This window comes from Phascolarctos cinereus, unplaced genomic scaffold, assembly GCF_003287225.1.
Source record: "Phascolarctos cinereus isolate Bilbo 61053 unplaced genomic scaffold, phaCin_HiC Scaffold_5;HRSCAF=322, whole genome shotgun sequence".
NCBI classification, from domain to species: Eukaryota; Metazoa; Chordata; class Mammalia; order Diprotodontia; family Phascolarctidae; genus Phascolarctos; species Phascolarctos cinereus.
In genome coordinates, this window is record NW_027555958.1 from 253,392,512 (window position 1) to 253,447,470 (window position 54,959).

Sequence of the window (54,959 nt, forward strand, 5' to 3'; positions counted from 1 at the left end):
ATACAGTCATGTGAACCTGCACATTAAAAAAGGAACCATTAGACAGAGAGCTTGGCAGTTACAGAGATGGTGGGAATGATATGGGGCGCTTACTTCCAGAGGAGACAGGAAGGGATGGAATTGACTGACAAAGGGCTGTGAGGTGTAGAACACGGGAGAAGAGTGAGCTCATGGCATCTCTGTTCTCAATATGAGGAAAGTTTCCTCTGCCAAAAGGGAGAGGAGAGGAAATGATGAGGAAGGCTTGCAGAGAGAACAGCTAACAGTCAAGTCCTTGCTGTGAAACCTAGGAAGTCACACAGTCTGCAATGAGTTGCTTTTGGGATGACATGGGGAGAAAGGTGCCCCAGGAGTGGCTGCCTTCCTGAGCTACCCCAAGCCCTTGCTTGAGCAGCGGGCTGTCAAATCAAGGACCTCACAGTCATCTGGCTATTTCACTGTTTCAGCTCCCAGCTAATCTCTTGTCCCTTCTCCCTCTGGGGGCCCCACAGCTACTAATCAGTTTATGAGTGTATATGTGGGAGATTATGGAGATAGCACCCAGGGGCTCTGTGCTACCTGTGTCCTTTGTTCCCCAACTGGGGGGCCAGTAGGTAGAGGAGAGAGGCAAGGACCTGAAGGGGAACTCAGAGCTGTAATCTCCACCCCTAAGCCCCCAGGAAGAGGCTGAGTCCTTGGGAGCCACTGGTGAGTAGGAACAGTCCCATGGAAAGAACTGGGAACAAGTTAGAGGTGTGCTGAGGTCACATTCTAGCTTGGGATAAACCCTTATTTATTTTAGACTAGGGGAAAGGGAGGTGTTGTTGGATAGGAATTGGCTTTCTGAGAGAAGTGCTGGGGGGAAAGGGATATGAAGAGAGAAGAAGAAAGGTTATACGGGTATAGTGGCAGTGGGGGTGGATGGGTAGGGGCAGGAGTAGGGAAAAATGTTGCCATATGTTACATATCCTCACCTTGCTCCTCAATCTTGTCTTCAGATTCCTTGTTGTGTGTATGTGTGTGTGGTGGCAGGGGGAAGGGGGAAAGGTTGGGGTGGTGAACTTCTGTAGGGGTGGCAGAAGACTAGCCTGGCCTCGAAACACCAAGGTATTAAGAGGAGGAAGGGGATGGGAGAGTGCGGGAGGAGGTATCATAGTGGTAGGGAAAGATTAGGGTGGAAAAGGGTCCAAATTGGATCTCCTGTGATGGTTTTGTCCCCTCTTTTTTCTCTCCTATTGCATAACCCTTTTCCTTTGACCTTCTTCTTTTCTGTCTGTCTCCCAAGTTGTCCCATTATGGCTCCCTCTCTGTCTTCTCCCTTGTCTCTTTGACCCTACTACTCTTTTGTCCCATCATGCTGGTCCCCCCCTTAAATGGTCTTTCCTATCACCCACCATGGTGCTTTCCTCCTCTCCCTCTTCCACTTTTCTTTTTATTTCTCCTCTTTCTCCCTGCCCCAATCTTCCCTGCCACCTTCACAGTCGGTGTACTGGGCCCCTGGACCTGTGACCCTATCTTTTCCCGGGCCCGCCCAGACCTGGCTGCCCGCCTGGCTGCTACACGCCTGAACCATGACAAAGCCCTGGAAGGTGGTCCCTGGTTTGAGGTCATCCTGCTCCCAGAGCCATGCCACACCTCAGGCTCCCTGAGGGCCCTAGCCCCCTCATTAGCCCGTGTCTCTGGCCTTGTGGGCCCTGTGAACCCAGCTGCATGCCACCCTGCTGAACTGCTGGCCCAAGAAGCTGGGATTCCCCTGGTGCCCTGGGGTTGTCCCCAGGGGGAAGCTAGAACCACAGCCCCTGCCCTTCCCCTAGCCCCTGATGCTCTCTATGCCCTGTTGCGGGCATTCCGCTGGGCCAAGGTAGCCCTAGTCACTGCCCCACAGGACCTGTGGGTGGAGGCTGGCCAGGCCCTTGCTGGGGTGCTCCGGAGCAGGGGCCTGCCTGTAGTCATGGTGACCTCCTTGGAGACTACGGACCTGGAAAGTGCCAAGAATGCCCTAAAAAGAATCAGAGATGGTCCCAAGGTCAAAGGTATGGGTAGAGCTGCAACTAAGAATTCTTACAAGCAGGGACAATTCTTGGACTTGGGGAGGCTTGGATAACTTTGTGCAGGCATCATCTCACTGGCAAATGGAGATGGCCTGTCCCCCAAGGAGTCCATGCAGAACCACTGCATCATGACAAACACTCCTTGGACCCCTAACCCCTGAGAAGAGGTGGGGGTGGGGATAGGTGGTAGTGAGAGAAGACAGGCAAGCCCTAGCAGAGGAGCAGCACAGACACAGGGACAAGGCGGTGATAGCCTGGGGCTGGATGAGGGAGCTGAATATAGTCTGTTCCTTGTGATGAGGGACTACGGAGGACCTCAAGGCTTGGGAATGGTGGGCCTCCCTTAGTTATTGGCTCTGGGCATGGTTTTCTAGGAGGGGAAGGTAGTTGGGAAGATGAAGTTGAGCCAGGGCCTAGGATGGGGGAACTCCTGAGTCCAATAGGAAGAAGTCAGGTTCTGATGTCTGAGCCCCTCCCCACCTTCCTGGCCTTCCTCCACAGTGGTGATCATGGTGATGCATTCAGTTCTACTGGGTGGGGAAGAGCAGTGGCTGTTGCTGGAGGCTGCTGAGGAACTGGGCCTAGCAGAAGGCACAATGGTGTTCCTTCCCTTCGACACCCTGCACTATGCCCTGCCCCCTGGCCCTGAGGCCCTAAGGCCCCTCACCAACAGTTCCAGACTCCGAAAAGCTCATGATGCCGTACTCACTCTAACCCGTTACTGCCCTAAGCGGAGTGTGTCAGCTAGCTTACACCAGGCCCGGGAGTACCAGGAGCTACCGCTGGACCTTAAACCCCAGCAGGTGAGGAGACACATGGGGATTCAGAGGGTGTAGACAAGGTAGGGGGCCTTCCCTAATCAGGAAGAGACAGTCCTGGAACAATGGGGAGAGAAGATGGAGTAGATGTAGGAGACTAGATCTAGCTGCAGAGGTGATGGGATGAGAGAGCAGCAGTATAAGAAGGATGTAAAGAAAGAATAGTAAGAAGCTGAGAACGGGTATCTAGTGATCAACAGGAAGATAGGCTTAAACTGATGTAAAATGTCTCCCCTTAGCCAGTGGAGAGGGAGGACTTGAAGAGTGCCCAGTCAGTGAGGCAATAGGGAAGATGGATTACTGGTTAGTGGGATAGGCGTGGCTCTGGCCCAGTCTCAATTTTCCCTCCCACCTTTCCATCACTGACTTGGTCAAAGGCATGTTTATCTAATTTCTGGATGACACATACTTAGAAACTGCGCTGTCCTCCAATTGGTTGATGTCTTTCTTAAAATGTGGTAGCCAGACCTGAGCACAGCACTCCAGGTGTCAGATCAGAGTAGAATGCATGAGGATCCATCATCACCTCCCTCATTTGGAGCATTAGATCTGCTTTCAAGGCTAGGTAGTACTTTGGATGACAGCACTGGAATCTAAAAGGACATTGATGGACTGGAACAATGGGCCGTAGCTAACAAAATGGAATGTAGTATGGAGAAAAATGTAATGTCTTGCACTTTGCAAAAAAGCAAAAGTTACATGAATGCAAGAGGGTGGGGGTAGGGGGTGAAGTGAGCAGCTCATGTGAAAAGAAGCTGGGGGTTTTAGTGGAGGCAGAGCTCAAAATAAGTTTATCCTATGACACAGTTGGAAAAAAAAATAAGTATGGGAAAGTATAGTATCTACAAGGAAGGAGCTCATAGTCCTGCTGTGTTTTGCTTTGGTCAGACTCCTACCTGGAGTGTTTTAAGAAGGACAGTGGTGAAGCGGTGGGCATGCAAAGGAAGGTCATTGGAATAGTGAGGGACGTAACTGTGATTATGTGTAGATGAGGAATTCGGCTTGTTCCTTTGGGTCTCAGACAACAGAACTAGGAATATTAACCAGGAAATCATAGATACAAAGAAAAATGTCCTAGCAATTAGAGCTACCTCAAAAGGGACATGGGCTACCTTGAGTTCCTCATTACTAGAGGTCTTCAAATAAAGACTGGATGACTGCTTGTTAGAGATGTCATAAAGGCTTAGACTAGATGGCCTGATTCTGTCATTCTTCAGGTATCCCCACTCTTTGGCACAATCTATGACGCTATCTACCTGCTGGCAGGAGCTGTGGCAGGAGCACAAGTAGCTGGGGGTGGCGGATGGGTCTCTGGGGCAGCAGTGGCCCGCCACATCCCAAAAACCGAGGTCCTTGGCTTCTGTGGACACCTGGGAGGGGCAAAGGAGCCTCCTTTTGTGCTACTGGATACAGACGGGGTGGGAGACCAGCTACTCCCCACTTATACACTGGACCCAGCCCAGGGTATCCTCAACTATGTTGGTAATCCCATCCACTTTCCTCACGGTGGCCGGGGACCTGGTTTTGACCCTCCTTGCTGGTTCGACCCCAACGTGATCTGCAGTGGAGGTGAGGTCCTTTCCCTTTCTCCATCCCTAAGACCACATATGTCCTACATAATTCTTCCTGGATTCTCCAGTTTCTCTTCAGCTGGCTGTCCTGCCTCTCACTTCAGAATCTCTCTCTCTCTCTCTGGACTCCCCTTCAGACCTCCTAGAAACCCCAAATATCTCTCTCTTAGAAAGCTACTGGGGCCCTCTGATTCTCTGTGAGGACTCCCCCTCGTGAGCATCTTAAAAGTTCCCTGCCAGGCCTACCGGACCAGAGATCCTACCTTGGCTCTGCCCTTTGAGTTTACTTCTTACATTTGATTATCATGTTTCCAAATTCTCTTTCCCTGTCTGCCCCCCACCCCCAGTATGTGTTATCACCTTGAGCTCCTCTCCATTTTCCTCTTGCCCTCAGGAGTAGAGCCCAGCTTCATCCTTCTCGTCATCTTCATCATTGCTGCTGTGGGGCTGGTGGTTGCCACACTGGCCTATTATGTTCGGTAAGCTGAGGGTTGGGAAGGTGGAGAAACTGGGTGGAAAAGGGGAGCAGGACATACAGCAAGGAGTAGGGGGTAGTTCTAGAAACTGGTATTGGGGGTTGATAGGTGAGTCAACTCTCCTTTCTGTACCTGGCTCTGGGAACCATGTGTTTGTATAGCCTGGTTCTACCTTCCGTAACTGAGCTGTAGAGCAAAGAAGTTGTTCATCACATCAGGGAGAGTGGATGGGTGTTGTGGTTGTTGTCAGTCCCAGCCAAGTTGTGCGGCGTTGGAAGAAGAGGTGCTAGAAGGAATTGGGAGCTCAACCTACTGTCACCCTCTATTGCCACAGGGATGAAGCTCCCTCATTTCCTATCCTGTGCCTGGGGTGGTCCTCTCCTCCTCCCTATCACTCTCTCCCCAAGTTCCCCTTTCCAAAATGACTTCTCTGCATCTGGGCTCCTAGATGCCAGCTCCTCCATGCCCAGATGATGTCTGGCCCCAACAAGATGATCCTGACTCTGGAGGACATCACTTTCCTCCCTCGGCAGAGCAGCAGCTCCCGAAAGGTATGGGAGTCTAGGTGTGTGTGGGGACAGGGAGAGATTTGGGTAGCGATCTGGTCCCAAGAGACAGGGAAAAGGGGTGGGAGACTTTGGAAGATTTTTTTTTTTAGGCAACTGGGGTTAAGTGACTTGCCCAGGGTCACACAGCTAGTAAATGTCAAGTGTTTGGTCTGAGGACGGATTTGAACTCAGGTCCTTCTGACTTCAGGGCCGGTGCTCTATCCACTGTGCCACCTAGCTGCCCCTTTTGGAAGATTTTTTTGAGTATCATTTCAGCCCCTGGTTGCCATGCTCTGATTCTCCTGGCTCTCTACCCCCCCCCCAGGTCTATTATTCCCTCCCCATGATTTTCTGAGAAGTAGAATGGGGTAATGGCCAGAGCCCTGACCAGGAGCCTGCAAACCTAGGTTATACTGTGTGACTTTACAAGAAATACATTCCATTTACACTCTGGACTTTAGTGTCCTCCTCTGTAAAATGTGGATAACAGTATTATTACCTGAGGACTAATTATCTCAAAGCAGTAAGGATGTAATAGGAGAAAGGACGTGAAAGGGCTTTACCCTGTAAATAACTATACACATGGAGGAGATGATTTTTTCTTCCTTGACACCTGGCCCTTACCCTCCTCCTTCCCTAATCCTTAACTCTCAGTCCCAACCTGATTTCAAGCACAGCCCAAAGCTGCTGCCTCCTCTCGTCTACTTACTTCCCCATCATCTTATACTTACCCTGACTCTCTCCCTGCCCAGGTAACAGAGGGGAGCCGGTCAAGCCTGGCTGCCCACAGTGTATCTGACATGCGTAGCATCCCTAGCCAGCCCCCAGACAGTTCCAACATAGGCATGTATGAGGTGAGTACCCTGCCAGGATCCTTCCTCACAGAGCCAATCTTTCCTCTAGCCATAGATGGCCCATTCAAAAATGATGTCAGCTGAACATGGAGTGAGGGAGGAGTGAGGGAAAACTCTGTTTTACCCATCAGTTATATCAAACTGTGTTTTTTTGACTATCTAGAATGGCAGTGTCAAACTCCAGTAGAAATGGGGGCTGCTATACTCATTGGTACATTATTTGTGATCCTCCTCCTTAAAGGTTCACAAGTGACTTTGATTTCTCATCCCCTAAATTATCTTGGAGTGGCAGGATGCCTACTTATGATTAGAAACAAAGATAACTTACAGAACAAGACCATTAGTAATTTTGACTTGTTGACATTAGGAGAATGATGTTTTCTGCCCCTTTTGTGAACTATAGTTGAAGTTTCCCAGCTGGGTAAGTGCCATACTTGTTAACACTTAAGAACTTGGAGTGCTGAGCCCACTAAGGCAGTCATCTTGGGGCCATCTCGATGGAACATGACCAGGGTTGATCTAACAGTGTGGAATTTTCAAGAAAAGTCTGTTCTGTTGACAACAACCTAGTATAAAGAAGCAAACCAAGGAAACAAGAGGCTGTAAACATTTTTAATTGTTCTGCATGGTTTTCTTTTGAAGATTGGTGTAAGAATTTTGACTTTTTATATTTGAGAAAATGTCAGAATAAAAATTAAATTAAAAAAAAAAAGAAAGAAATGGGGGCCACTAAACCATACATAGGGGCAGCTAGGTGGCGCAGTGGACAGAATTCCAGGCATGGAATCAGGAAGACTCATATTCAAGAGTTCAAATCTGGCCTCTGACACTTCCTAGCTGTGTGACTCTGGGCAAGTCACTTAACCCTGTTTGCCTCAGTTCCTCACCTGTGAAATGAGCTGGAAAAGGAAACGGCAGTATCTTTCCCAAGAAAACCTCCAATAGGGTCAGGAAGAGCTGGAAACAACTGAGCAACAGCAACAAATCATATATCAGGATCCCTGCGGGTTACACCTTAGTTGTAAATGTAGTGTTATCTATGTTTTATTGTATATTTATTTTGATAACTATTTAATCTGGTTCTGGCACACTATGGAGTGTTTCAGGCAGCAGGCAGCACTCTGCTCTAGAGTGTGGCTCTAAGGGAAGGATGCCTTTTTTTATTATCATGAAAAAGAGTCTCTTCAGCAAATCAGTCATGTTTAGCTAGAGGGTCTCGAAGGTGGACTTGGCAGATTGCCTGGCCAACAGCCTCAGGCAGCCATTGCTTTCCATACCTGTATCTATTCTATTCAGCTTCTTTTCCAAGTGGTGATGCTAATTATTCAGTCAACACGCATTTATTTTTTAAAAAATTTTATTTGTTTTAATCATCCAAGATCCACATGTTTACTCTCCCAACCTTTAATTGAGAACCTGAGAAAAACAAAACCCATTACATACATGTATAGTCAATCAAAATAAATTTTCACTGGCCATGTCCAAAAGAAAATTTGTCTCATCCTGCATTGTGAGCCCTCTCTGTCTCAGAAGGTAGGTAGTCATCGTTAGTGTCTGGAATACTGATTGGTCATTACATTGATTGAAGTTGAGCACCATAGTATTCTATCACATTTATATACTGCATTTATATATTGTTCATTCGTTCTGCAACATATGGGCTCCTCCTCAATTCCTATTCTTTGCCACTTCAAAAAGAGTTATAAATATTTTTGTACATCCTTAGAGATGGTTTTACTTAAGACTAATCCCTCCCTTAATCTACCCTCCCACTAATTCTGTCTCCCCACTTTTCACCTTTCTCTCCTATTTTCCTGTGGAGTAAAATAGGTTCAGTAAAAAGTTGGGTACAGATGAGAGTGAGAGCTCAGCTGCTCCCCACTCCCCCACCTCTTACTCCTCGTTTGAATAGATATCTACTTATGCACGTTGATTATGTGAGAAAATTTCCTCTAACCTTCCTTTTCCTTCTCCCTTTCTCCTCAACCAGCGTATTCCTCTTCCTCTCTCTTTCCATTCTTTTCTTAAGATCATGAAGACAATATTCCAAAGAGATCAAAGAAAAAGGAAAAGGACCTATATGTACAAAAATATTTATAGCAACTCTTTTTGTGGTGACAAAGAATTGGAAATTGAGGGGATGCCCATCAATTGGGGAATGGCTGAACAAGTTGTGGTATATGATTGTGACTAGATATGATTGTGCTACAACAAATGATAAGCAGAATGGCTTCAGAAAAATCTGGAAAGACTTGTACGGTCTGATGAAAAGTGAACTGAACAGAACCAGGAGAACATTGTACACAGTAAATAGAGAACATTGTATGCAGTAAATAGCAATATTGTATGATGATTAACTGTGAATTAGTTAGCTATATTAATGAGGTGATCAGAATGGTGGCAATATCAGAGGAGAGAAGGAAGACATTTACAGGAGATATTGTAGAGGTAGAAATGACAGAACTTGACCACTGATTGGATATGGGGGAATGAGAGAGAGTGAGGAGTTGAGGATGACATTTATACTGTGAGTCTGAGTGGGAGGTTGGTGGTATCCTCCACAGTAATAGGAAAATTAAGAAGTTGGGGAGAGGGTTGGTGGGAATATGAATAAGTTCAATTTAACACACGTTGAGTTTCCCTTGTTTTATGGGACATCCAGTTGAAGATGCCCAAAAGGTATGAAAATAGAGGTCAGGAGAGAGGGGAAGTCTAGATAAGCAGATCTGAGAATCATGGGAGTTGGTGAGATCACCAAGCAAATGATATAGTAAGAGAAGGGAAGAAGGATAGAACCTTGGGAGACCAGTTAGTGGCCTGGATGAAGATCCAGCAAAGGAGGCTAAGGATGGTCAGATAGGTAGGAGGAGAACAACGAGAAAGGAGTGTCACAAAAACCTAGAGAAAAGAGAGTATCAAGGAGAAAAGGGTGATTGACAGTGGTAAAAGCTGCAAAAAGGTTGAAAAAAGATTAAGGTTGAGAAAAGATCATTAAATTTGGTAATCAAATAATTTCACTTGAATGATGAGGCGGAAAGCCAGACTTCAAAAAGTTAAGAGAGTGAGAGGAAATGAAGTGGAAGGCTTCTATTCAAGGATTTCAGCAACAAAAAGGAGAGAAGATAAAAAATGGTAGCTAAGGGAGATGGACGGATCAAGTGAGAATATTTTGAGGATGGAATCTTGAACGTTTGTAGGCAGTAGGGAAGCAACCAGTAGACAGCAAGTGATTGAAGATCAGTGAGAGAATAGGGATAAGAAAGGGGACAGTCTGTTAGGGAAGACAGGAGAGGATGTGTGTGTAGTTGGGTTAGTATCAGTGAAGAGAGGGGCCACCTCTTCATGGGAGATTGGGGTGAAAGAGGAGAGTGGCAGAATGTATCTGAGTGATAGGAGATGAGAAAGGAATAAATACATGGTCTCTGGGAGTGGCCTCAGTTTTTTCAATGACAAAGGAGGCAAAATTTTCATCTGAGAGAATGGGGGAAGGGAAAGTCATGGGAAGTTTGAGGAAGCATGAAAAGATTGGGGAAAAACTGTTATGGTAAATGGGATAGTGAACTGTTTAGGGAGGTGTAGGCAGATTGCCTAGCAGCAGTGAGGGCCCAGTTGAAATTATGTAATATAATGGCATAATTATGTGTAGTGGACCCAATCAGCATGGTTTTCTGGTTTTCTATTGCTTCATTCAATATCATGTGAGTAGGATCAAGGGCAGTGGATGGTGGGTAATCCAAGGTTAAAGTTTGGCAGGATAAGATTGATGAGAGGATAACAGGCAATGAACTTGAAAGAAGAGGACAGTATGGAGTTGAACTGGTTCCCTAATGAGTCAAGATGGGGAAGGGAGGAGAATATAGCTTGGAAAAGAACTGAGGGGTGGAGGGATTGGGAATTGTGGTGAGGAGAGCAGGGTTTGGAGTAGCAAGGCAGAGGGAGAAGTGAAATGACAACAGATTATGACTAGAAAAGGGATTTTCAGAGTCAATGAATATGAAAGTAGAACAGTTGTGAGTGATGGTAAGATCAAAGGTATGACCATTGCTAAGTGTAGCTACAGTGGGAGTTAAGGAGTAGTTTAAGGGTTTGTGTGAATTTATTCAGTCAGACTTCTTATGGCTCCAACAGCCATGCCACTAGAAAAAAAATGCTCTTCTCATTCCCTAATTTACATGTAATTTATTCAACTCTAACTGTATTGTAATAAGCATTTAATCTGAAAAAGGCAAAGGAACATTAAAGCAGAGACATTAATTGGTATGTAACAAAGAGAAGGATTACACATTCCATTTGATCCCTGGATCACAATCCTTCCCAAAGCAGAAATGCATTAGGGCTGAACTCCATCTTCTCTTCTCTTCCATTGCCTAGGAGTAAGGGCTAACCTAGGGTAAGGGCTAACCTGGAAGCTGAGTTCTTAATTGCTCCCAATTGGCAGCTGAGTGACAAGAGTTTTCCACTTGTACATTTGGTATCAGGAGTGAGACTTTCTATTGGTGAAAGACAGAAACTCAGAGCCTCCTGAGAGTCTCTTGTTCCAGCTTGAGCAAGGAGGGTAGTACCACAATTCCCTGAGCAGTCACTAAGCCCTCATTCTGGTGACTCTATCCCCATTCCTAATTTTGTAAGACCAGCTGACATCTTCCAGTCTTCTCTAAGTGACTGGAGAGAAAAAATTGGCATCCTCCTCTTAGCTAGTCATCATTTCCCCCAAGTCTCTCACTATGTTCAATTCTGCTTTTTCCATCGTGTTCTATACATAAAGCTTTTGTGCATGGAAGGGGAAGTAATACACAACAAAGCTGAAAGATAGATTTTGGCCAGGTTTTGTAGGAGGTTGTTGTAATAATCCAGGTGCAAAGTGAAAGGACATGACTGAACTTAGTAGCTGTGTGAGTGGAGAGAAGGGGTCAACTGCAAAGGACATTGTTAAGGTAAAAAATGGCAAGAATTGGCAACTGGGGCAGCTAGATGGTGCAGTGGATAGAATACTGGCCCTGAAGTCATAAAGGCCTGAGTTCAAATGTGACCTCAGACACTAGTTGTGTGACTCTGGGCAAGTCACTTAACCCTGATTGTCTCCCTCCACATCCCCCAAAGAAGAGAATTGGCCACTAATTTGGATATGTAGGGTAAGGGAAAATGAATAGTCCAGGAGAATACCAATTTTACAAACCTGAAACACAAAAAGGATGGTAGTATTTTCGACAAAGAATAGGGAAGTTTGGAAGAGGGGTGACTTAGGAGTAAAGACAATGAGTTTAGTTTGAGATACATTAAGTTTAAGATGTCTCTAGGATATCCAGTTTCAAATATCTGATGAGCAAATTGTGATTAGGGACTGAAGCTCAAGGGGAGAAATTGGGGCTAGATATATGGATCAGGCAACAATCTGAATAGAGATGATAGTTAAATACATAGAGACTGATGAGAGAGAGAGAAAGTGGGGAGGGGAAGAGAGGAAAAGAGAAGGAGGAAGAAAGGGAGAGAGAGAGAGAGAGAGAGAGAGAGAGAGAGAGAGAGAGAGAGAGAGAGAGAGAGAGAGAAGAGACGAGGGTCCAGGGCAGAACATTGTCAAGCATTCACAGTTAGGTGATAGGTAGGTACATGGTGTGCCAGCAAAGGAAACTGAGAAAAGGAGCAGTCAGATAGGAGGCAGAGAGTAGCATCATAAAAACTTAGGGAGGAGAGACAGTATCCAGGAAGACAGGGTAGTGAACAGTGTCAAGTGCAGGGGGCAGTTAGATGGCACAGTGGATAGAGCACCGGCCCTGGAGTCAGGAGGACCTGAGTCCAAATCCAACCTCAGACACATAACACTTACTAGCTGTGTGACGCTGGACAAGTCACTTAACCCCATTGCCTAGCCAAAAAAAACAGTGTCAAATGCAGCAGACAGACCAAGAAGGATTCAGGCTGAGAAAAGATCATCAGAATAAGCACTTAAGAGCATTGGTAACTTTGGGGAGAGCAGTTTCAGCGATGATGAGGTAGGAAGCGAGATTGCAAAGGGTTGAGGAGTGAGCGAAAGGAAGAGAAGACAGTGAGTGTAGAGAACATTCTCAAGGAATTTGGCTGAGGAAGGGAGGAGAGATATGGAACAATGTGTTGAGGGGATGGTAGGGCCTAGGAAGTTTAAAAAAAAAGATTTGTAGTGATTTGGGTATTCTTAAAGGATATGAGGAAAGAACCAGGTAATAGGGAGAGGTTAAAGATTCGAGAGATTAAGGATGCAATCTGCTGAAGACAGGAGATGGGATCAAGTCCCCTTGTAGAGGGCTTGACCTTGGCAAGGAAAGAGTCCTCTGTGCCAGAGGCTGAGGGAAAGGAGGAGAGAGTAGAAGATGATGTCAAAGGGTTTTAAGATGAAGAGAACGGGAGAAGAGTTTACCCCAGTTGAATGGCCTCAATTTTTTAGGTTAAATAAGAGGCAAAGTCCTCAGCTGGAAAAGAGGTGCGGAGGAAGAGGTGTTGAGGCAGCAAGAAAAGGTTGTAGCTTCTGTTGGGCTTGAGATGGGAATCAGCTAAAAAGACTTAAAAAGTATTAAAAGGACTGTCTTGCTGTAGTGAAGACCCAGTTGAGGTTGGATACCATGAATTTGTAACAGTATATTATAGCCAGTACAGTTATACGTTTTCCTCCAGCTTCACCCTACTGCTCATAAGTAAGAGGAGGAGGAGGAAGGTGTGAGAGTGACAGGGCTGAGTACAGTGATGCCATCACCCTCTAATCTGCGAAGCTATTAGTGACTTTAAACCATTATATAAATGGTAGTTGTCATTATTATTATTATTAACCCAAGAATGCATTTTTTGTGTTACCATACTACATTGCTGACTCATATTGGCATTATAGTCCACTAAAAGCCCCAAATCATCCAACCAAGTCTGACTCTATCTAATTATATCCTGCTCTAATCATATTTCTATATCTTTTCCACAAGAATAGTATGAAGTATTTTATGAAAAGCTTTGCCAAAATACAGGTAAACCAACTCTACAGCTCTCTGTTTATCTACCAGCTTAGTCATCCTGTCCACAAAAAGAAATGAAGTTAGTCTGAGGTGACCTATCCTTGGTGAAGCAAATGCTGATTCTTTGTAATCAAAATGGTTCAACAACCAAGTTGGTTCACCTCTTTAATCACCCGTTACAGAATTTTCACTGTGATTCACCACTTCATCACCATTGGTGATTCACCAGTGAAGCTGGTTCATCTCTTTAATGACTCATTATAGAATTTTCCTGGTAACTAAAATCAGACTTATTGGCTTAAAGTTTGTAGACACTTTTCCCTTCTTTTTAAATTAGGGAAATGTTTGCTAGTCTCCCATCTCGTAGTCCCTCTTCCATTTTCCATGATCTTCCAAGTATCACTGATAGTGGCTCAGCAATCACACCTGCAGGTTCTGGGTCAGGTAACCTCCCTCTGATGAGAATAGGTCAACAGGACTCTGGTATCAGGCATCATCTCTTTATTTTGCTTTTCAAACCTTAAAGTGCCACCTTATTATTAGCCATTTTTGTTCTCTCATCTCCAGGACAAATGCCATTTTCTTTGTTAGAGGAACAAAACAGACACAAAATAATAATGGAACAGTTCTGCTTTCTCTCTGTTTTCTGTTATCATCCCATCTACCCCAAACATCCTATTCTTTGATTCTCTCTTTTCTCCCAGGATAGATGAAAAAAAAAACCCTTTTTTGGTTGTCTTTAGATTCCCTCTACCCTCCTGAGTTTTAACATACCTGACATTATGAGAATGTACCACATTTTTATATTCAAGGTCGCAAATGGCAACCCCTGTCTTTACCCTCTCCCTCCACCCCAACCTGGGGAGATGATGGAAAGGAGCAGGCCAAGTCCTATTTCTACTACAAGGTCCTCTCCTCTTTCCCATGTCAGGGACTCCAAGCATGAAGGGGAGAGAAGCTGAAAATTAGAGAGGGATAGTCCAACCCCTATTCTCCCTCCTTCACCCTCCCTGTCTCCCCCACCCCAAATCCTTCCCCTCTAAGACATTAGGAAAATCAGGGTAGCTCTTTATGAGGAAAAGATTAAGGTTCCTACCTAAGATTCTCTCTGTCCCCCTTGACCTGCACTTGCAATTCCACCATCATGCATATTTTCTGTCTTTGGCTATTCTCTCCTTGTCATTTTGTCTCTTTCTTCCCTTTTCATTCCATTCTCTTGCTAACACATATTCTTTAGCTCTTTCCAGCTTCATTCTGTAGCTATCATTCATCCTTCTAGTTCAGTTAAGCTCCCTCTCACCTCCTCAACCCACTTAAATGATTCTCTTTTACAATAACAGCAGTGCTTCTGTTCACAACACAATGCAGAGGCAGGAAGGATCTTGCCAGAGATGTGCTCGAACTAGGTCCAACAGGCTTGGGAGCTGATTGATAAAATTTCAGTGTAAGAATTTATACCTCAGAAATCAGCAAATGATACAAATCAAGGTTTGATTTATTATCTCATTCATTGTCTAGAGTCAATAAACTGTTAATAATGCTGATTAAACTTAAAAGCATATGTGCATACATTTTCCCTCTCCTCATTAAACATTTCCCAGCTGATTCTTGTATTGCTCTATAAACATTTCTTGAACTTAGTAGGAGGGCAGTTGAAGGCTCAGGTAATGAAATCATTGCCAGATTGGGAGGCCTGATGATGACAACGAAGACAATGATGATAAGTTTGCAAATTACTTTATATCCATTTGAACCTTACATCACCCCTGGATCACTTTACAGAAGAGGAAACTGAGGCCCAAACTTAGGAACTTTAGGGATAGAAGTTATATAGGAGATGTGGAGATCTGATAAATCCTAAAAGAGGTCATAAAAGTAGGGTTACATTACAAAAATTCCATTGAATACTATCAAATGCCAAACCACATGTAAAATGGGAGGGGAATCCCACATGGATTGTTGACGCTTTGTGATTACAAAGAGCTGTCTAATGCCTGACAAGCAGCAAATGCCAATGAGGTACAACTGAACTAACCCCCTACACCTCTCCACAGGCTTGTTTCCTTGTTAAATCTCTCTTCAGGTTCAAAAAGGCAGTCTATGATATATATAGTGTAACATTACTAAAGTTGTAGAAACTCAGTCTCTCTTTCTCATCACATTATTCTCACCCTAGGGTAACTAGGGAAAACCTCTACCTTTTGGTTAGCTTCCTCTCTCTTAATCATAGTTAAATGGCCATACTATAATAGAATTATCATATATCATAAAAACACAGATATGCATTAAATAAGGTATATAAGGCTATGACAGGCTTATTCACCTCTCCACCAAGGTTGGAAGGGGAAATGGGGAAAAAAAAGTGGTCAGATTCAGCAATCCAAAGATATAAGGTAGGAGAGGGGGGCCTAGAGATAAGTTGAATTTCACTCTCAACTACCACCATAGCTTCTGCTCCTGGTGTTTCTCTGGTCTGGTCAGGCCTTGCTTCTGTTGTATTTGCTTATGGTGGTAGGAGTGCCATTGGGTTGTCTCTAGCTTCCTAATAGGCTTGGCCAGATGAGGTAACCCCTGGCGGGACCATCCTTCCTCCTCCAAGATGCCATTTGGTTTTTATCCAAAAGGAAGAGCCACCAAGGTAGAAACAAAGTCTGCATTCCTACAAACCAAGTTTCCATGGCAATGTCTATGTAGGAGGGTCAGTCTTTCACATGGAACTTGTACTACATGCAGAATCTAAGAACTGTGAAGGACCTCAGAAGTCAACTCAGATATCTGGATTTTGTATGAATTCTAGTTCTACCATTTATTAGCTATCTGGTACTTGAGTAATCCCTTCTTTACTTTGAGATTTAGTTCCCTTATTTGTAAAATGAGGATGTTAGATTAGATGCTGTCTACGGTTTCTTCTAGCTATTAACTTCTGAGCCAGAAGTATTAAAAAAGCATTTGGAAGCCAATCCTCCCTAAGGGGAGGGGTCCTAACTTTTACTCAGCAAGAAAAAGGACAAATCTGGAGGAAGGGAGTACAATGGGCCGACCTATATTTGGGCTAACTAGGTTCTAGATCCTAGAAAAAGGGAAATGGTTTACTCTGCCCCTAAAATTCCCAGGAATAGGCTTCTAGAATTTGACCAGGCCAGTCTCAATGATTATCCCTGAAGGAATACAGGACAAGTCTGCCAGAAACAATTTTTATTAATTTAACATTTTTCTAAATCCAAGTCATTTCTAGCTTAGAGAGAAATATCCAGACTGACATAGGTCCCTCTCCCTCCCACCCTACTACCATGGTTTGCACATGCCTTTCTACCCCAAACATGATTTGAAGTAACATTTAGAGTAATCTTTAACAAGCAAAACGTCATAATATATTAAAATATACTTTGCGGTTAATATTCTATTCCAACAAATAGAATAAGATTCACTTAATAACTATTCAAGTCCTTCCTTGACCACTGCCTTCAGGGATGGAAAGTGACCTTATCCAGAATCATCTCTGAATAAGAAATAGGATACCGTCCTCTGAATGGAGAAGAGGGCACTTCTTTTAAGTAGTCAGCAAGACAGTCATTCCAGGGTTGAGGGAAGGCAATGAATTTAAATTTAACAAGGTACTCTTTGTTCAAGGTTTGCTTTCTACCCTTAATCCATTTCTCTAAAGAAACATCTTCTATTCTTGGACTATGTATTTTCAAACAGGGAAATGTCTGAAAAGGATTTTTAGCAGGGTTGGGTAACCTGCAGCCATATGTGGCCTTCTAGGTCCTTGGGTTTGGCCTTTTGACTGAGTCCAAGCTTTATAGAGCAAATCCTTTTATTAAGGGGATTTGTTCTGTGAAGTTTGGATTTGGTCAATGGGCTTGAGGACCTCGAGGCTGTAGGTTCCCTACCCCTGGACTAGAGAAACATTAATTTCCTGTATCTCTAGAGAAATTCAAAAGGAAGTTTTTCATATGCTTTGTCAGAACCTTTGAATCTACCTTAGGGTCCAACCCCCTCATTTGAAAGATGAAGCCTAGGGAAAGTAAGTGTCCAAGGTCATGCTAGCATTAAATGGCAGAATGAGGATTTGAACTTGAACCCCAAATCCAGTTCCCCTGTATCATGGTAAGGTGGAGGTCATGGATCAATCCTTTTGTTCCCTTATTATCTCAGAGGGTCTAAAGTAGTTATATTTTCAGGAAAACTTTAAGGATGGCTATAATATGATTTCAGGAATCTTCTGCTTGATGATAATGGAAGTTCTTTAAAGAGAGATATTCCTACAATTAAGGATAAGATATCCGTGAAGAAAGTAATATATTGTTGGATACTTAATCATATTTAAGTGTAGTCAGTGGTGGAGTATAAATGTTAGGGATAGAGACTGGGCCTGTGATTTTAGTGGTAGGAGGAAGAACCCTCTAACCACACAGGTCTACTTACAATTAGAGAGCTGTGTAGGACAGGTGTCAAACGCACAGTTAGCTGCTCCCATGCAACCTGCAACATCCAGAAGAGAGCAGAACCGGATTAAAATGTAACTGAGAAATAATTAACAAAATAAATGAAAATACAACAGAATATAGATAATATTAACATGTGATACTCTAAGTCAGTATGATTCTTATACGTGTTTTGTTGTTATTGTTCAGTTGTTTCAGACTCTTTCTGACCGCATTTGGTGTTTTCTTGGCAAAGATACTGGAGTGGTTTGCCATTTTCTCCTCCAGCTCATTTTACAGATGAGGAACTGAAGCAAACAGGGTTAAGTGACTTGCCCAGGGTCACACAGCTAATGAATAATCAGGTCAGATCTGAACTCAGAAAGACTAGTCTTCTCGACTCCAAGCCTGGCATTCTATCCACTGTGCCTCCTACCTGCCCAAGAATTAACCTTTCATTAATTTTTTTTTTAACTCTGAACTACGTAAAGGTAAGAAGACACAGGGTTATTCTTGCGTGTGGCCGTGATGATATTGAGCCACATGACACATAGCAGTGCTGCTTTTTCATGGGGTCACAGATTTGAAAATGGAAGGAACCTTACTTCCATTAACTTCTTTCCAAACTAGAAGTCATCTAGTCTTCCCTCTTTCAGAGATTTAGGTTAAGTGATTTGCCCAGGTCACACAAGTCGTAGGTACCAGAACCAGGATTTGAACTTGAAACCTATAACTTCACATTCAATTCTTTCCATTGCACCATGGTTAAGTTTATGGGCCAACTTTTCTATAAGGAGTTGTTTCATAGTAGTACTCTAGGGTCCTAATGTACTGGCGTTTTTATGTTAGTCCTCACTGACTTCCATTAAATATTTTAGAATATCTTATGTTTTAACACAGACCCCTCTGGCCCCACAATATATAATCATTTCTATGAAGGTGAATTGCCATTTGCCAGAAACCAGCTGAGGTGCCATTCCACTAATCCAGATGTGACATGATAAGGCTAATGGAAAAAAGGGACAAGTGCCGTATATCTTGGGATCATCTAGACAGAATGATTAATGTTATAATGATAATAATAATGATGATGATGATGATAATAATAATATTTTCAGTCTAGATCTGTGACCAGTATAGGAAACACCTGATGAAGAAACTCCCTCTAACTCTGGCACCTGCTTGGCAACTTACAGCTTTAGAGGTGGCACATTGGACAGAGTGCTAGACTTGTAGAGAGGGACACCTGCATTCAAATCCAGTCTCGGTGTCCCTGGGCAAATCACTTAACCTCTGTTGCCTCACTTCCCTTTTCTGTAAAATGGGGTTAATGCTGGCTGTTATTAGAAAGTTTGTTGTTCAAGGCATTGAGAGGACTGTCTCAAGGCCTCTCAACTGAGTCTCAAGGCCACCATATTTCGGAGGCAGGACTTGAACTCCAATATTCTTGACTCTGAAGCTACCTGTAAATATCGTTGATAATAATAATTGTAAGACAACAACAACAGCAACTTGTTGACTAGAATTATACTTGCTGGAAGCCCAGTGTCTTTCATGGACTAAAAGACAACAAATCCCTTTTACTACAAATACAGACTTCAAAATATCCTTGGTCAAAATATTGGTCAATCAGTAAACTGTAGTGAAACTGGAGTGTTATTACAGGATTCGCTGCTGCCCATTATTACCCAGACATAACATCAGTCCATAAAATCTCAAGAACAAATAGTCCCTGTTCTCAAGGAGTTCAAATATTTTAAAAGATGTTGTCATACCAAAGACTCATATCTCCAAAATGTATGGAATGAAAAGCTTTCAAAATACAGAGACTTAGATGAAGAAATAAAAATCGTATGGGAACAGGTTAAAGAACATTTCACCCCTGTGATTCTGTCCATTACTGAGGTTGTCCCAAGGGTTCTTTCACTGATCCTACAAAGATGAACTTACACGCTAATTCTTTAGTTCCAACTATAAAAAGCAGTGCAATAGTCCACAGAATAGTAAATGCAAAAGAATATCAGTAGAATTCTGACTTTTCTTTCTTTAATTAAATTTTATTTCAGTTTTCAAACATTTATTTTTTTTTCCCCTTCTACATCCTCCAACCCACTAAAGGGAAATGAAGAGAAAGAAAAAGAAAAACAAAACCCTTGTAACAATAAACATAATCAAGCAAAACAAATTCCCAGGTTGGAGCTTAATTTCCCAGGACTGTTTCTATCTGAATTCCACTGAACAAAATGACAGTAATTTTTCTATGACGATAATAATAATAACTTACATTTATATGGATAGACACTGGACCTGCAATTTCATGAGCATAGGGAACTCCCAGATGAAGAATTTCCCCTTCTAATGTAGGCCAGCACCTCTTCTTCAATATAGAGCCTTAGAAATTTACAGAGACCGCTAAGAGATTAAGTGACTTGACCCGCAACACACCAGTCAATATCTGTCAGGTTAGGAACTGACATTTGTACAGGGCAATGTGTTCACATAAATTATTTAATTTGAATCTCACAACAAACTTGTGAAGTTTGGTACTACAAGTATTATTTTACAGATGAGGAAACTGAAGCTCAGAGATATTAAGTGATTTCCCCATGGAAGTAACACAGGCAGCATTTGAACCCAAATCTTTCTGACTCTAAGTCCACGAAAGAGAAGAGAAGAAGATGGTTTTCTGGTATTTTATAAGTGCACAGAAATGGAAAAAAACTTAGTTTTATAAGGTGAGGGGTGGGATACAGTTAAAGAAGCTGATGAGCTCAGTTTTGAGTTGGAGGTGCCTGTAAGACATCCATGTGGAGCTCACAGCATCACTCAATGAAGACTGGAAGGAACCTTGGAGATCATCTAGTTTTCTTCCCTTTGCCCCTGCTTTGATTCTTCTGCATATAGGTTTAACCAATAGATACAAAATCAACAAATGGAATAAATCAATTTGTAATAGAACAACTTTCATGTCCTCAGACTCTGATTGCCAGTAGTGCAGGAGTTTTAGGAAAGACACAATTTTGGTGTTTAGTCCCACTGATTGCTCCTCCTCTTCCTCCTTCCATCAGGAGGGAGCAAAAGGGTCCAACCCCCTAACTCTTTTTGATGAAGAAATTAAGGCCCAGAGAGGTCAAAGGTATGACTAAAGGTATGGAATGGCAAAGCCAGGGTTCAACCTTAGATCCTCTTATTCCAGATCTGGCATTATTCACCCTTTTGTTGTTCAGTCGTTTCAGTTGTATCTGACTCTTTTTGACCCCATTTGACCCCATTTGGGATTTCCTTGGCAAACATACTGGCGTCCATTGCCATTTCCTTCTCCAGCTCATTTTACAGATGAGGAAACTGAGGCAAACAAGGTTAAGTGATTTGCCCAGAGTCACACAGCTAGTCCGTGTGTGAGGCCAAATTTGAACTCCGGAAGATTAGTCTTCCTGCCTCCAGGTCTGTCACACTATCCACCGTACCACCTAGCTGCCATTCTTCCCCCTGTACCATAGTATATCTCAGTAGATGGACATATAGATTTGGGAGTTACCAGCACAGAAGGAATGATTTAATAAAGTTGCAGGAAAGGATGGGATTGCAAAGGGAGAGAACATAGAGAGAAGGTCAGAGGGTTGAGGATAGGAAGAAGCTCAGTATAGCGTGCTTTAGCACCATAGAATCAGAAGTCATCTAGTTCCAATCTCTCATTTTACAAAGGGTGTGGCTGATGAGAGGGGCAGTGATTTACATATGGTCACAGAGCTAATCAGTGGCATAGTCAGGATCAGAATCTAGGTCTAGAATTCCTTCAGAGTTCTTTCTGTTGTAGTAATGAGGACAAGATAATTATGATGATACATCAAGGTGATGATTATGGTGAATTATAAAGATTAAGTGATGGGTAGCGTCCGATACTCCAAGCACAGAACTCTCTTCTTCCAGACTGCCTCTAGACTGATGGTGATTGATAACTCAGTAATAATCAAGTGGCCAAGGATGATAACGATGTGAAAATTATGACGACGATTACCATGATGATGTATTGAAACCAATTCCCAGTAACCTGTGGAATGAATGTGTTCCAGCCAAGTTAGAGAGTAAAACAGAATTCTAGACATGGAGCCCCATTTTTCAGGATCAAGGGGGTAAGGCTAATAGGAAGATCTCCATATTATTAATTCCTATTATTAAATAAAAAGCTAGATGGCACAGGGGATAGAGTGACAGGCCTGGAGTCAAGAAGACTGACTCTTTCTGAGTTCAAATCTGGCCTCAGACACTTACTAGCTATATGACCCTGGGCAAGTCACTTAACCCTGTTTGCCTCAGCTCCTCATCTGCAAAATGACTTGGTGAAGGAAATGATAAATCACTCCAGTATCTTTGCCAAGAAAACCCCAAGTGGAGTTGTGAAGAGTCAGGCACTGCTGAAAAATGATTGAACAACAACAACAACGTAATGGAATGCTATAATGTCACAAGAAGTGAAAGAGACAGTTTCAGAAAAGTCTGGGAAGATTTATGCAAAATAGTGCAGCATGAAATGAGCAGAACCAGGAGAATAATCTCTACAATAACAACATTGTAAAGACAAACATCTTTGAAAGACATTAGAACTCTGATCAATGTAATGAGTAACCCTGATTCCAGAGGACGAAACTTCATTGCATTGCTACCCCTCTCTTGACATGGAGGCGATAGGCTTAAAATGCAAAACAAGACATGCATTTTTGGACTTGGCCAATGAGGAATTTTTTTTAACTTGACTCTGCATATTTGTTACAAGGAGAGAAGATGGGGAGAAAATATATTTTCATTCATTGAAAAAAAAAAAGGAAAATATTAAAGAGATTCCAAGAAAAATTGTGGAAGTTTTGCATCTCTGTCCTTTGGGGGAAGGATGGTCATGCTTAAACACTGATCCCTTCTTCTCCACCTCTGTTCCAGGGAGACTGGGTTTGGCTGAAGAAATTTCCAGGTGACCAACATACTGAAATTCGTCCTGCAACCAAGATGGCCTTCTCCAAGGTGAGGAAAGGTTAAGGAAGTAGGAGAGAGATTCATTCATCCAATGTTCCCAAGGCATTTCTGAATAAACTAATGAATAAGTGAATAAATGGATGTCCTGTACCCTGAAGGAATTTACAGTTTAGTAAAATAGGTTTGGCTGTCCAATAACACAACATCTTTTGCTGAGTTAGCAAAACCTAAGATTAGAGGGTAGGAAAGAGTTCTACCTTTCAACCTCTGTCCCAAGCCTCTCTTTACTTGTCCTTCCCCTGACAAACCCGATAGCATCCTGATGGTCTTTCTTCCTCCTTTCCCTCTCATTGGGACTTTCGTTCACAGAAAGCTTCCTCTCTTCGGAAAAGGAATCAGTAGTGAGAGGCTTCCCAGACATCTCTCTCCTTTTTTCCTTTTCCTTAAGGCAGGAAGTCCTTTGGTGGCCTCATCCTTCCTTCTCTACCCCTACTCCCCTGAAGTCTAATGGCCTTTTTTTCTCTCCAACTCCAAAATTTCATAGCTACGGGAGCTCCGCCATGAGAACGTAGCTCTCTATGTGGGGCTTTTCCTGGCTGGGAATATGGAAGGGGCTGGACCAGGAGGGCCAGGAGGGGGCATCCTAGCTGTGGTCTCTGAGTATTGTGCTCGAGGATCCCTCCAAGATCTGCTCACTCAGAAGGACATGAAACTTGACTGGATGTTCAAATCCTCCCTCCTGCTTGATCTCATTAAGGTAAGGGAGAGGTGGCCTTGGGAAGAAGCAGAGGAAGGGACTTAAGGGAAAGCAAAACAGTCGGGCAGTGGCAATCCCAGAGTTGGGAACTAGGGGCTATGCTTGTATCCACCCCACTCTCACTGAACCTCTGTTTGCTGCTTCTAAGGGCATACGCTATTTGCACCATCGTGGGGTTGCCCATGGGAGACTCAAGTCCCGGAACTGTGTGGTGGATGGGAGATTCGTGCTCAAGATCACAGATCATGGTCATGGGAGGTTACTGGAGGCTCAGAGAATATCCTTGGAGCCACCCCAAGCTGACGGTAAAGGCCCTTCCCAATCGTCTCCATATTCCTTGCTCCCTAGCAATTCCCTTCTCCTTGCCCCCCGGGGGACCTTTTATTTGCCTGCATCTCTGTTTTCCTTCACTCCTCCTAGTGTCCTTATCCCTTCCAAGGTACAATTCGTGGTTACCCCACAGAGGTGATATATTAGAAGGAGCCCTGGAATTAGACTCTGAAGGTCTGGGTTGAATTTCAGTTCTGCTACTTACTATTTGTGTAACATTGGACAAGTCAATTCCTCTTTCTCGATCTCAGTTTCCTCATCTGTAAATTAAAGAGATCAAATTGAATAATCTTTAAGTTTCCTACCAGTTCTGAAACTGCAATGTGGCCTTGTCACTCAACATCCTTTTGGATACCACAAGACCATGACCAGAGAGGCCCACTGAATGGGCCCTTACTTCCAAGTCCCCTAGGTCCAAGATAGGAATTCATCTCCAAATCTCCTCAGAGCCTAACTGGAAAGTGGGAAGTCTCCAGAGCTTCTAATAGTTAGTGGAGTGGGGGCTTAGTCCTTGGAGCGATAGTAAAGGTGAGCTTAGCCTCAGAGTAGTTTAGGAAAAGGGAGTACTATGCATCCCCTTATCATCTGCAAAAAGCAAAGGTCAAAGCCCCAGTTAGTTGGAAATCAGGAGATTTGGGTCCTATTCCGAGCTCTGCCACTGACCAGCTACACAATCTCAGGTAAATTAGTTTCCCTCTCTGTGCCAAGGAGAATGGTAATAACTCTGACATAAAAGTCATAGTTGGGAAGGGGAACTAATCTGGTTGTGTGGAGGTAGAGTTCAATTCAATTCAGCAAATTAAGTGTCTGTTGTGTGCGGACATCAGCGTTAGATGCGCAAAGAAACTATGTTTATCTTTTGGTCCGGGTCTGAGATTTGATTGATACATGGGTTTGGAAGTCTCATTATGGAAGCTTCCTCTGCTAATGCTGACCTGCGACTCTTCTGTAACTTAACCTTTCAGAGAGTTGCTTGGGGGAAACAAGTGGTTAATGGACTTGCTGGTGGGCACACAGCTTGTGTCACAAGACTGGAAGAACCCAGGTCTTCTGGACACTGAGGACAGATTCTAGCCATCACACAACACTTCCTCTAGGGAGGAGATATAATTTAGAGATAATACCCATCATGATGGAAACTACAGTTAGGGGAAGTGTATGGGATCCATAGATAACTACAATATGAAAAAATATAAGCTAAACATATCACTAAGGTACAAAAAAAAAAAGGCATGTCTGAAGTCTGAGGGTAAAAGGGTCATTGCCCACTTTGGGGCCATGGAAGGATTCCTTGAGAAGGTGATGAGATAAGTTCAGTTTTTGACATGTTGAGGATAAGGGCATGGCATCCAGGCAAAAATGACCTTAGGGATCACCTAATCTATCCATTTACCCCTTCTACTCCTTTCTTTTTACAGATGAGGAAATCCTCAGAAAGCTAAAATGAGAAACTTGGAATAGATAATCTTAAGTTCCCTTCTTCTGACATCTTATCGTCTCTGTCTGAGGGAGTGAGGACTCCCTTCCAGGAGAAGACGCTGTTAGGGAGTTTTGGTGCAAAGAATACTGAAATGACCTTTAGTTTTGACTCAGCAACGAAACAGCTGTGACTTTAGGCAAGGTCTTTTCCCTCTCGGCTTCAGTCTCTTCCTCTGGAGAATCAGGGCATTGGACCTGATGATCTTTGAGGACTCTTCCAGCTCTGATTCTATGAGAAACAAGTCTCCTGAGAGTAGTAGAAACTTATCATGAGACCTGAGATGGCTAGTGAGTTGGGGAGAAGCAGGGAGCGATATCGTGGGATCCTGGCTTTGGTCCTCAATACTGTATGTTAAGAGTTTTCCTTTCCCTCCCTATCCTGTGACTCCCTTCCTCCTCCCACTAAGACCGCTTGTGGACAGCCCCCGAACTCCTGCGGAATGAGGCTTTGGAACGACAAGGGACCCTGCAGGGAGATGTGTTCAGCGTGGGCATCATCATGCAAGAAGTAGTATGCCGCTGTGAGCCTTATGCCATGTTGGAGCTGACCCCTGAGGGTACCTCCCCCCACCTCCATTTTGGGCTTGCTCTTTGGGGAGGGAGTCAGTAGGAAGACATCTTCACTTACATGGGGACTCTCCCAGTCCTGGGGTCCAACTGGGAACTCCTTTTGACCTCCCTTCACTCCCAGGGGGTACTAACCTGGAACTCATTCCTAAAGGCATGGACACCACCCCTAACCCAATGAGCCTTTTCATATCTTAGGGCCCCATTTTCTTACCCTTTCTGAGGCCCTCTTCCTCACACTGGAGCCTACCACATTATTTGGGAACTTTTGGGGCAGCTATGCCTCCTTGGATTGTTAGGGTGGGGAAGAGGGGGGCAAAGTTTTAAAATGTCATCCTCACTTCTGGTTGTGGGGGCAGGCTATCTTAGAGACATTGGGAGTGTTGGGAATTACCAGCCTCAGCTGGCACACTCAAGCATCTGGGCCAATCCTTGGCTAGACCTCCAAGGCCAAAATGCCACAGTGTCCTTAGGGTCCCCTCACTCTCACACACAACACACACTATTGAAACTCATCTATGAAGAAGTCCCCCCCCCAGGACCCCCAGTTCCTAGCCTTATAATGTCCATTTGCTACCAGCCTTCCAGTCTCCCCCACTGGGCCCCCAACCTCTTCAATATCTCAGTCTCTTTTCAATGGATCCCAAAAGGCCCTTTCCCTTAATACCACACTCCCTTCTCTACCACTGTCCCCAATCTTTTCTCATGCATACTTCCCAGAAGTCACTCTTAGATGAGCTGGGATCAGGGATGATTTTGGACTGGTACTTAGATTCTGGACTCTATGCTCTCTTTCCCCGCAGAGATTGTCCAAAAAGTACAGAGCCCCCCACCAATGTGCCGGCCCTCGGTGTCCATAGACCAGGCCCCCATGGAGTGTATCCAGCTCATGAAGCAGTGCTGGGCAGAGCAGCCAGACCTAAGGCCCACCGTGGACACAACCTTTGACCTGGTCAGGGACTGGAGGGGTCCTGGGAATATGTAGGATCAGAGTAGTCTTTTGCCCCATAGCCAAGGATTAGCATGATATTGCACTCAGCCAATGACTGGGGGTTGAGAGAGACATTAGGGTAGATGGTGGTGGGGGGATACTTTTAGCTGGTGTATAGCACATGCCTAGTCCCTCAGGGAGAAGGCCCAGAGAATAAGAGCAGAGCCAGGACTAGGTAGGTAAAGTAGGCAACTGCCTAAGGCATGACACAGGGGTGTGGAACAACAGGGGACCCTTTTTAATATCACTTTTTGTAAATGCACATATTTTTCATGGCAGACAATTTTGTTCTCTGTGCCCACAGGTACTTATTTTGTATTACATGTGTTGCAGTCACAGCTGAAAGCCACCAGTAGACAGTAACACAAACAGTGAAGGTGGAAGAGAGCACAATTTTCAAATACCTTACCCTGGCTAGGCTCAAAACTGATAGACTTGAGGAAATCTGTCTGTGAGAACAGGAATTGATAGGAGAGAGAAGAAAGGTCCAGCTTTACTGGTTAAACTGCTGGGGAAAGGGAAGAAGGGAGAAAACCCTTGTTGGAGTAGGGAGTGATAGAGTAAGACAAGGAGTTTGAGGTTGGGAGAGGATTAGGGCTACAGCTCTTGGATTGTTGTGAGACTGAGTCCTTAAGAGCCACTTGTCCCTATCTTCCACCCTTAAGTTCAAGAACATTAACAAGGGCCGGAAGACAAACATCATTGATTCCATGCTGCGGATGCTGGAGCAATATTCTAGCAACCTGGAGGATCTGATTCGAGAACGGACAGAGGAGCTAGAGCTTGAGAAACAGAAGACAGACAAACTACTCACTCAGATGCTTCCCCCGTGAGTGGCTCTGCAGGGACACTTTAGTGGGGGGAAGGAGAATGGTTTCGGGTGGAGGAGACATGCCAAAGAGCAGGCCGAGGAGAGGCTGTGAGGGATGGGTGAGCATGAATAACAGGCTTGTGACCTGTTACCAAAGTACCAGGATCAAACAGACCACATTAAGTGTTGGAATCTCTCTAGAATCTATATGAATAATCCCTGCAACTAGGGTTCTCTCTGGGGGCAGCTAGGTGACACAGTGGATAGAGTACCAGCCCTGAAGTCAGGAGGACCTGAGTTCAAATCTGGCCTCAGACACATAACACTTACTAGCTGTGTGACCATGGGCAAGTCACTTAACCCCATTGCCTAACCAAAAAAAAAAAAAACCAAACAAACAAACCTAGGGTTCTCTCTGGAACAATCAAAATTTGGCTACATAGCTGGATCCTGATTAATGCAAATAATGAATCCCATGAAGTGGTAGCATGTATTTAAATTTGGGCTACTCAAAATTATGATTATGTAAAATAGAGTCATTGGTTCCAGCCCAATGGAAATATGCAATATAAATTCAAATAATCTTGTGACCATGTCACAAGATTTATTATCGGCACTAATTGGGACCTAGCTGTATAAGCATGGAGAGAGGCAGGAGGTTTGAATATATTGAAGGTCACAAGCATTCAGGGAAATAATGATGGGAACATGAGTAAAGTGGGATGAGTTAAAGCTTGCTTATCTGAGAGTGAGTAATGCTATAGACAGTGCTCTAGATATGAAAATTAAAAGACCTGAGTTCAAATCCCAGCTCCACCTGTGCTTGCTACCTGTGGGATATCGAGCAAGGCACTTTACTTTCTTGGGTCTCACTTTCTTCATCTGTAAAATGAAGGTGTAAGACCAGATGACATCTAAAGTCCCTCCTAACTGTGAAAACTACAGTGTGATTCTCACCAATCCAGCATGTGGCCTTTGTCTTGCCCCTTGTCCTCTTTACCAGGACATGGGCCCAGGCTTTGAGGACAGGGATCCTATCTACATTCCTCACCTCGAGGCAGTGGCCAAGTCCTTGAGGATAGCTCACCCCTTGGGCATGCAGCTCTCTTTGAACCATAAAATATCTTGAGCTAGAAGGTACCTTGGAGATGATTTAGTCCAACTTCCTCCTTTTTCTTATTTATTTATTTATTTTTTGGGAGGCAACGGGGTAAGTGACTTGCCCAGGGTCACATAGCTAATACATGTTATGTGTCTGAGGCTGGATTTGAACTCAGGTCCTCCTGATTCCAGGGCCAGTGCTCTATCCACTGTGCCACCTAGCTGCCACCTAGCTGCACCCCCCCCCTTTTTTCTTATTGTCCTCTCCCATGGAGATGACTGAGGTCCTAGATACAGGTACACTCTGCCCTAACCATCCCACACAGATACAAACATATCCCACCTCTTTCCTCATGCTGTTTCCTGTGACTGGCAGCTGCTCCCTGAGACCTAGCTCACATGCCACCTCCTCCATGAAGCCTTCTTTGATCTTCCCAGCCAGGGACGATCTCTGACTCTTCTGAGCTCCCATAGCACTTTGTATGACACCCTGTTCTCATGGTGAGCTCTTTGAAGGCAGGGACTATTTTTCCCAGCACTTACCATCCATAGTACTCTGCGTAAAACAAGTTGCTCAGTGTTTGCTGAACGGACCCCTCCAGCTCTGTACTCACTATGCTCACCTCCCCAGGTCCGTGGCTGACGCTCTGAAGCTGGGGATCCCAGTAGAGCCTGAATATTTTGAGGAGGTCACCCTGTACTTCAGCGACATCGTTGGCTTCACCACTATCTCAGCCATGAGTGAGCCCATTGAGGTTGTCGATCTACTTAATGACCTCTACACACTTTTTGATGCCATCATTGGTTCCCATGATGTCTACAAGGTTGGCAACATGGAGGGGTAGGGACGGAGTTAGAGAAAAGGGTCAAAGGGGTGATACCCAGTTTTCTTTTTGATGCCATAGCACTTGGGGGGTGGGAGGAAGTGGAGAGGGAGAACTTCAGCTTAAGCAGGGGAGTATTTGGGCCTGGAAGGACCTATGGGAGGGGAAGAAGCCAGAATAGAATGCAAGATTCTGTGGAAATCGGACACCAGTCAGGGAGTTGGGGATAGCTCATTGTTGGCTGTCTTGGTCCCTGAAGGTGGAGACAATTGGTGATGCCTATATGGTAGCTTCGGGATTACCCAAGCGGAATGGGCAGAGGCATGCAGCAGAGATTGCCAACATGTCATTGGATATCCTCAGCTCGGTGGGCTCTTTCCGCATGCGCCATATGCCTGAGGTTCCCGTCCGCATCCGCATAGGCCTGCATTCCGGTGACCACCCCACCCTCCAAGAACTCTCACCCCTTGCCAATAAACTTTTTTCATCCCTAGACCTCCCCACGCCATCCTATTGGGCTCCACACCAGGGATAACCTTTTTACCCAAGCCTCTCCCAAATCTCCTTAAAATGCACTGGTTCTGTTTTCCAACAACATATCCTCTGTTCTCTCTCTGCTCCTTGTCTCTGTGTGTTTCTGTGACTCTGTGCCATCCCATGTGTATAATTAGGTCCATGTGTGGCAGGAGTGGTGGGTCTCACCATGCCTCGTTACTGCCTTTTTGGAGATACTGTCAACACAGCCTCTCGAATGGAGTCCACAGGGCTACGTGAGCTGGGGCCGGGGTGGAGGTTTGGACATATTGAGGGTGGTAAAGAAAACAAGAGGGGTTTGCTGTAGTCGGGGCAAGGGTAGAGTTAGGAGAAGGGTTAAAATAACAGCTTTGGGGGAGGCAGGAAATGATGGGGCACCAGGGAGGAGTTTGGGGTTAGGATTTTGGAGTGTATTCTGAACTTCAATCTGCCTTCCCCTCAGCCTATCGAATCCATGTGAACCTAAGTACAGTGAAGATTCTACAGGGTTTGAATGAGGGCTTCCAGATAGAAGTCAGAGGCAAAACAGAGCTCAAGGTGATGCCTTACAGAAGCTACTAGTGGTACAGGGGAGAGTGCTGGACTTGGTCAGGAAGCTCTGAGTTCAAATCTTGTCTCAGACATATCTTCATCATCATCATCATCACCACCACTAACATTTACATAGCACTTACTATGTGCCAGGCATTGTGCACTAGTTGTGTGACCTTGAACAAGTTACTTATCCTCCAACTACTTGTTTCCTCTACTACAAAATGGGGATAATAATTGCACCCACTTCCCAGGTTGTGAGGATTAAATTAGATAATATTTGTAAAGTGGTTAGCACATTGCCTGGCATATAATAGGTGCTTAATAAATGCATCTCCCCCATAATGGGATTGTCCCCTCTGAAAACCTTTGGCCTCACTGCTACATCTTCCCTAGTGTGTTCTCGTTCTCTTTCTCTCTCTCCCTCTCTCCCTCCCTCCCTCTTTCTCTCTCTCTCTCTCTCTCTCTCTCTCTCTCTCTCTCTCTCTCTCTCTCCCTCTCCCTCTTTTTCTCTCTTTCTCATCTCTCTCTCTTTCTCTCTTTCTTTCTTTCTCTCTCTCTCTGTCTTCTCTCTTCTGTCTTCTCTCTCTCTCTCTCCAGAAAAGCAAACAATATTCTTTTATTTTTTAAAATTCTGGTGAAAGAATAAGCCTCCAAATGAAAACTCACTTCTAAGAAAAAATTAAATTAACCTAAAAAATTGTAACAAACCTCTGGGTTAGTCAGACTATATCCTAACTTTTAAAGATGCCTAAATATTTCAGGGAATGTTTACAAATGTGTCAGGTTTCATTACAATCTCTTCCCCTAGTACTCTCGATGAATATCCATCCTTACTCCTATCCCTTGGCTGGAATAGGTACATTCTCCTGGATGCCAGCCCACTATTGCTCTCTTCCCTCTCTCACCTCTCACCCCCTAGACTAATAATGTAGAGTCATTGCCAAGCTTTGCTCCCAGAAGATACCCCCATTGGTCTCTGGGCTAGCCTTGTCCCCTGGTCTGAGACTCCTTCTTGGCTACTACTCTCCAGTTCACTGGAACCCCCTCTCCGCTATTCCTATTGGCTTTGAACTTCCTCCCCAGATCCAGCCTTTTTTCACTGTGGTCCTCTGATCACTGTACTAACCTTCCCTCCTAACCCCATACTTACTCTGATTGCCTTCCCACACTTCTCCCCACAGGGAAAAGGCACAGAAAATACCTACTGGCTCGTGGGGAGAAAAGGGTTTGACAAACCCATTCCTACCCCTCCTGACCTGAAGTCAGGGTAAGTGGGCTTGGAATCCTGGGGGGGGGGGGTTAGGGCCCACAGAGATGTCAAGATTGCACGTGGAAAAGCTTGAGGAAGGCTTTGGGTATTACTTTTTTGTAAGTGAGGCAATTGGGGTTAAGTGACTTGCCCAAAGTCACACAACTAGGAAGTATTATGTGTCTGAGGCTGGATTTGAACTCAGGTCCTCCTGACTCCAGGGCCTGTGCTCTATCCACTTCACCATCTAGCGGCCCCTTGAGGAACAATTTGATAGTTTCCTATCACTATTACCATCCTCTCCAATTTCTCTACATCTCTTTCAGCGGTCCCTTGAGCATAAGTGTTGGGAAATAAAAGAACTAGATAATTTTTAAGGTCCCTTTCCACTTTAAATCCCATGATCCTATGGACAGAGGCTTTTGTCCTTGTCCCCTTCCCTCCATTCCATTTCTACCACCCTACAGCTTCTGATGCTTGTATTTCTCCTCTACCCTAACTACTGGACTGGGAGTCAGGAGATGCGGGTTCTAATCTAAGTTGTGACCTTGGACCAATCATTTTTCTCTTAGTCTCAATTTTACCATCTGTAAAATGGAGATAAAAACTTGCCTCCTTGGGGCATCATGGGAAGCAAAAAAGATAGTATATGTGAAAGTGCTTTAGAAAGTGTAATATAAAAAATAAAATAAATACAATTTTAAAATAATTTTAAAAGTATAAAGTCTACTCTGTAGATGTGAGATAATATTGTTGTTATTGTTTTAATTTCCCTAGGGCCAGTAGCCATGGCATTAGTTTGCAAGAGATCCCTGAAGAGAGAAGGAGGAAGCTGGAGAAGGCACGTCCAGGGCAATTATTGGGAAAATGAGGACATGGCCCCAAGAACAGGTGACCCCTTTTTCCTAAACCCCATGATTCTCCCTCTGTGGTATCCCCTGTAATGAATCTTTTCTACAAATGCCTCCTTTCATGACCACTTTTCTATGACACCGCTTGATAGCCTTTCTCATTATTTTATTTTTGAAAATTTTATTTTTAATTTATGGAATAAAACAAGTATTTCCATAACATAGTACAATTAAAAAAAGATGATTGCACATGAAGCTGAAAATCTACTATACACAACTTGCTATTGCTTTCAAATATACAACAAAAATATCATGTAAATTTCTTTTTTTTCTTTTTTTCTCCCCCCCCATCTCAGAGCTGACTACCATTAGACACAAATAGGTGTATATGTGTGTGTGTGTGTGTGTGTGTGTATTTGTATGTATGTAAAATTATCCTATAGATGCTTCTATTTATCAATTCTTTCTCTGGATGCAGATAGCATCTTCACATGTCCTTTATAGTTAATTTGGGTATTTACAGTAGACAAAAATAACTTAATCGCTCAAAGTTATTCTTAAAACAATATTGCTGTTACTGTATACAGTGTTCTCTTGGTTCTGCCCATTTCGCTCTTCATTATTCTGTGCAAGCTTTTGAAAATAATATTCAAATAACATTCAAAGTTATAGTGGCTGTTTGTGAATTTCCCTTCATCTTATTTTTATTCACTATTTTCCTTCTTGGCCTCTCTTTTCACCCTGTCTCTATTACCTTATCTTCTCTTCTTAAGCTCTTATTCCTTATTTTACCCTCCCCTCTAAAAGTCCCTCCCTTATCTATTTACCCCACCCTCCTAATCTTAATCAATACACCCTTCTAAGAGTCTCTCCCCCACCCTATCCCCCAGTTTTCTCACCCCTCTAGAAGTTCAGAAGACTCCTATGCCTCTTCATATATATGCTTTGTTTCTTCTTCAAACCAGATAAGAGTAAGGTTCCAATGTCACCAGCCCTCCACCCGGCTTGTTTCCTCCGTATTAGTTTTTCCATTCACACCCAGTTAACTTTCTAATGCCTTTCTCTCTCTCTCCCTCAGGAGGAATATGGTTTGTACTGTTCCTGGATGTCACACTGTCATGGTTCCCCGGATTCACTGAAGAGGACTAAGGGATAATGACTTGTTAGAGGCCACACAGCAAGCTTGTAGCTAGGTTGTCTAAAGTCCCAGACCCTTTGAGTTGACTCAAAGCTGGGGCCGAGTGTCTTCTGGCATACCTTATGCCAGAACCAAAAGATTCTCAGACTGTAGAATACCTGACTGCAAGTTTGTTTTGTGACTCTTGACAAGTAATTTTCCTTCTCTATAAAGTAAGGAGGGACTATACAATTTTTAAGCTCCCCTTTGTGCTCTGACTCTCTGACACTCTATGGGTCTGTGATCTTGATCCTGTAACATTGGTTACTGTTGGATTTCTGGAACTCTAGAACCTCCTGCTCTGAAGGCTCCTCTAACTGCAGAGGTTTCCGGGGCTTCAGATCAACCAGCCACCAAGGGCCTTAGACCCTATTCAAACTCAGGCTTTTTAGCCATTTGAACTTTAAGCTTCAAACAATTCTGGAACATGGGAGGTCCCAGGGATTCAAGAGGATTTTGGAACATCAGAACCCACAGCCCTAAATGGTTTGAGGACTTTGGAACTTTAAGCGTCAGAAGATCCCAGAGGTTTGGAAGGGTAGCATGGATGGACCTCCCAGGGAGTGCCAGTCCTTGGAGTGGACTTCAGGTATTCCCTGGTTGCAATCCAAGTGACCAGGTTAAGACTATATTTTGGGGAAAGTTATTTTCTGGCCATTCAGGACTGAGGGCCTGGTGCCATGCGTTGAAAAAAAAAGTCTTCTACTAGGCTGTGAAGCCAGAAGACTGATGACTCAATGGTTACTGGAGTGGGACCGAGTGGGTATAAAAATGGAAGCAGCCTGCCTCACTCTTGCAATCATGCCTTGCAGCCATGTCATTGCAATCATGAGTGATCTCAGAACACAAGTCATAATATACAACTTGATCTTGAAAAATGATTCCGATTGTAGACATTCTTCATATTATTTTTGCCATCTTTGATGTTCACCATAGCTGTCCAAGGATCATTCCAAGCTTGATTTCACATTTGGAGAAAATCGTTCCTCAACAAATTTAATACATCATCTCACACCTTATTTATGATGTGCTCAGAAACAGCTTCCCTCAGTCCAGTAGGGAGTTCTTCACCATGTCTATGTGAAACCATTATCTATTCAGCTTCTCAAAATTAGAACCACTGTTATTCTCATGCTGGGTCCCCTTGGATTGCATTTTTGAGATCTCTAATACTGTTTATACATTTCTCATCTGGAGTCATCAGAAAGGCCCAGATCTACATTTTAGTGTTCCCTCCACTTAGATTCCACATGGTTCTCCTCTCCTTTTTCTCCAGACAGGTAGTATGTACCTCAGGTACCAGGGGAGAGAAAGATGCCAATCTCTCCAGACCTTACAATACTCACAAGGTCAATGCCTGAGCATATCTATCTCAAGTTTGCTGCTCTGTCACTTAATCAAGGAAGGAAATATGAAAGAGACAGTGGTGGTATTCATGTGCTCATAGCCACCATTGGACAAGGAAGCCCTTCCGCCATCCAGCTCCTGAGGGGTAACTCAAAGATGCCTCCTTATAGCCATAAAAGAAAAAGAAAGGAATGTAGTTCTGCCTCTGCAAGCCTTGAGTCATCCATTTTTCTGGCTTCTCCGTTATAAGACTTTTAGTTATTTCACAGTACCAGCCTCTCAGTTCTAGACGGTTGGAGACTAAGTACCCCCAAATTTCCACATGGTCACTTGAACTAAAACCAGGCAGACACTTTCTGAGCATGCCTCTGGGACTGGCCATCACAGGCCAATAAATCCATGCTACACTAGCACTGGGGTTTCTATGAATCCTGGGATTCAATGCCTTCTACTTCCCTCCAACTATTACCCCTACTACAATCCACCCACCTAGGAATCCTGGGACTTGAGACAGAGCCAAATTACAGAAAATAATGGGATTAGGTGCTGTGACCTCAGAGGATTTCAGGACTAAAGTCCTCTACTTCCAGCCTTGCTGGGAACATTGGCTGTTAAGAGGTGCTGAGGTCATTGCCCTCCAAAGACAGAGGATTAGCTATGGAATAGGATTCCCTTCTACACCCTGGGTGGGGGGTGGGCAGCGGGAGATGGGGGAGGTGTAAATGTTTGAGGTGTGTGTGTGTGTATGTGTGTGTATACATGTATGTGTACCTGTATATGGTGGGAGTGGTGAGGGGTTTGGGTTTGTCACTCAGGGCTTAAAAGATACCTAAGTGCACACTTTAGGGAATATCTTAAGCCGCTATTTAGAAACTGGTCCTTTTGCACACGGGAGAGAGGCGGTGTGGTAGTGAGCAAAGAGCACCGGACTGAGCATCCTGAAATATGGATTCAAGTTCTGTCTCTGCCACTTACTTAGCTGTGTGACCCTGGGCAAGTCCCTTTATCTCTCTGAGCCTCAGTTTCCTCAACTGTAAAATGGGGATAATGATATTTGCACTACCTCCCTCTCAGGGCTGTTGTGAAGAAAGTAGCTTATAAGCTGGAAAGCACTATAAATTTCAGTTTATGGGCAAAGATGACCTGCCTAAGGACACAAAACCACAGAGCTGGAAGGGACAGTCCAACCTCTACCTGAGTATGATTTGCCTCTTCAATATCCCCAACAGCCTCTGAATAAAGTCCTCCAGTGAGAGGGACCCCTCCCTCCCAAGGCAGTCCATTCCATAACTGGACAACTTGTTAAAACGTTTTCCTTTATTAGAAAACCATTCTACTGAATGATATCTACCTCTCTGCAGTTTCTACCCATTTTGCTCCCTCTGGTGCAAGAAGAAAAACTAATCTCTTTTCTACCTGCATGTATTTGAAGACCACTTTCATGTCCCCCATCCCCAGTCCCCAGTCTTTTCTTCTTGCATCTAAATATTTGTAATTGTTTCAGCTGGTTCCTGCATGGGATGGTCCCCATCTCACCCTCTTGGCCATCCTCTTCTGTAATTATCCTTCCAAAACAATGGCGTCCCCAACTGAACACAGTATTTAAGACTTGGTTTGACTAGAGAAGAGTACAGCCCCATTCTGAACACCCTTCCTCTCAGTGAACCCTAAGGTCATGTTTGCTTTTTGGCTTTCATGTTGCCCTGCTGACACATACAGCCTGAATTCAATGAAGCCCCCCAAAGAGGCTGATTTGGGGCTTTAAAAAAATGGAGTCTATAATGAGAAATTACTGTGAATCTATAATGACCCAGAATGCTGGGGCAGCAGAATGTTCTACATCAGAGGGCGTAAAATTCAAGGCCACCTTGTAGTTCTCTATGAGGGTGGTCATTCTGAGCAGCAGCTCCCGGGATATGATATTACTTAATTCAATTAAACAAACTCTTATTAAAATGTACAAGGAGCTCTATTGGGCAATGAGGACACAAATATAAAAAATGAATTTGGCCTCAAGGAGATTTGTCTAATTATGCAAAAAATGTATGTAGTCCCTTAAACACAGTAGAAGAAGCTCAATGTTTGTTGAATTTGAAGGAGCATATTACAAGGGAAGGAGTGATAGGGGCACAGGAAAAATCCAAAGTACTTTATAAAGATTTGAAGAAGGAGAGGTCACTTTTGGTTGGGAGAAGCAGGGAAGACTTGGTGGAGGAGCTAGCGGCTGAATCGGGCTTTGAAGAAAGAGAAAAATCTTTAACAATCAGAGCTAAGGGTGGACTATATTCCGTGTGGGAAAGGCTAAGTTAAATTTGGGAACAGTGAGCCATTCATTTTGAAAAACAAAGTACATGAAAGCAAATAGTATGAAATAAGGCTGGAAAAATAGTTCAGTTGTGGAAGGCCTTAAAACACCAGGCTAAGGAATGCTGTATTTTATCCTGTCATCAGTGAGAAGTCACCGGCAATTTTTGAGCAAGGCAGTGATGAGAGCAGACCCTGTGCCTTAGAACCACTTGGAGTTAACAAGGACACATGTTGGTGATCATCTAGTCAAAGGGTCCCCCAAAGCTCCTGCAGCCAGTAAGCAGCAAAGTTGGGATCCAAGCCCAGATTCTCTGACTTCAAACCCAGGATTCTTTCTCCTATATTGGATTGGAGAGGCGGAAGATCCGAGACAAGGATACCAGTTAAAAGGCTGTTGTAATAGGGCATATGAGTCAAAGGCAGAGCTTTGACTGGAATCCTAGGTCCACAGTCTTTAAATCCAGTGTTCTTGCCAAACATTAAGATATTTCTTCCAGATAAGATAATACCTAGCCTTGAGATGTTTTCTAAAATAAAGAGACAAAGAGGGAGAGATTGAGAATGAGAGGGGAGCTAGATTACTTGGGAGGAGTATAGAATAAAGGGATGTAAGTAAATTTGACAGCAGACTCTCTAGATACCAGGAAGAAATGACTGAAGATGATTATGGGTGTTCACTGAGTTTATTGCCAATTCCCTTAACTCAGTCAGTGTGCCAGAACAGAGCACAAGATCCCTTCTGACTGGGATTGGGGAATAAACCTGGTATCTAGAGAGTCTGCTGTCAAATTTACTTACATCCCTTTATTCTATACTCCTCCCAAGTAATCTAGCTCCCCTCTCATTCTCAATCTCTCCCTCTTTGTCTCTTTATTTTAGAAAACATCTCAAGACTAGGTATTATCTTATCTGGAAGAAATATCTTAATGTTTGGCAAGAACACTGGATTTAAAGACTGTGGACCTAGGATTCCAGTCAAAGCTCTGCCTTTGACTCATTGTGTATGTGTCCTTGATGATATCACTTCCCTCTATGGACCTCAGTTAACTCAATTGTAAAATGAAGGAGCTAGATTATTATTGTTATTTTCAGCTGTAGCCAACTCTTCATGACCCCGTTTGGGGTTTTCTTGGCAAAGATACTAGAGTGGTTTGCCATTTCCTTCTCCAACCCATTTTACAGATGAGAAAAGTGAGGCAAACAGGGTGAAATGTTTTCTGCAAGGTTCACATAGCTAATAAATGTCTGAAGCAGGATATGAACTCAGGAAAATAAGCCTCCAGGCCCAGTACTCTATCCACCGTGCCACCTACTTGCCTGTGGGTCTTGGGTTAGATGGTCTTTAAGGCTCCTTCTGGCTTTAGAATTCTACGACTGATGGTCTTGGGAGAGTATTTGAGGGTTAAAGAATACAGTGTATGCCTGCTCTGGGTCTCCTCTTGCCTCTCAGTCATTCTACACAGCTGGGGTAGAATTCAGACTAGCTGACAGAGCAGTGAATAACACGAGTTAAAGACATTGAACAGGGGCAGCTAGGTGGTGCAGTGGATAGAGCACTGGCCCTGGATTCAGGAGGACCTGGGTTCAAATCTGGCACTTATTAGCTGTGTGACCCTGGGCAAGTCGCTTAACCCTGTTACCTAACAAAAAAAAAAAGATATTGAATGTGAACTCTTTCCTAATGCTCAGGAAATTCTTTTCGTTGTCAGTGTGTAATGTTATTAGCTAAATTCCTGTTGGCAACTTATTTTCTTATGTCTTTCTGCTTTCAATTCAACAAACATGGAATCATGCACCTGCTGTGTGTAGAGCACATTGTTGGGGGCTTAGGGTGAGATGCAAAACTCAGAATAGCCTACTCTTATGGGACTTATAATCTAACGGGAATATGATGTGCTGGGTTACAGGTAACAAAGATGCATAATAAGTAATACTCAGCAAGCATACATAAGAGATGCATCAAAGTGCTCATTCTTCTAAAAGGGGCAGGCAGGGGGGTTAAAAAGAAAAAAAAGCCCCAGCCTCCAGTAGAAGAAAACACAGTAAATTGAGTTTTGTTGTATTGAGCTGCTACCTGTCCCTGAACTCATGACCCCTTCTCTGTGATATTCTATAATGAAAACAATGACATCTTTTTAAAAACTGAGCTGAGGTGTTGAGCTAATTAAAATAAAATAAACTTCATTTTAACTCAATATAAAGTAATTTTAGCTGAGTTGGTATTTAGCTCCCTGGTTTTTAAATTCAATAAAAATGTGGGATAAAAATGTAACTCTTGTTTTTTGTTTCTGTTGCGTCTGCAAAATCTCCTTTTCTATTTGCTCAGAGCTTGATGTCACCCAACAATCTGCAGACGGGCCAGACTTGGCTCTGACACACATGCTGTGCTATGTTTCACTATAGGCTTGTTTCAGGTTGTACTTAACCATGTCACAGCTATGGTCAGGGAATCATAGAACTCTAAGGCCATCCTTCAACAATGTCCCCAGTGAGTGACCTTCTGTTCCCTGCATAAAGGTCTCCTGTGACAGGGTGACCTCTACCTCCTGAAGCATTTCATACCAGTCTCCATTGTTCAAGGATTTAAAACAACTAACAAAGTTTTATTTATTTATTTTTTTCTATCTCTAGTCAGTCTGTCTTTTGTTTCTTCCCTGGCTATCTCTTCCTTTAAATTTCTGTTGCTATCACCCTAGTCCAGACCTTCACCATTAAGCCCCTGCTGATGGGGGCGGGGCCCAAGCCAAGATCTTCGCCCTTTGCCCCAAAGGGAATCTGACTCACAGGCCCCAGACCCTCATCTCCCTTTGAAAGCCTTAGCCTTACCTTTTAATCTTATTCAGATGCACCCTAAAAGAATCTGGCTCCCTTTTGTCTATGGGCCCCAGAAAAGCCTTCCTTTATCTCCTAGCCCCATCCTGATTTTGTGCAGATGCCTTTCAAACTTCTGCCTTCCTGTTCCCTCCATTATCTATTCCCATGGTCTATTCAATCTCTCTGACCTCCCCAATTAGAATTCTTACCTAGACCCTTTTCCCAACCCCGTTCTCTGGGCCACCCAAAGTTACTTTAGTATTTAAGATCCACCTTGGCCCTCATTCAGATGCTGAGAATCTCAGGCCTACAAGGCTGAGAACCTCTCGTCACCTGGCCTATATGTTTTACCACTAATAAATTTTTCCTCTGGCTGAAGAAGATTTGAGTTGAATTCTTTCAGGCAGGGCCAGGTACTGCGATCTTGGGGTCCCAGCACCCCAAAACCCCTAGACCTCTTCACTGCCATCGCAGAATTTCCAAATTGGAAGGTACCTCAGTGCCACCTTGTCTATCTTATACCTGTCCAAGAATGTCTCCTGCCATTTTCCCCAAAAGTAATTATACACTTTGCTTGAGGACTTCCAATGAAAAGAAACCCACTACCTCCTGGGATAGCCCATTCCACTCTTGGTAAGCTCTGCTTTTGAGTAATGCTTTTCAGGATGTGAAGCCTGAAGATGCATCTTCAAGTTTCCTCCATTGTGCCTAGTTCTGCCCTCGGTGGAGAACTCTAATCTTTCTTCCATCCACCAGCCCTTCAAATATTTGAGCATAGCTATTCTGTCCCTACTAAATCAACTTTTCTCGATGCTAAATTATCCTCAGTTCCTTCAAACAAGTTTCCAGACATTTCACGTGACTGGTAAATCTATTTTATAGCTCCCCAAACTGGATATCCTCTCACTTTTTCCCATTCCTTTACCCAGTCTGTATTTCCCATCTAGAATATTTTTCCTCTTCACCTTTGCCTCTAAGAATCTCTAGCTCCCTTCAAGGCTGAGTTTAGGTGCCGCTTCCTATGGGAAGTGGTCCCCTCAGTTGTCAGGGCTCTCTTTTCTCAAATTATCTTATATATTTGTATATGTGTGTATGGTGAATTCCCTCAGTTAATAGATACTTACTAAATGTTGGTTGAATGAATTGAGTGGTAAGATCTTGAAGGTTTTCACCACCTTGATCACCCTCCTTTGGGGAAATCTCTAGCTTGTCAATATTCTTCCTAAAAATATGTCGCTCAGAATTTAGCACAATATTCCAGATAACAGCTTCACCAAGTCAAAGTACTATCTGTACTATCATCTCCCTTATCTTGGATACTATTCCAGGGTAGCCCAAGCCCTTATTGGCATTGTCACCAAGTGACACTATTGACACATGGGCTTGCAGTCCATTAAAACCGCCATCTCTTTTTCAGACAAATTATAGTCTAGCCCTATATTTGTCCTTTTGAAGTTGATTTTTTTTTTGCACCTGTGTAGCACTTTACAATTTTTCCTGTTAAATTTCATCTTATTACATTTGGCTCAATTTTCTAGACTGCTGAGGGTGTTTTTATTTTTGGTTTTTTTGGATCCTAGCTCTGTAAAAGTGAAGCATTAACTATCCTGTGGCCTATGTCATTGTATTGTTGTTGTCTTTGGTGTGGGGAACCATCTGTCCTTTCATATTCACAATAAGTTAACAAAAGTCATTTGTGTAGCTAGGGAATTGTTGAGAACAGAGACTAGTTTAAAAAACAGGATTAGATGGGGATGACTGAAGTTCTGAACCTTTGGGTGGGAACACTCCCAAGAAATGGAAAAGGGGAGGGAAAACAGGGAAAAGGACTGTGCTCTTGGGCCTCAGTTTACATAATTATGCAACCCTAGTATTCTGAATCAATTTTGGCAGGAGTATTGATAGTAACTTAATAATGTGAGGAGCTAGGACAGGCTCAGATAGGGAGAAGAGTAGTAGTCAAGGCAGGAGTCTGCCCATGAGTAGGATGAGGAACATTTAGCTACTCTCTGTTTACTTTCCAATAACTTCAGGCACTAGACTGCTCAGTATGTGTCAGAGGCAGGACTTTGATCCAAGGTCTTCCTGTCTTCATTAGCTCTTTATCTACTGTTACATTGCCTTTCTAATTCTAATCAATGACAAGGTTAAATTTCATGTGTTTCTGTAACCTTCATGACCTTGTTTTAGCACAATATGTATGTATAAATGAGTTCATGTTACCTTGTTAGAAATTTCCTCCTGTTTTTCCCCTTTATAGTGATCTTAAAGTTAAATTTCTAGCAGGCTTAGCCTGGGGTCCAGAAATAGCCATTAAAGACATCCTCCTCTCCCTTTTACTCATGAGGCCTTATTGAACCCCAAGTTACATTTTTGTGGTAGGCAATGGGGTTAAAGTGACTCGCCCAAGGTCACACAGCTAGTAAGTGTCAAGTGTCTGAGGTCAGATTTGAACTCAAGTCGTCCTGACTCCAGGGCCAGTGCTCTATCCACTGTGCCACCTAGCTACCCCAAACCCCAAGTTTCTTAAGAATTGCATATTATTTGGTTTTCCAGCCTATGAGAAACAATAAACTGAAATTAGAAGAACCAAATGTGAATTTAAAAAAACCAAACAATAGCTAAGCTCAAATATTGAAGGAAACAGAAACTAAAAAAGATAAAAAAATATGTATTACAAACATGGGATGTTCAGATCATGACCCTGAGTTATCATGGAAAGGTTAGCTAATATTCAATTTCATAAAGCAAGTAAATCTATAAATATCTGTAATGATGATTAATCAAAAGTTTTGGCACTTCATAAACTTCATTAAAAATTACTTACCCTTTACAAGGGGTTCCTAACTTTTTAGTCTTCGTACACCTTACTCCCCAGTGGGATCAGTGACGCTGGCCTCCTTATTGTTCCTCAAACAAGACATTTGTGAGGGGAATTATAATTTTCATGTTAATCAATATGATATGTGTAATCAATATACTAATAATTTAGATTTTTCAGAATTGCTTTTTCTGGCTTGTTAATCAGAATCTTACAATGCAGCTTGAAATGATCCATCAAACCCTTGACAATGCTCTCATAATCACTGCATTCTTGTGCCTATGTACCTTAAATCAATCAAAGAAATGTAGAACCCGTTCCCTTCACAGAACTCTGGTTCTGTGCTCTGGAGGGTGGTCATGACCCCCAAACTTGAAATAATCAAAGAGTTGTTGTATTGTCCTCCACCTGTAAGCTTGTTGTGGGAAACTGGTCAGGCCCTGGAAAGGACTGTTTGTAATCCACCTTTCCCCCTCCTTCCCCACCTGTGATTTATGTATATAAACTGTCTAGCTTAAAAAGCATTCCTCACTCTGAAATTGATTAATTAAATTGCTATTTGATTACTGGCACTCCTGCCTCTAGGCCTGTTTTATGCAGCTCCCAGAATTCCCAGGTTAGAGACAACCTCAGTAAAATCCCATTAACACATTCTATCTTTTGATTTGGGACAATTTTACTGACTGTCCCCCATGCCTGGAATGCTTTCTCTCCTCTCTTCCATTTCCTGCTCTGCCTGGTTTCCTTTAAGTCCCAGCTAAAATTCCACCTTCTACAAGAAGCCTTTTTCCATCCCATTTAATGCCAGTGCCTTCCCTCTGTTGATTATCTCCAATTTTTCCTGTATACATCTTGTTTGTACATAGCTGTTTGCATGTTGTCTCCCCCAACAGATGGTGAGCTTCTTGAGCAAGGACCAAGTTTTTTGGTTTGTTTGTTTGTTTTTCATTCCCAGCACATAGTAGGTGCTTAATAAATGTTTGTTGACTGCTATAGAGTTCTAGTTCAAATACAAACAGATGGCCTTTGAGATCCCTTTACAACTAAAATTTTATGGTTTTGTGAGTTACGTCCCCTTTGACATCTATGGTTGTGAAAATGCAGCATAGCTTTAGCAGTAGTATCCTAAAATAACTCTCCTCCAGAAATTCTGTCTCTATGTCCTCATTCTGTCTGTGTGCCTTACTGCATCTGGATTTCTCTATGATTTTTGCTTTGTTTCTGTCTCTATTCCTCCCTGCCCCATTTTAATTTCACACATTCACCCAAGAGACATTGTCCTTGTGCTGGGCACTGTGGGGGGATTCCATCAAAATTATAAGTCTCAGTCTTTATAGTTTTACTGAAGAGACACCCACAGAAGTACACACACACACACACACACACACACACACACACACACACACCCCCAGTTAAATAGTAAGACAAAACATAACATTATAAAGTTTTTTCATTCTCTCTCCTTCCCCCCACCCCATCTCCCTCCAATCTAAGTCTAAATTTGGATTTGGATTCAGCAGATCTTGGCCAAGTTATTTCTCTTTTCCTGGCCTTCATTTCCTCCTTTGTAAAATAAGGGAGTTGGATTTGATGATTTCTAAGGTCCTTCCATTTCTGACATTCTGTGATATAATTCTGCTATAATAACATAGAACTAAACTTCTTTTCTTTCTTATGGTCCTGGACTAGATTTCTTTCCTATATTCTTTTTTTTATTTTAAAAATTTTATATGTTATATTTGTTTTTACATCATTTTCATTTACAAAAACATCCTTCTCCCTTCCCCTCCTCAAAGAGCCAACTCCTTTAACAAAGACTGAAAAAAAAAAAGTTCAGCAAAACCAGAAGAGGAAGGAACATTGCATCTGGAGAAGCTGAATCTCTTCCTCGATGTGGATCAGGAAGAGCAAGTAGCGACATTCCGGGACAGCCACCACTTATTCTTAATTAACAGATACAACAATGGGACATTTTCTGTCTGTGTCTCTCTCTCTTCAGACTTCAATATCATTCCTCAGCTGATTCCTCACTCATATCATCCCCTTTGGCCTTCCCTTCTGCTAGCCCTTTTCTCCCATTGGGGATTTTCTGTGCTTCAGTTTGGAGTGGGTCACAGGCCCATCAACCTTCCTTTAACTTCTAGCTCAGCAGCCCCATGCCTCCATCCACTACTTCCTCTCCATTGCCATCACCCTACCCTCAACCTTTTCAGCATTCCTTTAGAGTGTAAGCTCCTTGAGGGCAGGTACTTTCTTTTTCTGTTGTATATGTATCACTAGGCCCTAAGTAAGGCTTAATAAATGCTTGTTGCCTTGTCCTTGCCTTTTAAAGCCCACTAAAATCAGTTGCTTTTTATTCACATACCCCTCAATTATATTGTTTCCATGGGCTTTCTGCTGTACTATTTCTGAGAAACCTTCAGAAGACATAAAAATCCCAGGCTTGTAACTATTGCCAGGAATAGGTACATCTATCTGGATCATTTTTCAGCTACAGCCCTCTAAAACCTGTCTTAAGAAAATATGCCACCACCACTGAGGGGATGAGAATTTATGGTTGTTGTTGTTTGCCCTTCATTCTTGGAGAGAACCAGAGAGTATATGGTACTTTATCCTGGAGACAGGTCTAACCACTGACCTCACATTTTTTTTTTAAGGCAATTGGGGTTAAGTGACTTGCCCAGGGTCACATAGCTAGTAAGTGTCAAGTGTTTGGTCTGAGGCTGGATTTGAACTCAGGTCCTCCTGACTTCAGGGCCGGTGCTCTATCCACTGCACCACCTAGCTGCCCCAACCTCACATCTTTTGATCTTCTGATAACTACATACCATGGCTTGCTACTCCCTAGCGCATTTATTACAAAGGGCCCATTGAGTGATTTGGAACTATGCCCCCAAAAGATGCTAAATTGTATATATCCTTTGACCCAGTATTACTACTCTTAGCTTGTTCCCCAAAGAGAACAAACAAAAATGAAAAGGATCCATTTGCACCAAAAATTGTAGCAACTTTTTTTTGTAGTGGAAAAGAATTGGAACCCAAGAGGGTTCAGTTGGAGAATGGCTGAGCAAATTATGGTACATAAGTGAGACGAAATACTGTTATGCCATAAGAAATGACAAAAGGGACATTTTTGTAAAAACCTAGGAGGGCTTGTATGAATTGATGCAGAGTGAAATAAGTAGGACCAGGAGAACAATGGATATAACGAAAGTGTAAAGACAACTTTGAAAGACTTGAGTTCTCTGATCAATGTAATGTAACTATGATTCCAGAGGACTAATGGAGAAGCATACTACTTACCTCCAGGCAGAGGTGAAGGACTCAAGACCCAAAACAAGATTTATTTGAGCTTATCAATAAGGGAATTTGTTTTGTTTGACTATGCTTATTTGTTATAAGGGGCACATTTTTCTTCTCTTTTCTCTTTTTTCGTGGGGGGGTAGAGAAGAGAGGGAGAGACAAATAAATACTAATTGAAAATAAGATAAATGAAAGTTAAAAAAAAACTCAAAAAGGCTTCAGGCTTTCAGTGTAGATTCTCAACAAAACCAGTTATTCTTCATGGGTTCTCTGTGCTTAAATTGAAAAAGCATATTTTAAATGAACTTTTTCAAAATGACTCTGTCTACTGATTTTTTGGTTCTGGCAAGGAATGCCAGCTGGGCCAGGAGTAAGCTGCATGATTTAGAGGTGACTTTTGATCCCCCAGGGGCTCTCTGTCTTTCTTCAATCCCCAAAAGCTTCATAAGACCATTGGACCAAAGATTGTCTTTAGAAACTATATAATCCAATCAGCCCTTTTTACAGGTGAAGAAACTGAGGGTCAAGGAAGGAAAGTGATTTAAGACACAACAGAAAGCTTTTTATGTCATTTTCTCCAAAACTACTAGTTAAATTATAACTTTGTCTACTTCTAATTGAATACTAGTTGACAAATTGAGTGCAGAGAGATGCAAACACTTTGTGGCATAGTGGGGAAAAGAGGCTCAAGATTTGGAGTCAGAAGATCAGGGTTTGAATTTTGACTTAGCTAAAGGGTGACCTTGGCTAAGTCACTCCTCCTCAAATGCAAAATGAAGAGTTTGGACTGAATGAGCTCTAAACTATCTTCCAGCTCTAAAGAGTGTGACCCTGTAATCCAATTAAAGAATTAAATGTTCTAGATGTTTAATAAACACGTGTTGAACTGAATTGAGTACAATATTCTCCTCTTGGTTTACTCAGCGATGTGACATTTAGAGAGGGAGTCAAGAAAACTACAAGTATTCTTCATTTGGTCTCAGGTAAAACTTGTCACAGTGCTGGAAAGTCTGAAGACAAGAAGGATCCAAATTTATTCTAGAATTATAGAAGGTTGGAAGGAACTTAGAGCTGATCTAGTCCAATCCCCTCATTTTGCAAGAAAAGAAAATGAAGCCCATTAAGGATGCACAATATTAACGCTCACCAAAAGGCGTATGAATGTTAAGTGCCAAAGCCAGAATTCAAACTCCTGTCTTCTAACTAAAAATTCAGTACTTCTCCCCTGTTACCACACTGCCTCAGTCTTCCAACAGGAGCCCAAAGCTGGGAGATGATGATAAAGAATGATGGGGCTTTAGAATACACAAAAGATCAGGCACCTCTGGGTGGGAAAAGTCATTCTAGAACTTCTAAGCCTCACAGGACTGGCTGAGGGCAACAGCTGGGTATAGTTTGACTCTGTGGTCCTCAACTTGTGTCTGCCTTGTCTGTGCGGACTCCACAAGCTCACCAAAGAGCAATAGGCTGTTGACCTGGGAGCCAAGGATATTTGCAACCTCTAGAACCCAGGAAAGGTAAAGGCTGGTGTTTAGAGGTTGCCTGAGCTCTCATCTAGACTTTATTTTTAATCTTTCAAGAAAAAAATGCATTGATATACTTTGTTTTTATACAGCGAAGATTCTCAAACAAATACCCAAACACAGGCATTAATAAGACTTCTGAAGTTTTTTCCCTGAAAAGTTAGTTTATTAATTGTTAACAGAAAGGAGGCCTATACTGTACAGCACTAATCTTGGGTATGATATTTGACCATATTTTTGTTGCTTCCCAATGTTGATTTTATATCCATTGTTGTTGTCGTTGTGTATATTATTTGTTGGTCTCATCTTTCTGAACTCTGCATGCCTTCATCTGTCTTCCCACTTTTTTCATTGAATTCTTCACATTCATCATTTCTTCCAATAGTCATAACATCCCATTGTATTTCTATGCCACGGGTTGTTCAATTATTCCCCAATCTTTGGGACACTTCATTTCCACTTTAAAAAATCACAAGTAGGGCCAGCTAGGTGGCGCAATGGATGAAGCTCCAGCCTTCGAGTCAGGAGGACCTGAGTTCAAATATGGTCTCAAACACATGACACTTACTAGCTGTGTGACCCTGGGCAAGTCACTTAACCCCGATTGCCTCGCCCAAAAATAAATAAAAAATCACAAATCACAAATAATGCTGTTATGAATATTTTTGTACATGTTATATTGAAATGGGCTTTTATGATTGTCAATAACTTCCTTGTCACTTAGACTTGTGCAGTGGCTTGCAAACACATCTCCTTTGACTTCAGCCTTTCTCTAATCAGATCCTCTTTTTTTTTTCAGATCCTCTTTTTAAAAGACATTTTCTTTAAAAAAAACAATAAAGTCTTATGGAGGATCTTTTTGACATTGCTCTCACTTCCCAATGACATGTCCCGCCCCCAAAAGAACAAAAACAAAAGCCATTAGCCACATTTGATAATGTATGTCTCATTCTGCACAGGTAGCTCACCACCTTTCTGTTAAGAAGAGGCAAGCAGAATTTTACCAACAGCCTCTGAAGTCACGATAGTCCCTAAGGTTGGAATTCTAAGCTTTTTGATGCTGTTTTCCTTTAGAGTACAGTGGTCGTCTCATGTGTCCTTCATTAGGCTTCTAGGTGAAACAGTGGCTTGGGTCCTGGCCTTGTAGTCAGGAAGACTTGAGTTTAAATCTCACCTCAGCCTCTTACCATGTGTGTGACCCTTGGCAAGTCACTTACTCTCTTCCAGCCCTAGTTTTCCTGTTAGTAAAATGAAGATGATAATAGCACAAGGTTGTTGTGAAGATCAAATGGGGTCAACGGTGCTACGTAAATGCTAGCTATTATGGCGTCCCGATTGGGCTCACTTCACTCGGCATCAGCCTGCTAAGTGTTGCCAAGTTTTTGCACATTCTTCATCTTCATCATTTCTTTTTTTTAAAATTAATTTATGTTGGTTTATTAACGATCACTTTCATATGCTTTTGAGGTTAAAATTTTTCTCCCCTTTCCTCCCCGCGTCATTTCTTACAGCATAATGATAGTCTACTATATTCATTTCCCACAGTTTGTTCAACCATTGCCCAGCTGATAGGCATCTGCTTGTCTACCACTTATTGGTTACTACAAAGAGTACTGCTATCTTTTTTTGTTTATGCTGGACTTTTCCCTCCGTCTTTGACTTCCTTGGGATACACTCCTAGAAATGGTATCTCCAAGTCAAAGCTTAATGACTTTTTCTAGCGTATTTCCAAATTGTTTCCCAGAAGAACCCTGTTAATACACAGGTCTGATCACATTCTCTCTGAACCAAAATCTCAATGACTCTTTACTGCCTTTCAAATAAATTCCAAATTCCTTAGCCTAGCATTCAAGGCCGTTCCGATCTGGACTCTAGCCTACTTCAACAACATTGTTATCTCACCCACTCTATCTGCACTCTACTCTCCATCTCCTACTCCCCCTCCCACTTCACATTCTGTCAAATTCTGTCCTGCTCCAGTCAAACAGGACTACTGAAACATTACTTCAGGGCATGCTCCATATATCTGCCCCTGTGCCTTTCTGGATGCTGTTTCTTCTACTTGGAATGTTCTCTCCTCCTCCATCTCTGTAGGAATATGAGCTCTTTTAAATATCAATTCCAAAAGAATTCTTGCTAAAGAAATTTATATCAGGAACAATTTTGTAAACTTTACAGGACAGTTGTAGTTTTCATTAAGGATTAGTTATAAAGACCCTAATTTCTTTAGTCTGACGATGAGAAATTGCCTGGTATAAAAGCTTGGCCCAATCCCCACCTCCCTATCGCTACCACCCAATAATATCACCTTCATCTATAATCTCCAATAGTGTTGAATGTGTGCTGGCCAAGTTGACCAAAAGACCAGTCATGAGTTCAGAAAGGACCGTCTGTGAGTTCAGTCTCACATGTATAACCTGACCAATCAACATCCCCAGACCTTCAAGACTGATAAAAATAATCGAGACTTTATTTATCAATTATGCCTGAAATGAACTTTTTCTCTCTGTATAAGCAGAAACAGTCCAGTTTCAAGTTGCATTGCTGGTAAAGATTTGTCTCACAATCTTCATAGGGATGCTGGTGCTTATTATTGCTATGTTGACAATTGGTGTAAAACTAGGAACTTGACAGTCCTAGAAAGATGTGCCACTTACCTGGAAGCACCCAAAGGGACCCTAGTAACACTCAAGCTTTTTGTATTCATTACACATGTAAGATCTGGCTTATTTTACCGTATCTTTTAATAAATTGCACTAGAATATATGAGAGTTGTGTGTTGGATTTTGTTTTGCAGTGGCATGGTGCTATGTTTACCACAAAACCATCCCTCTAAAGAGCATTTACTACTAAATGTTGGGGAGTGGTTAGGAATCCTTTATCTCTTTAAAGCTACAACACCAAGAGCATATGTTGGGGTGTGAGAGAATATGCCTTATATGTGGCTCAGGGTGAATACAACCCTGAAATGAACAATAAAGTTTTAAAATTTTGAATCTTTGACCAGAGGTAATTTACCCTAATCTCCCCTTTGATTCATTTATTAAGCACCTCCTATGTGCCCAGCACTGTGAAAAGGCTGGGGATAAAGAAATAAAAAAAAAAGCCAGTCTCTGCCTTCTTGAAATCTATAATCGAGTAGATCTCAAACTATGAAACAAATAACATTACCTATTTAACAGCTTTCCTGGCTGTTTGCAGAGAGTAACCGAAACAAATACATACTTAGAGAGTGATGGAAATAATTTTTGTTGTTCAGTCATGTCTGATTCTTCACGACCCCATTTGGGGTTTTGTTGGCAAAGATATTGGGGTAGTTTGTCATTTCCTTCTCATTTTACAGATGAAGAAACAGAGGCAAACAGAGTTAAGAGACTTGGCCAAGGTCATATAGTTAGTAAGTGTCTGAGGCCAGATTCAAACTCAAGGAAAAGAGTCTTCCTGGCTTTAGGCCCAGTACTCCATCCACGGAGCCACCTAGCTACCCCCAATGGATAATAATGATAACAGGTCATATTTAAATACTACTAAGCTGCAGAGACAACAATGAAAGAAGAAAGAGAGGCAGAAAAGAAGATAGAAAGTCTGAGTAAGGGAGATGAATATCCACCCACAAACAGGAAAGAAGAGAGACAGAAGTAGGTGGGACTGTGATGAGATAGCGACAGAATTTTGCAGGGCTTGGGGCTGGGGAGGGGGCGGAATGTGGGGCCTGCAGCACTAGTTCTTCTTAGTCTTTACTGAGGCTCCATGACGGTGTAGACTGGGCAGAGCAGTGATGACTAGAATGCAGTATCATTCTTTTCTGACGTTTCCAGAGCTGGGGTGTAGAGAAAATTTAGAGTAGCTTTGTTATCCTCCAGAGCCCTCTATCACACCCTGCCCCAATAAAATCTGAGCAGAAGCTAAGGTAAGGGTATGAACTGGGGTGAGCCAGAGTAGCTAGAGGTGTTTTTTGGACAAAACATATGAAAGTGTTCTTAAAAGTGTTTGCTGATAAGTCTTCCATTTCCACAGGACCTTTATGGGTGGAAGCCCCAACCCATCGGTACTTCCCTGTCTTATGGCTAGCAAACTCTCTTTTCAACCAATCAAGCAAAGCAAGTATTTAATATTATGGTTCTCTGCTTATAGGTTCTTCTAGCTATTGGAAACTTGCCTAGGAGTATGATATTAGTATGCCTCTCTTGCTTGTGGGACTTGCGTGCAGTATCAGTGCCCATTCCTCTTTACTTACCTCAGTCCGCACTAAATCAGATATGTGCCTCTCATCTCTAAAGGAATCAAAGATTCTTCCTGAATGTCTGCTGGTGTTGGCATTAATCATACCATGCTGATGTTTGGTGTCTGATTTTCTTTATTCATAACTGAATACAGGACATACATGACAAAGCAAGCTGGGCTGCGGAGGTGGGGACATCACAGCACCCAGATACTAAACTGGATAAATGAGCCCTGCCCTGCTTTGGCCACAGATGGGGCGGGGGAGGGGGGGGAAGCAATGTCCAGACTTTTCTCTCTCCTATTTCTACATTAACCAAGCTGGAAGCAGAATGGAATTAGTAATGAGAGCCATGTCTAGCCAGAGTCCTGGAACAGAGCAGGGGAGCTTGGCATTTTGAAATCAGACCTGGCTTGGCCTTTCCAGTAACACTTCCTTCTACATGGTACAAGAGGGACAAAGAATTCTTCTCTTTGGGCTTCCTCTTCCTAAAAGCTACCAAAGCCAAGTTTGAAGACGTCACCAGAGTGGTGAAGTCTGCCTGATCTTGCAGCCCAGGTGTTACCTACAGTTATCTGTTTACATGTTGTATCACCCTTTCCTCTCCCCCAGAGAGATCCCCCTTCCTTAATTGTTCTTCATTTTGTCACTGTATTCCCAGTCACTAGTACAATGTCTTAGACATAGAAGGTGCTTAATAAATATGGATCAGATTAGATTGGACTGGAAATGAAGCAAAGAGGTGGCCCAGATTGAAGGGGAAGAGGCTGATTCATTATTTGAGAGGAGGGGGAAAAGGATGGGTGAAAGACAGGAATAGGGAATTCTGAGCAAAAGAAAGAATAGTGACAGATACGAACTAGGGCTGACTGGGTTTGGGGGAAGTGAGGGATCTTTGATGTTTGCTGGGGCAGCAAAACGAAGGTAGTCAGAAAGGGGACTTCTTGATTGAGGGTGGAGAGGGAAGTGGGGATGTTTATCTCCTTTTCAAAAGTAAACCCTGGCTGGACTAGTCTGGTCTTGGTGTTAAGGCTGGATATGAGATGGGAAGAGGGAACTTAACCCAAGTTTCAAACCTGGAATATATTTGCTTAAGACTCATTTCACTGGTGGAGAGAATTATGACTCAAAGTCTCTAAGGTGGTGAGCTGGAAATCAAGGACATGTTGGGGAGCAGGATTTACCCTACATGTCTGTTTTCCAAAGTCCGTTTACTTTCTCACAAGGTCTCTCCTACAAGAGAATCTGGAACCACACGATTTTTCTCTAGAAGCAGAAAGGAAGAATCTCTCTTCTCCTGAGCTCTGGTCCCAACTATCCTCCCCATCCCCATGCAGTCATGTGGTGTTGAACCATCCTTCTCTTCACCAATGACTAGAGTCTTAAGCAAATGATCCATGCTTGAACCCTGGGTTACACCCCAATTCTTCCTTGACACCTTGACCTTCTTGTTAGTTCATGATCCCTCTTGGGAGGGTTAGCTAAGATCAGGGAGACATTGGGGGTGGGACTGTCTAGATTCCAGCCCATCTACTTTCTTCATAAATGAAACAGGAGGCATCAAACTGAGGCAGAGGCAGAGAAGACCATGGCAAGGCCAAAGAGGATCTCTCAAATTTCCAACCCTACCCATAATCTGACCTCAGCTCTGGACTGGCCTTCATACACGTACTCTAGGCTTAACCTTGTCCTCATTCTCACTTGATCTCAAATATAGTTATTTCAACACCATCTCAAATAGCCCCCTTGCCCTGATTCCCTGGCCCTTGCTCTTCTTTGCCTGCCTCTCTGCCCTTATTCCCATTATCAGATGGGGGTGTACATTATTAGAGTAGCCACAGGCTCCTTTCTGGGAGTAGTGTCCTGGGATGACATCTCAATTACTCTGTTGGGGTGGGGGGAACCTTCCCATATAGCTGGGCAACTTTGGGAAAGATTTCAACCAAAGGGGGGTAAGTAAAAGAAAAGCCTGATTCTGATCTTACTTCTTCTTTTTTTTTTTTTGCTTTTTAGGCAATTGGGGTTAAGTGACTTGCCCAGGGTCACACAGCTAGTAAGTGTCAAGTGTTTGGTCAGAGGCCCTGACTTCAGGGCCGGTGCTCTATCCACTGCGCCACCTAGCTGCCCCCCTGATCTTACTTCTAACTCTTGATCCTAAGGTTCCGTTTTTGCTCCCAGTCCCCTCTACCCCTCTACCCCTAACAAACCCTTGTGTCCTCTGCCACCAGGAGAAGGATTTTGAAGTGACGATCCTCCAGGATGTGCGTTCTGAATTGCTGCTGCGACTTCACAAGGCATCCCTGGACAGCCCAAGTCCTTGCCCTCTTTGCATCCTGATACCTGGTTCTTCCACTGGCTTCAACTCATTTCCCCTAAAGGTCCTTCCCTCCATTTCCCCTGTTACCAGTGCCTGGAGGGCACAGAGAACCTGGTGCTTCAGGATGGCACAGTTGAGGATACCCCTCCCCATAATGAGACTAGGAACTCAGACATTTGTGCACTTAATGTTTAGGAGGGAGACAAAAACACAGACAAATAGCACAGACACATAGCACAATGCCAGATAAACAGAAGGCAAAAATGTTGAGAGACAGAAACAGGGACGCTCAAGGAAGGAAAGACACATGTATTCAGTGTTGAGAACAATTGGTCGAGGGTCCCTGGGGTCAGGGATAGGTTAGGGTCAGACAATGGCATTGAGGCTTACTTCAATGTAATCATATTTTAGAGGGAATTCAAGTATCCTTTCAG

The 54,959-nt window shown here is 43.1% G+C and overlaps 1 protein-coding gene across 1 annotated transcript; it reads left to right on the forward strand.

Moving 5' to 3' along the window:
* The first annotated feature begins 1,333 nt into the window (after window positions 1-1,333).
* GUCY2D (guanylate cyclase 2D, retinal) lies at window positions 1,334-32,714 on the forward strand. The gene is made up of 18 exons (XM_020966711.1): window positions 1,334-2,012; window positions 2,532-2,833; window positions 4,066-4,417; window positions 4,814-4,898; window positions 5,344-5,446; window positions 6,196-6,297; window positions 22,634-22,714; window positions 23,211-23,423; window positions 23,572-23,728; window positions 25,640-25,789; window positions 26,603-26,751; window positions 27,456-27,619; window positions 29,334-29,526; window positions 29,786-29,960; window positions 30,198-30,296; window positions 30,503-30,597; window positions 31,776-31,861; window positions 32,621-32,714. The coding sequence occupies exons 1-18, from the start codon at window positions 1,334-1,336 to the stop codon at window positions 32,712-32,714; spliced, it is 3,279 nt and encodes a 1,092-aa protein (XP_020822370.1).
* The last annotated feature ends 22,245 nt before the right edge of the window (window positions 32,715-54,959 follow it).

Bases quoted from the DNA above. Each gene is read 5' to 3' on its own strand.
- GUCY2D (XM_020966711.1), top strand. From the start codon at position 1,334: ATGCTGGTCCCCCCCTTAAATGGTCTTTCCTATCACCCACCATGGTGC. The intron at 6,298-22,633 runs GTGAGTACCCTG...CCTCTGTTCCAG, and splicing joins CCAACATAGGCATGTATGAG to GGAGACTGGGTTTGGCTGAA. The intron at 26,752-27,455 runs GTCAGGGACTGG...TCCACCCTTAAG, and splicing joins TGGACACAACCTTTGACCTG to TTCAAGAACATTAACAAGGG.